Source organism: Ziziphus jujuba, chromosome 8 (genome assembly GCF_031755915.1).
Source record: "Ziziphus jujuba cultivar Dongzao chromosome 8, ASM3175591v1".
NCBI classification, from domain to species: Eukaryota; Viridiplantae; Streptophyta; class Magnoliopsida; order Rosales; family Rhamnaceae; genus Ziziphus; species Ziziphus jujuba.
In genome coordinates, this window is record NC_083386.1 from 16,454,547 (window position 1) to 16,515,494 (window position 60,948).

At 30.4% G+C, this 60,948-nt stretch overlaps 4 protein-coding genes and 1 long non-coding RNA gene across 29 annotated transcripts; 3 read left to right on the forward strand and 2 right to left on the reverse strand.

Annotated features, from left to right (window-relative positions):
- The first annotated feature begins 18,561 nt into the window (after window positions 1–18,561).
- LOC125421302 (protein WHAT'S THIS FACTOR 9, mitochondrial) lies at window positions 18,562–31,988 on the forward strand. Of its 17 annotated transcripts, none has more exons than XR_009640332.1 (9): window positions 18,562–18,784; window positions 18,987–19,185; window positions 19,963–20,034; window positions 20,157–20,238; window positions 21,201–21,324; window positions 21,618–21,656; window positions 27,911–30,027; window positions 31,370–31,515; window positions 31,858–31,988. XR_009640332.1 is itself a non-coding variant. In XM_060819498.1 (9 exons), the coding sequence occupies exon 7, from the start codon at window positions 24,196–24,198 to the stop codon at window positions 25,480–25,482; it is 1,287 nt and encodes a 428-aa protein (XP_060675481.1). In that variant the 5' UTR covers window positions 18,590–18,784; window positions 18,987–19,185; window positions 19,963–20,034; window positions 20,157–20,238; window positions 21,201–21,324; window positions 21,618–21,656; window positions 23,991–24,195; the 3' UTR covers window positions 25,483–25,622; window positions 25,939–26,072; window positions 27,911–28,298. The 17 variants fall into 17 exon arrangements, 16 of the variants coding, with proteins under 16 accessions (XP_060675481.1, XP_060675485.1, XP_060675478.1 ...); XM_060819498.1 differs by lacking the exons at window positions 31,370–31,515; window positions 31,858–31,988 and adding exons at window positions 23,991–25,622; window positions 25,939–26,072 and having other exon boundaries at window positions 18,590–18,784; window positions 27,911–28,298; XM_060819502.1 differs by lacking the exons at window positions 31,370–31,515; window positions 31,858–31,988 and adding an exon at window positions 23,991–25,622 and having other exon boundaries at window positions 18,590–18,784; window positions 18,987–19,009; window positions 19,106–19,185; window positions 27,911–28,298.
- A 211-nt stretch (window positions 31,989–32,199) lies between these two features.
- On the reverse strand, window positions 32,200–32,952 carry LOC125421303 (uncharacterized). Its single transcript, XM_048469894.2, has one exon. It carries the CDS (start codon window positions 32,950–32,952, stop codon window positions 32,200–32,202), a length of 753 nt encoding a protein of 250 aa, XP_048325851.2.
- Window positions 32,953–36,381: 3,429 nt separating this feature from the next.
- On the forward strand, window positions 36,382–47,191 carry LOC107413719 (protein WHAT'S THIS FACTOR 9, mitochondrial). 9 transcript variants are annotated; one of them, XM_048469877.2, is made up of 8 exons: window positions 36,382–36,607; window positions 36,815–37,013; window positions 37,791–37,862; window positions 37,950–38,066; window positions 39,017–39,140; window positions 39,451–39,489; window positions 42,884–44,515; window positions 46,804–47,191. In XM_048469877.2, the coding sequence occupies exon 7, from the start codon at window positions 43,089–43,091 to the stop codon at window positions 44,373–44,375; it is 1,287 nt and encodes a 428-aa protein (XP_048325834.2). In that variant the 5' UTR covers window positions 36,382–36,607; window positions 36,815–37,013; window positions 37,791–37,862; window positions 37,950–38,066; window positions 39,017–39,140; window positions 39,451–39,489; window positions 42,884–43,088; the 3' UTR covers window positions 44,376–44,515; window positions 46,804–47,191. The 9 variants fall into 9 exon arrangements, with proteins under 9 accessions (XP_048325834.2, XP_060675466.1, XP_048325837.2 ...); XM_060819483.1 differs by having other exon boundaries at window positions 37,985–38,066; XM_048469880.2 differs by having other exon boundaries at window positions 37,985–38,066; window positions 39,072–39,140.
- Window positions 47,192–49,259: 2,068 nt separating this feature from the next.
- Window positions 49,260–50,879, forward strand: LOC132804968 (uncharacterized). The gene is made up of 3 exons (XR_009640326.1): window positions 49,260–50,054; window positions 50,261–50,406; window positions 50,749–50,879. It is a non-coding gene; the product is annotated as an uncharacterized LOC132804968 (long non-coding RNA).
- Window positions 50,880–51,090: 211 nt separating this feature from the next.
- On the reverse strand, window positions 51,091–51,843 carry LOC132805077 (uncharacterized). Its single transcript, XM_060819838.1, has one exon. The coding sequence runs from the start codon at window positions 51,841–51,843 to the stop codon at window positions 51,091–51,093; it is 753 nt and encodes a 250-aa protein (XP_060675821.1).
- Window positions 51,844–60,948: the final 9,105 nt, after the last annotated feature.

Here is a 60,948-nt window from a genome sequence, read left to right on the forward strand (position 1 = left end):
CAAAACAACTTTGATGAGAAAACAAGATGTTATTGCATAGCCTTGGCCAAAAGTTGATTTTCTTTTAATAAAAAGACACACTGAAAAGGTAAAATTATTGGTACTTCCTTAGTCAATGAGAAGTTCATGAAATGGGAAAAATTGAAATTTTTACAGCTCCACACTGAGCAAAAATTTTTCTAGAACATCTTGAGACATGCGCCATTAACAAGGCATGGAAAGTAGCCTAAAAATTAGCATTCAAATATGATAAAGTTGGGAGAGTTAAAGAGCAGCAAAACAGGAAAATAGTAGATGACTAAATATGATCAAGTTTGTTCGTTACTTTTCTAGAGCATTTGCACCAAGTGGAATCAACTTTCTAAAGCTTGAACTTGCCTAAGGTTTAATATTGTTATTATGATATACACTTGTGCTTTAAATATTTCTTAGCAATTTGTATTCACTTGTTATTGCTTTTAACAATTTCTATTTACTAGTTATTGCAGTCTGAAATTCAATTAATTGAAATTGTTTATAATTTATGTCTTAGTCTTTCATTTATAAAAAAATATAAAAAATTTTATTTAAAAATTACTTTTATGAGAAATTGATTTTTTTATTATGTTGTTCTTTTGTGTTATTTGTTATTGTGAATCTAAAATTTGGGAGAATTATTATATATCTAATTAGTTTTAATGCCTTACACATATGATTCTAAGCTCTTAAGTCTGAATCCTTTAATTCATATTGGTTTCCTCACTGATGATAAAAGTATTTTTTAGATAATCTTGCAACTTAAATAGATTAATCTTTTTTGTATTTTGAAAAACTTATTATACTTTTGTTACAAGTTTCACTTTACACTTTATGTTGTCAGGAAAAAGGACATAAAATAGTACATATGCTTATCACATTAGACTTTACGTTATCAAGAAAGAGAAGATACAATTATTCTGTCAAATTAACTTTGATTAACTATAGTTTTAAGAGCTTTAATTCTCTACGGACATCAAGCAAGCCAAGAATTAGGATAGAGAGGCTTTAGATACTACAAAGTATTAGCCTTTCATGTTCCTGGCTTACAAACTTCTTTCAAAATATGCAACTGCTATTTCTTACAAAAAGTTGGTGGTATTTTCTCAATAATGAACACCAACATTGTTTTAATAGCATTCATAAAATAGCTTATGGAAATACAAATCATTTTCAATTTCATAAAATAGCTTATGGAAATACAAATCATTTTCAATTTCGACAATTTTTAACATTACAAATTGATACTTTAATTAATTTTCAAATTGGTTGGTATCTTCTACGATTATCATTATGCTGTTATTGAACTAATAGAAACATTGTCCAATTGTTATATGGATTTCATTTGCCTATAGTGTAGCAATAAATTGCAAATAGTATCCTTATAGAGGCTACTTTCCATAAGGACCAAGTGTAAACCATTGACTCATATCTGAAGAAGGAAGTTCTGGATAAGAGCAGCTCAATACAAAAAAGTAATAAAAATACTCTTGCATGTATCTTCTAATTAAAATAATAACTTAATATTATTTACATGGACTAAAATAATTTTTATTTACAATAATATCATGAATAAAAAGGCATGGTATATAAAATAATATAATATATATATAATATTGATTTAATCCAACAAAAAAAAAATAAACGTGTAAGGAGTTTTTGAAAAAAAAAAAATAAAGAAAGCTACAAGTTTACAATATCCTATTAAAAAATATGTTATGTTTTCATGTGTATATGTATATAAATTGAATTTCAAAATAAATTTAAAAAATCAAGTATTTTTACTAAATGTTTTATTAAATATACCAATATATATGTATATGATATTGATTTAATCCAATAAAAAAATAAATATAAAAGGAAGAAATTATTTATATTTTCAAGTGTATATAAATATGAGCATACAATATATATATATATAGATCGAATTCAAAGTAAGTTAAAAAAAAAAAAAAACATTTCTGCTGAATATTTTATCATATGTGTTGGAATAAATTTTTTCACTTTAGATACTAAATAAATTTGCATTGAATGGGTTGGGCTTTTATTTTAATAAGTAATTAACTGGACTTAATCCAATTGTTGCTTTGCATTAACCTATTATCAATTAGGTTAATAAAGGTTCTTTAAATGTTCCATCAGATATTTGATTTTTAATAGTTGTCATACTTGGGGGATCCACATTTTATGTTTTTTTTTTTTTTTTTTAGTTCATCGTACAAGTGTAAGGGTTTGCAATATGGCTTACAGGTTATGATGACTTGGAATATGGTAAAAATGGAGTTTGTGTACTTTATACAAAATTTTGGGCTTCCATATTGTACTTTAAAAGGCATATTGATTTATCATATACGTATAGATATTGATTTATAATATTTTAAAGCTAAAAATTTTACTTCCTTAGTTTTTAGTATTTAATTGTCGTTGGCACTGTTTATTTATTTATTTATTGTTGTTTTTAGTTTTTCTCACTCTGTACTCTCTTTATTAGTGACTATATTAAAGAACTTGAAGATTTTGCTATTCACTCCATAATTGGTGACTTTAAATTCTTTCATTTCTTTGTCTAATTTGATAACTTTTAACTTAATTTTTTCTTACGATTCAATTTTTTTTAGTTCCTAAATTTCATGTGCATGGATCTTTTCATTTTTCTTTGCTTTTATGTGCATATACATATGATTTATATTTCAGTCCTTCACCCAACACCATAGATTGCGTATATGAAAAATCTTTTTATGTTTACGTTAAAGTACATGTAAAACAATTATATATTTATCAACCATTTTTTATCTTTAAGTTTCGTTGAATATTAGAGCTTTAGTTAGAGATTTTAATATTAGAGTTTTAACTATAATCACTATAATAACTTGCATAGTTAGTGTTTGAAATATTAAAGTTTTGGTTAGCTATAGATAGTGCTCTAATCAGCAGTCATGATTCACAAGATTGCTTATTATATGTTTATGATTTTGTCATTTATAATTCGATTTATTAGATTGATAGTAACTTCATCTTATGTTTTTCTGAAATATAACATAGCAAAATGGCTAGAGAAGTAAAGCTAATCAGGGATATTCAAGCTCAACAAAGAGGTTAGACAGTGAAAGTGATAGTTATTGAGAAAGGAATGCCACATGTCTCTAAACAAAGTCCGAACAAATATCAATGGTTAATCTTAGCTGATGAGGAGGTAAATTTATTTTGATAATATATTTATTTTGTATAATTTGTCTCATACATAACTCAATTTTAAGGTCTTTTGTTTTTCTTATATAACTCAATTTTAAGGTCTTTTGTTTTTCTTATATAGGGTAATAAAATTTAGGCCACAACATATGGTGAGACATTCACATCTTCCGAGACACACTCATAATTGGAAAAAATTACTATATTTTAAATGCTTAGGTTAAAGAAATCGATGCTCAATATCGTATTGTTCAAAATAATTTGCAATTGACTATAAATGGTCGGACCATTATAGAAGAAGTGACTAGAGATTCAGAAATAGTTGTGCCTGCTATTTATAACTTTATACCCTTCTCAGGACTACACATGTATGTTGGTTCTCTATCCCAAGTTGGTATGTTTGTCTATATAGTAAATTTGTTTAGCTATATTTTAAGAACTTTTCATTTATGTTTATTTCATCATATGGACAAATTTCTAATGATCTATAACATTTTAATTAAGCTTTGAATTTGTTTATCATCAAATGTGATTGGAATAGTGATTGATGTCAAGCCACAAAAAGAAATAATCACCAATGATGGTTTAGAGACTATTTAAGAGATGATCTTGATGAATGAAAGTAAGTACTTCAAAAAAATAATAATTATTATCAATTATTAAATAAGTTAATAAATATTTTTCCGAATTTTGTTTTTAATTTTATTGACAGCATGGACACTGATGTTCACCATGTGGAACCAATTTGTCAATGATGAATGTACTTAGATTTTGCATATTATGAATAGAAATCCAACCATTATTGGATGTCGACTTAAAGTTAGCTCATATAATGATATGTTTTCTTAATAACTATATTACAATTGATGTTGTTTTTAAACACTTTTTATATAATTAAAATAGTCACCAATTTTCCATATTAGTTTATATTAATTCAATTTTTTAGACACATACTTATATTATTTTATTATATAGGTATCTTATTTTCAACCAAATCCTCCAATTCATTTGTTATTGAACTAAAGATATCACAAGTAGCTGCTTTATTAATCTAGTAAGCTAATATTGAAGTTTAAATTTAAAGCAGTTTTTCTTTTATCAAAAATAAAAATAGCAATAATTAATTTGAATACTTACAGGTATAATGCTATTGCTGAACAAGCCATAGAGATAATATGTGAAAGGGTCGATCTTTAGACAAATCCACTTTCTACACTTCCTTCCGCATAAGACATCATTACCATTAAGATTATAGATAATCAACTGAATATGGTAAATTTCTTAGCTATTATTTTGTTTATAATTATTAACAACTACAATATTAAGATATGTTCGTACCTTTCACTATGTGAGCAGATGAGAAGTTTTCGCATCAATGGTTATATCAAAGTAACAAATTTGATTCAACCCTTTTGATATTTAAGCTGTAGAAAATATACAAAAGCAGCTAGATATGAATTTGAATAGAGGTTTAACTACTTATATTGTAGACAGAATCAAGTTAAAGTTGTGCCAAGGTAATATACACAAATATTTGTTGTTATTATTATTATTATTATTATTTTATGCTTATCCAATTATACAACCATATAATAAGGAAGAAAAACAAATTAAAGTAACTAAATGTTTTTATAATTTTATAATTGCTAAGTAAATAAATAATGAATTAATAAATCATTATATGTAGTCAGAAAACATAATTTTTTTTTAATCAACGAGCCCAAGTTTTCAAAATTTATAGTTATATACAAGACAAACAAGATTATATTAATCTAACAATTTTTCTAAGTTTGAATCTTACAATATATAGTATTTTAGCTGCTACATATATAATATCCAAAAGATAATTATTATGTGCATGACAAATAACAATGCATAAGCTTTTGATTTTTTAAACTATGTGGTTTTGTTGTGTGATTATTATGCATTCTTTTAAATTTATATTAATACGATTAATCTTATAATCTAATAAAAACAACTTGGTGTGAAGCCTAAAATTTCTTTATCATATTCAATTTTGTCTAATGTAAAATACTTTATTCATTTATAGCATAAGGGAATGTTGAATGCTAAATCCATTTCATATTATTTAGTTTATGACTAATTGTCACCACCTCTAATTGGTAATTCTTCTTTTATTCAAGTGTTGAGTCATTGTTGATTTGATAGATGATTCTTCATCTTTGAACATTACATTGTTCAAAAATCAAGCTGAGAAATTTCTAGATTGCACTGCGTATGAGCGAATGAATAGCACTGATGAGGTAACACAATTCTTATCTGTTTGAGGAAATGAGTTGTCTGTTTTAACTTGTTCTTTGAAAAAACATATATAAATCATGCAAATGCTTATATGATTACTAATTGCGAATTTTTTTTTTTTAGGATACCATTAAAGATATTGGAAAAATTGTCACATCGTCCAGCAATCATAGGTTTCTGATTCAAGTTAAAGCATCTAAACATGAATATCATAATACTGCATGATGAAAATACACCGTTCTTTCTGTTTGTGACACTATTTCAAAAAGAAATCAACACATTGACACAAATATGTGCTTCAAATAATACAGAAGTTAGTGAGGTTTTAGAAATTGTTGAAGAGCAAAGTGGAAAATCATTGGACATAACTGAATTGAGAGGTATTTATATGTTTGATATATTATGTCTTACGTAAAATTACAAGGACTTTTATTTAATGTTCTAATGCATGTACATAACAATTTCCAAAATCAGATATGTTTGGAAATAATGACAGTGCTAAGATAGAACAAGTGGACAATGAAGATGAAATCCTAGCTAATTTGGTTTCAAAAGTTTATGCATAAAACAATGCAACAAAGAAAATAAAGCTGATGGCTTCCAAAAGTGCAAGTGAGGCTGATCCCGAAGTGTTGAATGTTGAAAGTTCTCATTTAAAGTTTGATGAAGGAGGTAGGAAGTAGTCTACCAAGCCTAAAGACAATGCTTAGCTTGTCATTGTGGAAACCATCTTTTTGTTAATATGGACATGATATATTACTATTGGTTCATCAATAGATTACTATTAATTTTTTTGTGAATTCATAGCACATTACCACTAACATTATTATTTTGTATATTGCAAGATGTAATAGAAAATTGATTTAGGTATAACCTAATACATTTCTATTAAATCTTGCAATTTATTTTGTGTTTTCACAACAACTTTTTGTTTAATGAAAGTATATTATATTCTTTATGAACAAATAACTCTTAATAGTGAGTTTTGAAGATTGTACTTATATTTCCTATGATCATTTTCTATTTTTTGTGTTTCTTTTAGTTAATATATAAATCCATGAATGACTTAATCTCATGATTATGGGCTGAAATCAAAATAAAATATTTATATTTTGATTAGTTTTAAAATTAATATATTCAAAATAAATAACTAAAGATAATTCAATGCTGATGGATTTATGAAAAAAAAAATGATAGGATAAAGCTAGGATCTAATTAGGAATAGTAATGATTGTTGCTTTTCTAGATCTTTAGCTAATCTGGAAGTTGGAACTATTCTGACTTCCGAATTATATTATGAGATTTGTATATTAAATAAATCTTGTTTGTGATAAAATGATTAATTTCTTTATGTTTGTTAATAGTTTATAGTACTTTACCTTAAGATTCGATTGTTCTAAAAAAAATTTAAAATAAAGTTCTCGGATAACTTGTAAGCACCTTTTTTGGTTTTAAAAGCCATTGATCCTACCTCCTACCTAAAGTGTTTATATATATATTTATATATATATTACCCAAAGTATATACATGCGTGTAATTTAAGAACTTTTTAATTACAACTTTTCCAAATTAATTAAAACTATTAAACACTCAAATTAGTTTTTTAATACATAATATTATCTAGATTCATTTAATGTAGGGAATAATATTATTTCTTGAATTTTGATTTAAAATAAAATATTTTGTTCCGATATCATACTAATTATTGGTTCAATTCCATCAAATTTTTTTTTATATATATTTCGCCTTACTTTTCTTTTCCTTTTAAATTTTTAAAATTTCTTAATCTTTTAGGGCGTGTTTGTTACACTGGACTGGCCAAATCAAGATAAGGCACAGTCCTAGTCCAGTGTTTAGGAAGCAAAGATGGAGAATGGGACAACTTATCTTGTTTGATCATTTTATCCCCCTTGAAAGGGCTGATCGGACCCATCTAAACTCTTGGGTCACTTTTGTCCGACTCTCTTCGAAGCAGCTCTCATCCTTCCACTTGAAGGTTTCTCTTACCAAACCATTCTCTACCTATCTTTGATTTCTCGCCGGACCGTTCACGTCTCTCAGATTTAAAACCCTCGATGAGTATTGTTCTTCTTCTTCAATCTGTTCGTTTTCCTTTTTGTAACACCCCGTACAAAAAATACACATATTTTAACAAGTTTGACCAAGTTGACTAAGTTTGACCAAGTTTGACCAAGTGAACAATATGTGGGTCCAAGTTGACTTTTTCGATAGCCAATATTTTTTGGTTTAACTGAGATACCATTGTTTAGATCTCATCGGTATAAGTTCATAGACTGGTGGCACGTCAAATTCTAAGTTACGAATAAAAAGTTTTATATCAGTGTCCAAACCAATCCCCAGTCTTTTTCTGTTAGTGACCTTAAGCTCTATATAAGCTTTGGTAAGCATGCCAAATAGGAAACAAAGCACAAAATAACCATTTTCATCTCCAAAACCCGAGATATTCTCCCTTCAAACCCGTGGATTCAAACTGGATCGTTTTGACCCGTTTACTGTCGAACCGGATCACTCCGTTTTTTCCCATTCCGGTCACCAACCTTGTACATGCTCTAGTCAGGGAGGAAGCCCACATCAAGGTGAGCTTGGCTGTAAAATTTCATGGCGAACGGTGGTCGGACACGCCCAGATCGGGCTGGCAAAGTCTGCAGTGGCCATCAAGGTGGGTCACCGGAATTTTCACGATTTTTGGCCATTTCAGGCTAACCCATAGACCTTTTCCTCTATTTTTGACCCCTCTGAACTCATTCTCATGGTTCTTTTGTCCAGATTCCTCACTGTTTGAGAGATACGGTGACTTGAAGTTTGGCCGAAGCTTCAACTAAGTTTTTCAATCACCGGAGGAATCTTTGGACCAAGGTGAGCATATTGGTAGGTTCCTTGTCTCTTGAGCTTTACATCAATATAAAGTTTGTGAATTTTGGAGGTCATTTGATAATTTTTCCATTTTTGGGTCAATTAGTTAATTTTCGGTTAAATTGGAATTGTGTTTGAATAAAATTGGTCAAATTAGTTAAAATTGGAGTTGAATTAGTGAAATTGGATATTATTAGGACTCATTAAGTGGTTCAATTTTGAAATATTAGGCTTTGGGTGAAAATCCCCAATTTTGGGTACCGGATCCTAAGGGCATGTTTGTTTCACCGGACTGGGCCGGTCAGGACAGGATTGTGTCTCAGTCCGGTGTTTGGTAGCAACATATAGAGATTGGGACAAGTTGACCTCTACAGTGAATTAGTCCCCCGATCGAAGGATTAAACTGACCCTCTCTCCCCCTGGGTCAGTTTTGTCCCAAACTCACCGAGGGTCTCGCTGTCTCTTGTTGTTTCTCGCTGGTCTCGCCTTCAATTCCCACTTCGTTTCACCACCGCAAAACACCTTGCTGTTGTGAAGTATTTGGACAATACAATTGTTATGCCTTGGTTCTGTTTCTTTTCAGGCATTGGAGGCTATTGAAAAATTGCAGAAAATGTTGACCCTCTTATAGTGATTCCCAATGACCGTCTGCTTGATACTGCCGATGAGCAAACACCACTTCAGGATGCTTTTCTTCTTGCTGATGATGTTCTACGTCAAGGAGTGCAAGGAATTTTTTCTTTCTTTCTTTTTTTTTTTAATAAATAACTATAATATTTTAATTAAATATAATATTTACAATTTTAATTAAATATAATATTTTTTTTATGAAAATATAAATATAATTTTTAAAATTATAAAATAGTCCAATCTAGTCTGATTCTGCATCAAACATGGGATTCTATTATTCAGTCCGAAATTATGTCAAACACAGTACTATATTATTCTATCCTATCCGATCCCATCCGATCCGAACCTGTCTTGTCCGATCCAGACCTATCCTGCATACCAAACGCCACCTAAGGGTATGCAGTATAATTGGACTGTTCAATGTCCAATTTATGTAATTTTATAGTACCATAAATTTTTTTAAGACATTTGTGTCATACAAGTGTCTTTGGTTTAGTTATTTGGAGCCTGAGAAATATTTTATTATATTACAGATACTCGTGTTGAGTCTCAAGGCGGTCCTACATGGGAGCAGAAGTGAGCATCCGCAGTACTATGAGTGGTTATAATTTTAAAAAATGTTTTGGGTGTATAGTATAATATATATATATATATATATATATGTGGTTTGAGTATTTTACTTATACCTATCATTTGATTTGAATGTTCATTTTATGGATATATGAGGATCTGCTTTTACATATATGTGTTATCATTTTATATAATTTTTGCAAATATGTTAAATGTTTAGCAATTCTAATGAGTTCATGAATGAACTTGTGGTATTTAAATATTTTGGTATTTGAATTAAAGTTTTAAATTATTCAGAAATTAATTGATTTGAGAAAGCAGATTGAAAATTATATGATTTTAAGCATGTTCAAGTATTTTAAAATTTTATATGCTTAAAATTGATTTATGGTGAATATGTTTCACTGTGGTATTTCTGATTTTATATGAAATAATGATTTGCAGTTAAATTTAGAAATTAAATAAGAACTCATGATACAGTATTGTTCGGAAAAGTATTTGAGATAGTACAAGATTGTTTTAAGGATACTGTATCGGTTATTTTTAAATTGATGTACTCTGTAATGCCAATATCTTGGATTAGTATTATATTATATTATATTACAGCGCGCTGGGTTTTGCCATAGTACCGTGAGGTTGGGTTAAGCCCACAGGATATTATTGCCATGGACCGTGAGGTTGGGATGTTCCCACAGGTTATTATTGCCATGGTATCGTGAGCCTACAGGATATTATTGCCACGAACCGTGAGGTCAGGTTTATCCGGTGGTTTATTATCATTGCCACGGTACTGTGAGATTAGGCTCGGCCCACAGGATATTTTTGCCATGGACCGTGAGATTGGATACATCCGGATGATTATTTATTATTTCCACGACGCCATTCGTATATTGAGGGTCGTGAGGTGGGTGTATCCCACGGTTTACAGATTGGTACATTGTATGGTACATTGTATACGTTTGAATATATTGTTGATTTACAAATATTATGCTGATTTCTGCATTTTCATATTTATTTGATGGAACTGTGTTTATTATATTTTGTGCTTAAATATTTATATCTTGATTTGAGACATTTCATAATATTACAATGATCGTTCATTCACACTTTTGAGCATCGGTTTTTATGATATTAAATTGGGGTACAAGTTTGGATTTGTGAAATGATTTTTAAACGGGGAACTTTTCAAACGAATGGAATGAGAGGTCTTGAGAGAAAGATTTTTCAGAAATGAATTATTATTTTTCTATTATACTATGCCACTCACTGAAATTTCTTTATCTCACGTTTTATTGTTTTAAATTTGTTCCCCTAGGCCTAGGCAGCTAGTAGCAATCTACCTCGCGCACAGCTTATCGCTTTGCTCCTTCCACGACAGCAGCTATATTTATCTTTCCTTTATCTTTTGTTATCTTCTGGACTTATTTATTACTTATTTGTACTCCTAGACTTCATTGACACTTTTAGAATACTCTAATTTTAAATATGAGACTCAACAGAGACCATGGTACTTATGTGTGTAGTTATGGCTTGTAGTACAGTAGGCCGGTTGTGGACTTTATGCTGTTGTGGATTTATTTATATATATATATATATATATATATATATATATATTGAGGTATTAATGTTAATGCTGGTGTTCGGTTGTCCACGTTTTAAGGTGAGGTTCCATTGGATATTCTGTACGGATTGTCTAGTGGGACTTCACTAGGCAGGACCATCTGGGAGATCTTGGGAGAGTTCCTAGGGCAGGTCCTGTTATTCTTCTTCTTCTTCTCCTTCTTCGATCTAATGTCTTCTTCATCTTCTACTTTCTTCTTCTTCATCTGCATTCTTCTTCTTCTTCTTCGTTTTTCATTTGATTTCTTTAAGGCTTCGATTTGCAAGGAAAAAGGCTTCATTTTGTGGTCTACATGAACAACTCTTGAATATAGAGAGCCATCTAAAACTACTGCAAATTTGAAAGGTAAGATAATTAATTTTTACCGTTATAGTTTGTTTTCTACGATTGGATAGAATGACCAATTCCTTTGGATTTTTCTTTTCATACTCTAGGCCAGTTTTTTTTTTTTTTTTTTCCTAGTTTGGTCACACTTTAATTATGGCATCTTGATGTTTTGTGGATCTTGTTTTAGGCTTTTCTAGTATTGTTGTTTTTTTTTAGTTTATCTTGTTATAGGATTTTGGAGAGAAATTTGTCTGATAATTCTGCTAATATATGTGTCTTTGTTTATAGTGGAAAGATTATACGTAAAAAGCTTTTTTGTACTGTGATGTCATATCTCAACTACAGGACTGTTTGATATTAGTTAATGGTTTCATTTTCAATTTGTGGCATTCAAGGGTAGTGATTTTAATTTTGTTTTCACATGCCTGGTCTGACATTAAGACTACAAATGGTTTTGCTATTTTTAAAAATTCGGTTGTTGCATTCCCTAAAAAATAGTTATTTGCACAAATGTAAGTTTAGTCTGGTGGATGATGATAGTTAGTTTCTTTATAGATATTGCTCACTATATATGATTTTGTAGTTAACTGTAGATATGGAAATTGTTGTCAAAATAAAATATGTGCTTGGTAGGTAGATGTGAGATGGCTGAATAAGCTATTTTTGTTTTTGGAAATGAAGTATATCTGACAAATAGAATTATACTTAGCATTCATACTGCATTAAGCTATAGAGATAGCTCTTGTTATATGATTGGCAACTACTTGCTTTAAGTTTTTAAATAACCAAGTTGAGTTTTTGGTATCTTTTTTTTTTCTCTCTCTAGTTTACCCTAATATTTCCTCTTTTGCACTAGAGTATAGCATTGCCTATATATTACTCTATTATAATGTGTTGCTTAGCTTTATGTTATGCTTTCTGTTTCCGAATGTAAATATTTATTGACGATTCCATATGGATCGAGTTCTTGATGGACAATGGTTGTTATCCATCTAATAAATATTTGGAACAAACATTAAGAAGTTTTATAAGAGATAACTTCATGGTGTAGATAATTGTAAAGATAAGTTATAATTAAAAGTCACCTTGCAATCATGGTAATCACATAATGGATTAAAGCAACTGAAATGTCAAGTTTCTCTGGTTTAGTATTTTATTTTGTAACATTTCTCTGATTATGAATTATTTAGTTTTTACAAATATATAAATGATCTAATTCAAACACTTACTTTACCAAACTACTAAATCATTTAGAGTATTATTATCGAATCCACAAAGATGCAACAAGGAAGTAATTTACACCTAAAAAAGATAGTATTTATCTTTTTATTTTGGTTACAGAACAAAAATTTTATGATTAAAATGTCATGTTATCTGACGATTAAATATGTATAACTAATTAGATATCATATTTGGTTACAACTTGAAACAGATTTAGGATCTAATTAACGAAGAAATGCATGCCCTAGCTTATTAAGCATACCATTGTCTTAGATACTTACTGCATTTTGTGCCTGTGTTAATTGTTTTTACACTTGACTGGTCATTTTGTCACCATGTAAACATAATTTTTTTGTTACATATTAAGTGCTTGAAAATACTATATTTTTTCTGTTTCCATTGCTTCATGGGAGCTCCTTGTATGAACAACAGCTTTTTTTTACACCTGATTAGTATATAATGTTCCTAAGAGCAGAAGTGTTACAGTTTTTGGCCCCATTAGCAAATTGACCTTTTGTATAATTGTATTGCTATGTGCTACATAGTTTCATCACATAATTTCTCAGATTTTTTCTTTTCCTTTGCAGAGTCTTTTAGAAAAGTGCATATATGGTTTTGGAAATGATGGTGAGAGATTTAATTTTTGTTTGCCATGCTGCTCTTGAATCTCTGCTACAATGTGTTTTTCATCTTATACATTGTTTTGTCATTGAGACTGGCTTGGTTGTGAAGCCATATATACTTTTATTAAATGATTTAAGACATCCGGGTGGGAGTAGAGTGAGGTGAATAGTTGTATATGATCAAAAAAATAAAAAAGCCTTTAAGTTGTGCTGAACATATTCTACAATCAAATTGGGAATTCTCTTTGTTACTAAATTCACTATGCATCCTGTTAACGGATTTTGAAGATTAAAACTTACACATGTTGTATGGTTATTTAAGGACCCTTATAATGGCATAAATCAGATATGATATCCTACCATATTCAATAGGGTCCCATGAATGTTAAAAGTTTCTTTTGCAGAGAATGGACTGTACATGATGGCTTTTTTGTACATTTTTTGTTATATATTAAATCTCATATCCAAAAAAGATGAATGAATGTGAAATAAAATTAACAAATGAAGAGATATTTTTGTAATTAAACAAATATATAAAAACTTGGAATTATTGTTTGTATTTTTTTGTTGGTCCTTTTTTTGGGATTTTTTTGGTAAAGATAATATAGAAATTCCATGAAGAATGAATCAAAGATAATATATCATAATCAATTATTTTGACAAGCTATGACCATCTTCAAACCTACAAAAATAAGTAACTCTATTAGTCTCCATAGGTGCATAAAAACATTACAAAGAACCATAGTCACTTCATACATATATTTATCTATTCACCTTCTCTAGAAAGAATAAATGGTTTGAAATCAAATATAATGACATATACATGTGTAGTTCCACTTTCTTAGGCAATGAAGTTCGAGATATTGGGCGATATCATGTTGGCAAAGATGAGTTAGGTCAATAATTCATATATATGATAGTAATGTTATGTAACTGTTGCATTATATTACTAAATATATTATGGACGTCTAATATATAATGGGCTCCATCACCTTGTAAAACATTTTATATTTATTTATATATTTATTTGTTTCCATTATTACTATTATTATTATTATTAATATTATTATTAATTTTACCAAATAAACAGAAGTCTGCTTTTATCTTATACATGGTTCATTTTTATTTATATTACAAGAGCTTAGAGCATCCTTGCTCATTCTTTATTCATCCAATTTTATTTTTTTTTTTTGTCTTAAAAAAAATATCTTTACTTTGAAGAGTTTAAAAAAAAACTTAATCCATGTTTATTTTAAGCTTCCAAATATTATGTGTTTAAAGAATATGAATATACAAATATAAGTATGAAGTGCACAGAAACCAATTATTCTTTCTAGAAAAGGCGAAGACCACGTAAAATATAATCACTTCATGAGAGAATAAATTGTCATTTAATTACTTTTTCATTCTTCTTTAGGCTTTTCTTGTACTATTTTGAAAAAGCTTATACATGCTAAATGTTCTATTTTTGTTAAATTTTTTGTCTATGTCTTTTGTAAATGTTCTATACTAAGGCCTCATAAAATATAGCAACTCAATTTAATGTGCTTTTTTGCTTTTTATTTCTTTTTTTTTTTTTTTTTGGAATTGATATAGATCGAAAAAAATTAGCTACATTCTTGTTGCTTCTAAATGATTTAGAATTAGAATCCTTTTGTACATGATTTATGATTGTCTTGCTTATATACATGTATGTATCATGGCAAATGAGAAATGATAGAGGTGTTAGGAATCGAATAACTAGGAGTACAGAATTGCGTTCGTCTTTTCTAAATAGTTTGTTGGACAATGATGTGAATTGTATTAATCAACTTAAGATGGATAGGAGAACATTGGGTATTTTATATCAGTTGTTACGTAATGATGAATATGTTAAAAGAGATAGGACTGTTACATTGGAAAACAAATGTGCATATTTTTGCAATAATTGCTCATCGTGTAAAAAACCATACAATTATCAGTAGACTCTACAGATCGGGAGAAATAGTTATAGATATTTCAATTCAATGTTGAATGAAGTATTACGCTTACATGAGATTTTGTTAAGGCATCTTGAACTTATGTTAGAAAATTGTTCGGATAATAGATGGAAAATGTTTAAGGTACATTTGTCAAATAGTTTGGTTACTAATTTTATAGTTAGATTATTTTTAGCATTGTATGGCATGAGTAACTTTGTTTGTGACGTAAAATTGTTTGGGAGCATTAGATGGAATTTATATCTAGGTGAATGTAACCGAAATTGATAAGCCAAGATATCGAATAAGGAAGGGTGAGATAGCCATAAATATCTTAGGTGTATGTAACCTGAATATGAAATTCATATTTGTATTACCTGGTTGGAAAGGTTCCACTTCAAACTCAAGAGTACTTCGAGATGCATTAAGCAAGCCAAATGAATTAAAAGTACCAATAGGTAAGATCAATCCTAAAATTTTATATTGTAGTAGACTAACATTGAATAAACTAATAGGAGTTATTTTTTTGTATTAAGTTGTTATTGCTTATTGAATGCTGGTTACACTAATGTAGAAGGATTCTTGTATCATATAGCGGAACAATATCTCACCTTTCCGAATGGAGAGATGGTTATGCACCTATAAATCATAAAGAGTATTTCAACATGAAGCATGCATCTGCTAAAAATGTCATAGAAACATGCTTTGGGGGTTCTCAAAATGCGATGGACAATTTTAATAAGTCCATCTTTCTATCCAATTTCAATACAAATCAAGATCATTACTGTATGTTGTCTTGTACATAATCTTATTAGAAGAGAAATAGCACTTGATCTTGGAGAAGCTGAGTTTGATAGGATGGACGATGTTGACATTAGTAGAAAAGAGGATATTATAGGATCAATTGATTCCTCGGATCAATGGACTAACTGGAGAGATGAGTTAGCTAAGTAAATGTTTGATGAGTGGAGAGGTCCTCGTGGTCAATAGTTGACTGTTCTATAGAATATAATGTTGTAACTACTGTACTTTATGTTGTTTGTTAAATATTTTGGATAATTTGTATGAAGACCAACTTATATTAAATGCAACATTTGAGGTTCCTATTATATTTGTTTGCTTCTTGTTATGGTATTGTTAGAATAATGAAATTTTTACCTGAATAACAATGGAAGCTGAAGGTAGCAGTAACGATAACAAGGGGGATGAATTTAGGCATACATGGAGTAAAAGTGAGGAAGAGGCTTTGCTAATTATTTTAATGAAACTGTAGCTAGTGGGCAACGTTATGACACAGGATCATTTAAACCTGGCACACTTAATATGATTGAGAGGCGACTATCTGTGATGTGTCCTAACTTGGGATTGCAAGCAAATCTATATATATTGAGTCAAAGATGAAAAAGTGGAAGAAGCAATATAGTATAATATACAACATGCTGAACAAAAGTAGATTTGAATGAAATGACTCTCTTAAATATGTGGAGGTTGACAGTGACGAAGCTTGGAAAGCGTATGTGCAGGTTTTGAATTTTTTTGGAAATATATGTTAATTGAATTTTTTTGTTTGTTGTCTTAAATTTTTTTTTTCCATCATGTCCGAACTATTTTTTTTTCTTAACTAAACATTGTCTTTCTTTACTTTAGAATAATCCAAATGCAAAAAATTGAAGAGGTAAACCTTTTTTTCTAGTGTATGAAAGGCTTGCTAATATTTTTGGGAAGGATCGGGCAACAGGACATGAGCATAAACTCCAATTGATTTGGTTAATGATATAAATATGGAGGCTGAAAAAAAATAATTTAATGATGTGTGTTCTTCAATGTTTGTAAATGAAATACATAGTGAACCGTCCATACAATCCCAATCAAGAGGTAAGAGAAAATCTAGATCGAAGGATGCTGACATTATAAATGGGTTTGGCAATGTAGCGGAGAAATTGTTTGATGAATTGGCTGCAAAATTAGAAAAATCTGAGACCAATTATATACAATACTTAGTTGTGGAGCTTGACAGATTAGGATTCTCTATTACTAACAATCTCAAAATCTCTAAGGTAATGAGATCGGATGTACCGAATGTAGAGGTTTTTAAGATTATTAGAACAAATGCAGAGAATATTGAATTTGCTAGTGGATTTTAGATAGCAAAATTAGTATTGTTGTGGATTATATATTTATGTCTATATATAAGAGGATGACAATTATGAACAATTGGATTTGAAACTTATGGACATATGTTGTATGGTAGTAGATGTTGGTTTCTAATTATGCGTGTAAGGATAAATTTATAATTATGTGTTTGTTTTAGAACATTAACATGCACTTGATTGATTTAGTTAATTGTTATTTTGTTTAATTATATTAATATATTATATTATCATTTATTATTATATGCAGGACTATTGAACGGCAAAGAGGAGAGTTTATGTTGTATTTAAAAATAGACAACCAGGAATATATAATTCTTAGCATAAATGTCATCAACAAGTGTAAGGATTTAAATATAATTTATATAAAGTCTATAATACAACTGAAAAAGCTGAAATTGCATATGTTGAGTATGTAGAACAAATAATAAGAAATCGCAATAAGGCAAATCCAATACAAAATACCACCGCACATACACATACTCAATTGAACAACCAGTGGCGTAATGATTTTATATTAAATTATTTATTTGGATTACTATCAATAGGTGTGTTTACTTATTTGTTATATAGATAGATTATCCTTGTAAAATCCAATATCTATATACATGCAGTATTTATTAAAAGTAAAACAACATGTAACATATATATATATGAAGTGGAGATCTTATATTATTAACAAGTTCTTAATTAATATAATATTAATTTTTTTTATTTATAGTGAATTATTATTTATGATTTACCATATTATAATTTTATTTTAATTGATTTTGAAAATAATATATTAACATAATTTATAAATATAAAAAATTCAAATATTTTATAAATATTATTAAATTAGTTTTATTTTTAATTAATTATTATTTATGAAATACTACGTTATAAGTTAATTTTAATTTATTTTTAAAATTATATGTTAATATAGTTAGTAGAGATAAAAAAATTAAATTTTATATGTTAATATAAATATATAAATTTACAATTTTAATTGAATATAATATATTTTTTAAAATATAAATATAAATTTTAAAATTTATATTTTTAAAAAAATAAAAAATATAATCATAAAATAATTCTATCAAACAGTGACAACTAATTTACTGTTCAGTTCAGACCTGTACAGATACAGAACTATACAGTCCGATAAATTTCTTATTATTTGGGTGACATAAAAATCTAAACAACATCGTGAAGAAACGGAGCTCGAGACGCTCTTAAATTCCTTCTCTTCAGTTTAAGCTCTTTTCCCTCTAGGGCACTTTCAAGCTCTTGTCTCTCGGTCTGATCAATGGCGAAGTGGATAGCGCTTGGTTCGATCTCGTGCGTGTTGATTCGTGGTGATTGGTGAGTATTGTTAGGGCTTGTTTCGATTTCTTCTATTTCTATTTTTCCATTTCTTCCGTATTTATTTTTCGTTTTTCTCTCTGCTCTGTTTTCGTGTATATATATATATATGTATATATATATTTTTTTTCTGAATTGTTGGAGCGGCTAGGGTTAGAAATTTGCGTATTGCTGCGTAATTAGTCAATTATCTCCTGTGCAGCGTAGGGCTGTGCTGATTGACCGGTATGCTACACTGGTTCATACGTTCTCTTTATGCTAATTTGGGCAAACGGCTTGGAATTTTATCTACTAATTGCAGTTTCCATTGCGAATTGTAAGAGTGAAATGGTCTCTTCATGTCAGATAAGAGACCATTGCAAGTTGTATTTGAGCTTCTCCAACATTGATAGGAAATGCAGGTAAAGGAAAATAAATTTGCATGTGTTTGAATTATTTTTATAAGGAGGAAATTGTGGGGTGAAATTCCTGAGAAATTAGTTTTATAAATTATATTTAGAGACAGTTTATCCTAAAATTGTAGAACAAAAATTAATCAATTACTAGTAAGTCCTAAATATTCTAATATTAACCAAATACTCTAAAAAGTAATTTATAGGAAGCTGATTCTCAGGAAACTAATTTCCGCTAAATCAATTATAGGGAATTAGTTTCCCTTTAAATTTCAACACTTTCCAAATGGGGCCTTAAAGCCTAACAGGTAAATATTGAATTCATATCATAGCAAAAATATGAACATATGAATAGTAGGGTGGTCATATGAATTATTCAGCTGCAAATATTCCTCTTTAAGACTTTCTTTGTGTCTTAATGATGGGCTGAAGTTTTTTTTTTTTTTTTTTTTTTTTTACATGTAGTTGTGGTCTTTATCATGCACCAACTTCTTTAGAATATGGAAATCCATGGAAAAGGAAGTTGTAAACAAATAAAGGCATTCTAGGCTTAATAATCATTGAAGGAAAAGAAATTTGAGGCCAATATAGTGATAGTATATGTAAATCTTTGACGAGTTGAGTTTCAATACATGGGAATGTGTATTATGATGTCAATACGAGGAAACATAAATTGATAGCTATTGGATGAGATGTTTGTTGTTGACGGAAGTTGTCAGAAATGAGCATATTTGAGAACATGTTGCAAAATATGTTTAATAAAAAGCGTTTGTCTGATTTCTGCAGATAAATAAGTATGCCTCCTCTGGTGGACAAGATTTGATTGAGAAACACAGGCAGTTAGGAGCAAACTTTGAGGTATTATCTTTTGTTTGGCACCATACTGTTGGGGAACATTTATGTTCTTTTGGTATTAATGCTGTTATAAGTACTTAAATCCTTAAGACACAGGAAAAATTATAACTGATTGAAATATATAGAGATATTATCCAGGTTGACATACCTGTCAAGTACCCCAGTTTTTTCCTAGACGATGATGTGGAACTGGAACATATAAAGAAGGTATTTTGCAGCTTCTATAGCACTTTATGATTTGAAGTGAACCGATATTTGTTCATTTGCATGGAAATTCTGTCAATGGGGTGGGTTTTCTTTGCTGAGCCTATTAATCTGGTGCTTTTCTAAATAAGCGGCATTATATCTTAATTGCATATTTTTGTTATGGATAATGGATAATGAACTTGAATAGCTTTGGATATGGACAAAATTTAGTCATGAGATTGTGCCATTGAAATTGGAGGAAGAGGGATTAAAATGAGTCAAACTCGACAATGAACCATATTCTGGCTATACCTTGGATTGTTGAAGGTCATTGTGCGCAAGATTGAGGCTTGGAGATGTTTTAGGAGGAAAAGACTACTGTTTGACTGGATTGGACCTCTAAGCCAACTGCAACTCAAGTCCAGCCCAATCACATTTCTGCTCTATTTTTCGCATTTGACACCATCCCATTTGCAGCACTTTGTTCCCTCCTTACATGAGTTTGTCTTTGCATAATTAGTGACTCGCTCATCAGCACAAGATATCGAAGCCAAACTATCAATTGAAAATGTAGTAGCTTACCCTTTATTTTTTTAATTTTTTTTTAATTTTTAATTTTTTGTTTAGAGAAGAAAAAAGAACTGTAATTCAATAAAATGATTGTTGATAGTGATGATGGACAATATGATCTGTGGGAAGTGTTTCATAGGGAAGTTGGAAGAAAAGTCTATGAGAAATCTGATGATGACAATTGACAAGGTCACTGGATATATTATCTTTGATTTTACATTCATTGTGGAATTGCATGATTATATCAATTTCACGTTTTGGTACATCTGTAAATCAGGTACCGTGTTTGTCATGATAATCATTCTAGAATGGGCACATTTCTGTAGTAAACTTGCAGTCAACATAAACTTCCTATGTTTCTTGCTTGTGTGAAGTACAAAATTATCTAAATGCTTGTTTCCGTGGTTGTCCAGGTGACTGTTTTTGTGGAGGTGGATTAATTCATTAAAATTCTTAAGTCTCTTCAAGATTTTGCGGGATAACTAAAGTCAAAGGCACTTAATAGTACTAAATTTTGAAAGATAATTTATGTCAAAGGTACTTTATTTTTCTTTGGTTTTGATTTCTTCCTTCTTTTTTTTTTTTTTTTTTTTTCTTTTTTCCTACAAGCTTATCAAGAAGAGTTGTCAAGATTCGAAGGCAGAGGCTTATGGATCACATCTTATGTGCTAATAGATAATAGCTTCTGAGTTATTAACAAATTAATGGACTCTGAGAGATATGATTTAGAAAGTGTAGCTTTTTTCTTTGATAACTCTTTCTCTAAATCAATTTTTCGGTATCAATTATTTGTAACTCATTCTTTTCTCTATGTTTATTGTCTAATACAGGATTGGAGAAAAAGATTGAAGCGAGGAGAAACATCACAGGTATATTGCCGACCTCTTTATGGATATTTAATTTCTTTGAAGTGAAGTTCTTGTCAAATATCTTTGCTTTAAATGAAGTATAGTGCCTTTAGTTGAGCAAACTCTTTTATGTTATTATAAGCTTTTTTTCTTTGATTAATGCTTATTTCCAGAGAAATTATGCTGTCATCGTAAGATTTAATAGAAGATGATCTGCTAATGATAGTGTGTTCTACCAATCTTGAAATTGATATAAAAAGTAGCTTTTAGTATATGGTTTTTGTTGTTGGATCTGAAACTTTGGTCTCTAAATTCATATGGGTTTTGCCAACTATTTTTAACATTTTATTTGGTTTATAGATTATTTGCTTTGTTTGGTTTATAACTTTTAATCCTTTATTTTTCTTTCCATTTTTTAGCGGATTGCGACTAATTTATTAGAAGAGTAAAAATTGTACTTTTGAAGACCATTTTGATAGGCAATTCAAGGTTGAACCTTGGATAAATCTACCAAAATTGTTATTATTTTGCCACTTTAGATATAGATAATTAATAAATATTGGTATGATTTTAGTACTGTTTCATATATTAAATGCATGAGTTTTTCATTTATTAATATTTTGATTTTTTGTTTCTGTGCCCCATTTATTATAAATGCTCTCCAATTTTCCTGTAAAAAATAAATTTAAAAATAGAATAACATTTAAAACTAAAAGAGGCAAAAAAAATAATAATAAAATAAGTAGCAATGAAGGAAAAGAAAGAAGGGAAGAAGGGAAAAGAGAAGAAACGGAAAGAGGGGAAAAAGGGTAAAGAGAGGGATACTGAGAGGACATTAGAAGCAGATATTGGTATATTGCCACTACATGATTGTTCCAAAAGTGATGACACTAGATTACTGTCACAAGATAGCTATATTGTGGATTTGACAATTACATTAACAGTGGCAGAATTGAAAATTTAACGGCAATGAATTTTGCCTCTAATTTTTCTTATTGGTGGCAATTCTGACTTTGCCCTTGATAATTAAAAGGATTGGGTGGTTAAATTATATATTATTGCCACTATGGGCTCTAGTGGCAAGCCAACCTAGTGACAATTTTTTTGCCATTAAGACATTTTAGTGGTAAAAATCTATTTATTAGAGGCAAAATAGGTTGCCATTGAATATGATTTATCTGTTTGAGTGAGCAATTTTGAAAAAAAAATATTTTTTTAAAAGTGATATTAAATTATTAATAAAATACTATTTTATCAATATATATGATATGTCTGCATTTTCTTGGGTATTGTGTGATAAAGGAGTGTTAATTTGGTCTTTTAATATTATAATTGTCTTTGATGTTTTTTTGTTCTATTGTTCGTGGTTGTTGCTCAACTGCTAATATTCTTTTTTCGTTGCTCTTTCTTAAACTGTGACTTCATTTTCTTGCTTCCATCTCAAAATTTCTCTTTGTATGTCTATTTCTTCACACCCTTTGTGTAGAGTAGTGGTACTGGTGGAGAGCGAATTGCTAATTGTACACTATCCTTGGAAATTTCTAGCATGTTTAACTGCACTTGGACCCTTGTATTGCATAGAGTTTCTATCGTATTCCTCGCTTGTTTGTAGCTTTCCTCGTGTCTTCTCTGCTGGTAGCTTTTCTTTATATCCTCTTCAAGGTTGTGATGTTATAAATTTATTCAACTATGCACCTATATGCACATGACCATCCATAAAAATGCATGGAAAATGATGTGGCTCCATTTATTCAGTGCATAAATAAATATTTTAAGGTTTATAGATGAACTTAACAACCTTAATACATGCGGGTTCTTCGAAATTCATCTCATGGTTAAAATATGCACGAGTTGCTTGCTAAATTCCTCTGGGTCATATTCGTGGTATTTGATTTGGGTAGTTGCATAATATGATTTTGCATTTGTAGTGTGATAATCCTTTGGGCACCTTACTTTACATAAAATGTCCATTATTATATTTATATATTTTTGGGTAATAAATGTCCAATATAATATTGTTGTTTCATTCATGCTTGTAAAGTCAGTGTTGGGCTGAGGAGTGCCAAGTATGTAGTATTTAAAGATGTGTCATTGCTAACTCAATTTTTGAAATCGTCTACACATTTTTTTAATATATGACTACTATAAATGTACATATATTCCTTTTTTTTCTTTTTCTTTTTCTTTTTTTTTTTCGAGGTAAATGTATTTATATTCATAAAAGCAATAAAATGACAAAGTATAAAATTATAATCCTCAAACCACAAGTTATTAATATTAATACTACACTATGAAAATACCAAACACGGGCCTTGCACCTACCTTATTTAAAAGCAAAAATGTGATTGTAAACAGGAGAAGTGCACTCGAAGCCTTTAAGAAGGTATCAAAGACTCCGATTCCTGGAAGCCCTTAAGAAGGTATCAAAGATTCCGATTCCTGCTCTGCAACTTTGTTTTGACTCAACAGAGTCCGCAACATAGCAAAACCTACTTCAATGATATCCTCATCATCCATTTAGTAAAATCTCGAGAAAAACACACTTCCTAAACCCCAAATAATGTTCATCATCAGCTGCTCCTCAAAAACCCTGAAAAAGTTTCTATCCTCCTCTGAAAGATCAATCTTTTCTGTTCAGTACCCCCTACATAACCCTCCATATGCATACACCCAAACATCCAACTATGTAAATGTGTATATGGAATGGAAGAAGGACCCTTCCTATGATTCCATTGAGCAGATCCACAAGTCCATAGAGCTCAAGCCTGTTGTTGCCCTCAAGAATATCATTGCCCAAGAGCCCAGTGGTTGCATCCCGATCTCTGCAGTGTCAAAAAGGGGAATAGAATTGGGTGTGCCAATGAAGGTTGCAAGATTTTTGAGGCTATACCCATCAATCTTTGAAGAGTTTAGTGGTCCGAAGTACAATCTTCCTTGGTTTAGGCTGACCCGTGAAGCTGTTGAGATTGATAGAGAGGAAAGGAGGATTTATGAGGATTGTAGGAAGGATTTGAGGGAAAGACTTAAAAGATTTATATTGATGAGTAAAGGGAAGGTTTTGCCTTTGAAGATAATTAAGGGAATGCAATGGTATTTGGGGCTTCCTGATGACTTTTTATTGTATCCAGAAAGGAACCTTGATGGGTCTTTTAGGTTTGTGGAGATGGAAGATGGATTGAATGGTTTGGCTGTTGAGAACGAGGAAAAGGTTTGGTCTGCAATGCAAAAGAGTGCAATGCAGAGAGGGGTGTATTCTGGTGGGTCAATGGAAGCCATTGAATTCCAGCTTTTTCCATCAAAGGGTTTGAGGTTGAGGAGGAAGATTACTTATTGGTTAGAAGAATTTCAGAAGCTTCCTTATATTTCACCATATGAGGAATTTTCCCATTTGGATCCAGATAGTGATATGGCAGAGAAACGAGTCGTGGGGTTTCTCCATGAGCTGCTAAGTCTTTTTGTTGAGCATTCGGCAGAGAGGAAGAAGCTTTTGTGTCTTAAGAAGTGTATGGGATTGCCACAGAAAGTTCACAAAGCATTTGAGCGGCATCCCCATATTTTTTATTTGTCTTTGATGAACAAGACTTGTACAGTAATTCTTAAAGAGGCTTACTGTAACCAGTCCACCATTGAGAAGCATCCACTGTTGAGTGTGAGGAAAAAATACATTAACCTCATGAAAGAGTCAGTTGTGATCTTGAAAAATAGAAGGTTGAGTAATCGGTTTGTGAATCAAGAAAATTTGAGCTTGGCTTTGGATTTGGATTATGTTGATGAAGACAGTCGAGAGAGGGCAAAATCTTCTTTTCATAATTCACAGTCCTATGTAAGAGAAGCATGTGATAACTAATTCTTTAAGCAGAAGGAGGCTAAATGTAGATGAATTGCTAGCCATTCAGAAGTGAATCTCCCTTATGAGATTATAATTGTACTTCAAGGTGGCAAAGAAATTAATGATTCTTAGCATGCATTTCCTGTTTGGTCTTCAAGGTATTTGCTTACATGCTATCCCTAACTTGAATAATACTGTACTGAAAAATGTTCACTGTAAATTTCAACTTGGCCGATCTAATATGCTCTTTAATAAATTTGGTATAAATCCTTCATATATTCTGGCTGTCTCCATGGTTCAAGTATCTACAACTGTGTTATTGTCTATTCTTCTTTTTGTTCTTTTTTCTCTCTATATATGTAGCTGTTGTACTTTAAGGTTGTGTTGAATAAGGTAATTTGAACTGCTATGTATAACATGTTAACTTTTGGAGTCAAAACTTATAACTATTTGAGTAGAGAAGAATTTTTGTAGGAGCAGGCTGGATCTAAATGAATTGCTAGCCATTCAGTAGTGAAACTCCATATGAGATTATAATTGTGCTTCAAGGTGGCAAAGGCATTAATGCTTTTGGTCATGCCTTTCCTCCTTTCCTATTGGTCTCTGAGGTATTTCCTTTCATATTTCCATATATACATATATATATATATATATATGCATATAGTTAATTGATAAGAAAAGAGTGCTACTCCGAGATTGAATAATGCTGTATTAAAAAATGTTTAGTACTTTAAATTTGAACTCGGTGAATTTAATAATGCACTAAAACAAGCATGGTACAAATCCTTGACATATTCTGGCTGTCTTCATGGTTTGAGTATCCACAAATGTGTTATGAGTGGAGAAGAATTATTCTTAACTATAAATTATTTGGTCAGCCCCAATGTGGCTAATTCTTTGAAAATAGGGTATTCTAAGCTTCTTTTTTAGTACGGTAATATTTTCAGGAGTGAAATGAGAAATGATGGATAGAAAATATAAGAATTATATGGCAATCCATGGTGGTAGGTTTGATGTTACAAGTCTGTCTAGTGAGAAAGTCAACTGTTAAGGGTAAGCAAAATGTACGTTTTGTTGATGGAGTAATGTGTTTGGAGAATACAAGGTTGAACAATTGAATTGATGATTGTGAAGGATAATATATGTATATATATATATATGTGGAGTAAAGGAGTATATTTGTAAATGATTTTTCTGTTAATATATTGCACTTAGTTATCTTGTTAGTAGAATTTTTATGAGTAGAATTGAGTTATTATATGTTTTTTAGTTGGATGGTTGTCTGATATGATGAACTGCTTTGAAAGACGGCATGGTTGTCTTCATAGATGTTCTTGATTCTAAAGACAATGCCATGTTTTGCATGAAGTAATTGATGCTACAGCCAACCAGCCTATCCTTAGCTATGTTAGTCAAACTCATCACTTTATCACTATACCTATGTCCAGCAGTAGGATGCTAGAAATGATATCACTATTGGACACTCAAAATAAATGGGAAAACCTTGGAAAACATACGCTTCCAGCACTTGTAAATGAATTTTTGGTTAATATATTGTTCTTTCTCATCTTGTTATTAGAACTTTTATATGTAGAATTTGGCTGTTATCTGTTTGTTTGTTGGTTGGTTGTCTGATATGATGAGCTGCTTTAAAAGATGGCGTAGATGTTTTCATAGATGTTTTTTATTCAATAGGCAATGCCATGTTTTTCCATGAAGTGTTTGATGCTACAGCCAAACCAACTTATCCTGAGCCATGTTAGTCAAACTCGTCACTTTATCTCACTATACCTATGTCCAACACTAGGATGCTAAAAGTGGTATCACTATTGGACAACCCTTTCCATCCCCATTCCGCTCTCATTACAGACTGCGCTACGTCTTCAAATCTCTTTCCTTGGAGCATTTCCCACTATAAAACCTGAAGTGAAGCCTTAAATGAACACAGCTAGTTCGTCTTCTGACTATAATCTGTGCTTGCAGTTCCTATCTGTGCCTTCTAGGATTCAATCTCCACTTGAAATTAACTAGTCTATTTTACTAGCGAAATATGAGAAAAGTGATGAAAGACCCTCTTTTTGGCTTGTTCATGTTGTGATCGAAGCTTCGCTCTAAATAAATGTGAAAACTTTAGAAAACAAACAGTCCCAACACTTGGACACGTATCCATACCACACCAGAGGCTCACACTGTATCTGATTAACATAGATCTTGAGGAATGGCATATTCCAAATTAGTTATCACCTCCTTAGAAATATGATACATTTTAACTTGGTCAAAAGATCTTGGAAATGTTATATGATATATGTTAACTTGGTCAAAAGATCTTGGAAATGTTATGATACATTTTAACTTGGTCAAAAGTTCTGGGAAATGTTCATAATATTGCCAATATTGCTATTGTCGCACTCATCCCTGATACTTTGCTGAATATTTGGGGTTGCAGAGACACCTCCACTGCCAAAAAAGAGGATCAGCCACTTAACCTGCTGTATCCACACCTCCAGAGGCGAGAAATTTTGTGTACAGGACTACTTGTTCTTGCCATGGCCAAGCTTGCGCCTCAACCATCAGAGCAGTGATTTTGAAGAACTCCAGCAATTTCAGAAACGAAGTGCCCCAGATTAGCATGTCATTGCTCAACGGCTGATAGAAATCCCAGGCGGGTTGTGCCAGGACAAGAAAAGTTTTCTCTTCTGGTCCTTTTTTCTGACCACGGCATTGTAATGCCCTGTTTTTGTGATATCAGTATGAATTTCTTTAACCACCATGTGCCATTTTACATATATTTACAGAATAAATAAAATAAAATAAAACAATAGGTTACCTGTGAATATGATTCTTCGTTGTTTATGATGCATTTTTTACTGACAGTGCTCAATAAACAGCACTGAAATTTTTTTACTACAGCCTTATCTGTGATGGATGTTTATCTACAATCTGATTTAGCACTGATTTTGCTTTGTGGCCTTTTGGTAGTACCGGACTCCAGCAAAGCTTTCGTTGTTAATTTTATGCAGTGTATTCTCTGTAATCACCACCATATATGAACTCTCCCAGTGTTTTTCTGTACAGATTTTTACAACCCCTCGACGGCAAGATTCAAATATAAAAAAAAAAGACACTTTATTCCTTGTGTTCCTTCATGTTTCTTTTGTTCCTAAAAGTATCTGGTTTCATGCGGAAAGAATTGCCAAGATAAAACCAGGTCCTTTGCTGCAAGATCTGCAAGAAGGCCTAAAATTTTTCATTAATTTGGATGTCAGACATGTTAAAAGGATGAGCACAACTAAAGCATCAGTCACCAGTCTCAGGATATTCATAATCTTGCTTTCCTTTTGTACAAATGAAACAGAAATAATCCATTTTAAATGCAAAACCTGAAGAAAAAAAAGTTGCAGAAATAGCAAGAGTTTTTAACAGAAGGATTATTCAAATTCAAACCTGCACCATTGCCCATGTGGACCTTATCATTTCCAAAACATGGGAGTGCTAATGTGAAGATTAGGAAGATCTGGTGTTCGATGATTGGTTTCACCCGATTTGCGAAACCAATTTTTATCCATAGCTGTCTTTGGAGTAGTTAACGGGGAGGTTAACATAACACCACTGCGTGGAGAAGATGTTGCACCATGAATTAGTTGCCGAAACGACTGATGAAACGTATAATAGCTCTGAACAACCACGGTTGTTCTGACTTCTACCACCATGACCACAATTATTATTAGAGAAGTCTCGAAATGTCTGTTGAGAAGCAGTTTGGGTGGTGGTAGTAGTACTAGTAGTAGTAGTAATATTGACTAAATCTGGAAGAGAATCTGATGCAATAAGTTGTTGCTTTTCCAGCATACTTTCACGAGAAAGCAGTAATGCTGGAACACATTGAAGTTTTACATGATTGATCTGCAGAAATGACCGTCATAACAAATGGATTATACTCTGTGCCTAATCCACCCAAAATGATGTTAAGTACATGATCTGTTTCTGAGACAAAGTTACCAGAAACAGCCAAAGTATCTCCCAAGCTTTTAATTTTTGATTAGATAGTCAGTGCTAGATAAGGATCCTTTTTGGATCGTCTTGCCATTTCTCATTTCTGATCAGTTTCTTGCTACATATATCAATAGCATCTTGTGTTAATTTTTTTTTTTTTAATTAATTTATTTATTTTTCCTTCCCAAAGCTTGGTAACTGGCTCTTTTTAGTACAATATTATTATCATTTCTTAATAAGAAAATTATGAGAGAAGGCTTCACAATGGTGACTTAGAAATGTACATTCTCAGCAATTTTTGCAAGGTTTTCACTAATCTAAGATGTGGATTAAATTCGTTATTATTGAAACTAAAACGTGAATTGATTGATAGATTTGGGAAGAGATTGTAGTGAATGCACTTGGGTCTTATCATCAAGGTCAAGCTCTAGGATCTCGAGTTCATTGAGATAAGCTATCAATATAATCACATGAACTCTCACAGGTGTTCCTTCAGCCATCTTAACATAAGAATCTATGTGCGGCTTCCAGATATTTTCTACACGTGATGTTGGTGCCAAAATTGTTGAGGTGAGTCTTACTTTTCATGTTTCTTCTACAAAAATTGATTATCGTCAACATGGATGTGAACTGCACTTCCTTCTTGCATAATAAATGGATTTATAAATTTTTCTACCTGTCCCTCATAATTCCAATTAGAATTTTATTTAAGCACATTATGTACCTTACATATTGATATGGAAAAATGTTCTGATTCAGCATGTTAGCATATAAAATTACATTCACGCTTCAATAACTTTCTAAATTCAACTCTAGTTTGAAAACTGTTTACTCAAAGGTATTACCACAGAAATGAAAATATAAAAAGCATTTAGAATGTTAAGGTGAAGTGAGAAAATAAAATTTTAAAGTCTCTAATTAATGCTTTGGCAAACAAAAAGTTTAAAGAATGAAAGACACACACAAGAGACTTAGCAGTCAAGAGTAAAGTTATTCTGCATGTCAATTTCTCATCATTGTTGTTCAAGTCCAGAGATAGCCTAGGAATAATATCCATCTTATTTAGTGACAGAGGTTTATCCTGTTTCAGCATTAGATGGTGTAAAGTATATTTCAGCCCTCAAGAAGCCTTGTCCTCACATCTTGATTTTCCTTTTTTCTTTTCAAAGCTCCAGCCTTTCATCTTATGACATTACATAGACGTCCTTGTATGTATCTTCTTACTTGCTGTCTCAATGTCCAAGCATTTCTTGCACGGTGTATCCCAACATTCTTACTTCTCAATTTTATTTAAAGTTCATGGGCTAGACCTACATGATATGAATGCGTTGTTTATAGTTTAGAATTTAAACAATATAATCCTACATTGACAGATTCAATGCAACATTTTCCCAAAAGCAAGATACCGATTCATTGATGTTTGACACTAACGCACATATTATTTTCATTTGTTACAGATTCAGTTGGTGAATATATAGCTCAGGGAGCATCATCCCCTTTTTTTTTTTTTTTTTTTTTTTTCTATCAGATCCCATATTTAGTCAAAAGAATTTCAATGAAATATATCACTTGCATATATTGCAGCTTTGGAGGGGAATGAAGCTGTGTAACGGTTAGCTTCATTGCAGTTTGGGGACATCTCATAACTTATTGTGTTCTTCTATTCTTCGCATTTTACATGTCCTGTTTTAATATCCCTCTATTCAGTACTCTCTCTTCTCTCATTTATTTCTCATATTCTCTTTATTTATGTTCTTCTCGCCAGTTCATATAGACTAAACTAGATTCACATATTCCTTTTGAACTTTTGCTTTGTTAAGCCTACAGTAGAGTATAATAACTGCAACAACCTAGAGAAAGACTTGTGTCCACATTGTCTTATTGGTTATTGGCCTGTTTGATTGTTATGCAGCACGAGGAAGGGCATGTCAAATTACACCAGGGGTTAGTCAGTAGTTTTCATCCGGATCATCATACCAGGGGAAGATCACGCATAAGTTGGGGATAGTGCTATTGGGTTTCCTCAAAGACATGTACTAGCAGATTAATTAAATCAGGGTATGAAGCTAATCCTTTATCAATTGATCACAACATTACCATCTAAATCTGATCTTTGCTTGCAGTTGAGTTTGACTTACAATTTTGTTGATACTGGTTTTGTTAACTCTTTTACTATGTTTAAGTGATAAATTTGAGTTCTCAATATATTGGGGTTTACAAAGCATAGGCAGATTTCACTTCTTTTACTATGTTAAGTAATAAATTTGAGTTCTCTATATATTGGGGTTGGTTTAGTTGCAATTTCAGTTATCAATAATTATACTGTTCATGAATTTTTGCATCTATCTCCTGTTATTCAAATATCCAAAATTTCTAAGCTATTTGTTCTTCTCTTTGCAGGGTCATTAGGGGGAAAAAACAAAAAAATAAAATAAAATGACATATCAGTAGTGTACAAAACTCAGAATCTGAAAATTTCCTCCCAGATGCAGATTGACCGTAGTTGTTTGATTTTTCAGTTTCCTATCAGTGTTTGAACTATGTAAATATAGATTATAAATGCATATAAATTTTCTTTCTTGCGAATAGAAATTTGACAAAATCATATTCTTGCATTCGATTCAAAGAAAGTAATGAATCTTATAACCCACATACAATTATTATGTAATAATCTGTCAACATCTTGAGCATATACAGTAAAAAACTTAAACCAAATTACAAAAACAGAGTTAAACATATCCTTTACAATGGACGCCTGCACAGAGGACAGGAATTTTGATTCTCCAGCCACTTAACAATGCAGTTTTGGTGGTAAAGATGTTTACAACCAAAACGGATTAACTCAGTTCCAGCAGTGAACTTCTCCAAGCAGATACAGCAACCACCCAGCTCTCCATTGTCACCATTCTCTGCAACCACTCTTTCATGGGTAGTCATCCTCAATCTATCAACAGTCTGAGTCTGAGTTCTTGAACCTGTTGAATCCGATGACGATGGCAATCTGCTGGGCGCCTGATCAATTATCAACTGATCATCAATGAACTGAAAGTTGCGATGATCATCACCATGTGGCATATTACCGTTGGAAACCAAATCAGGATCAACGACCAGTTCTGATGATCTAACAACTAGATCCACTTGAGCATCCAAGGAAAACAGCCCTGTCTGCAGCAAAGCCGCGGCTAAGACATTAGAAGCGAGACGATCAGTGGAGGAGTGTGGGAGGCGAAACCCAGAAACTTGAGAGAGAAAGTTATTGATGTGGTTGCGGAAGATGGGACGTTGTCGAAGGAGATGGTTGGGCAAGAAGAGAGACGTGTGGAGTTGGGGAGCAAGAGGGTAGGAAGAAACTTGAACAACAAGGCCTCCGGGGGTGGTTCGAAGCTCTCGTCTCAAAGTCTGGTTCAGAGAGACGTTGAGGAATATTCCACTCGAAGGCAGCTCAGTCGACCAAGGCAGAGAGCGGCTTTGGGACACTTCCACACTAATCGCCATTCATATAATTTTGATTAAATCCAATGCAGAAAACCAACTTTTTGCAAAATCCAACAGAAAAAACTGAAGAAGAACTGGAGGAGATGAAGAAGAAAGAACAAATTGAAGAAGAACTGGAGGAAATGAAGAAGAAAGGAAAGAATAAGTATTGCAGAAGAAGAAAAGGCGGAAAATATTTGAAGCATGATGATATGTATAAGGAACCATGAAAAATAACGCGGCTGTAAAAAAGGAAACCATTGTTTTGACAAAATTACCCTTCAAGAAAAAAGGAAACCATTGTTTTGACAAAATTACCCTTAAGAAAAAAGGAAACCATTCTTAAAATCACAACCAACAAAATTTTATTTAATAAGCCTCATACTTTTAACCTCATAACATAACGAGGTTATGATTTTCCGGGGGGGATAAAAAAGTACAATGTGTAAACTGTTATTATTATTTTTTTTTCTAATAAATTTGTCTTTATAAGATTGGTTTTGGATCTTCTTTAAATTATAGTAAAATTTTGTTATTTCTGCCAAAAAATACAGTATAGAGTAAAACTTTATTATAATATTTGACTGATTGAGTGAGGTGGACGGTGACCAGAAACTGATTGTCAACCAATATTAAATTGTCACAGCAATTCTCAAATTAAAAATTTAAGTACTTGATTTCTTCTTTTTTTTAATCAAATTAAAAAGTATTTTATTTCTTTTAGGCTTTTTTTAAAAAAAACTTTTTTGGTGAATTGAGCGTGTTGTTTAAAAAGTTAACTATAATGTATTAAAGTTAAGGGAACCAAAAAATTGAACACAAATTCAAATTGTCTTGATTTTGTTTTTATTTTATTTTTCATTTGTTTAAGATGTCTAACAAACTTAAACTACTATTAATAAAAGTTTTGCACAAGAAAATTATATATAATTAGGTATAAAAAAATAAAATAAAAATTAAACATGTTACCAAATGGAATTAAAGACACGTTTGTTTATGGAATAAATGATGGAATATAATAAGCATTTTTAAAATCTTGATATCTTTTTATTTGATGGGATTTTTGAAATTTGCCACATCTATTTCTATAAAATCCGAATTTTTTAAAATAAAAAATTGTCTAATTCTTTAAAATAAAAAAAAATTATTCCTTCTAGAAAATTATATTCCCTAAAATAAAGAAATACAAAATACGCTATTTTAGATATATTTTTTTCATACTTTAATCCTTTTTTTTGCCTTTTTTTTGTGCTATTTTTTTTTCATTTTGCTCCAAAATTTTATTCCCTATAATATTATACCTAGAACACAATTTGCTTCAAAACTATCACTTTAATATTTCTTTCTCAAAGGTGAAGAAGTTTTTCTTAGCAAATCTTCAAAAATAATATTTTCTTCTAATCTCTTTTATTTATTTTTTTCTTCTTTTATTTTTTCTTTTTTCTATTGCGAGTGTTAATAACATGTGAATACTTGTGACCTGCATAGTTTATCGTCCCTTCACAACCTCTTTGTTATCAATGAATCAAAAATTAAGGTATCTAACGTATAGGAAAATTAAAAAGAAGAAGAAGAAGAAGAAGAAGAAAATGAGAAGATCAATTATCTACTATAAGAAACTTTCAGCAATATGGTGTGTTCTGGTGGGTTTTTAGACATGTCACCACTACATAAATCTTATCTATCCTAAGGCATGTATATCTAGTTCTTTGATTTGGAATCGCAAAGTTTTCATTTATGAAATTTTCTTATTGGTAATATTGAGTAAATATTCCTTTTTTTTTTAATTTTATTTTAAGAAGGGTGTAGGAGATATATTAGATATCTAGGATACCAAAAATTGCTTGAACATTATAAAATTATTACCATAAATTTAATTTGATATTTAATATTCTTGCAATTAATTAAATGCCCAATTGAGTTTGACTGTGAGAAAATTGATAAGGAAAAAAAATTTTCGGTTTGAATATTGATGGCGTGGTTGGAAATATTGCATATAGTCTCTATTTTTTATCAATTGTTATGTTTTATGGTTAAACATTGTATTGAAAAAAATCTTTGTGAATAACATATGTTAATGATTTTTATTCAAGAAGAAGAGATATTAATAGATTAATATATTAAAGTGATATAACTTGCACTAATCAACTTAGGATGAATAGATGTGCATTTATGAAATTGTGTGGTATGCTTTAAACAATAGGAGGCTTAAAAGACACAAAACCCATGTTAGTAGATGAACAAGCTGCAATGCTTTTACATATTTTATCACATCATGTAAAGAATCGAGTCATAAAACACCAATTTAGACGTTCAGGAGAAACAATTAGCAAACATTTCAATGTTGTTTTGAATGTTGTAATACGACTACAAACAGAGTTACTTAAGATTCTAGAGCCAGTTCTTGAAAATTCAGTAGATGAAAGGTGGAAATTGTTTAAGGTAATTTTTCATATTTTATTACATATAATATATATATATATATATATATATAGAGGAAGTTATAACTAGAGAGACTATATATAAATTTTATTTTATTCAATTTTAGGATTGCTTAAGGGCATTAGACGGAACATATATTCGATTGAGGATGCTTTTAAAAGATCAACCGAGATACCGTATGTTAGAAAAGGAGAGATAGCTACAAATATGTTAGGAGTTTGCTCACAGAACATGAAATTCATATATGTATTGTCTGGTTGGGAAGGTTCTGCAATAGATGGTAGAGTTCTTTGAGATGCAATAGGTAGAAGAAATGGATTAAAAGTTCCACATGGTAAGGATAGTAAATTCTCTAATAAAGTTTTAATTTACTACTTTAAACGATTGAAAGGATAGACACCAAACGACTTCCCTAGAAAAGTATTTCAACATGAAACATTTATTTGCTGGGAATCCAATATCTATATGCATGCAGTATTTATTAAAAGTAAAACAACATGTAACATATAGATATATATATATATATATATATATATATATATGTATATGAAGTGCAGATCTTATATTATTAACAAGTTCTTAATTAATATAATGTTAATTTTTTATTTATAGTTAATTATTATTTATGATTTACCATATTATAATTTTATTTTAATTGATTTTGAAAATAATACATTAACATAATTTATAAATATAAAAAATTCAAATATTTTATAAATATTATTAAATTATTTTTATTTTTAATTAATTATTACTTATGAAATACTACGTTATAAGTTAATTTTAATTTATTTTTAAAATTATATGTTAATATAATTTGTAAAGATAAAAAAATTAAATTTTATATGTTAATATAAATATATAAATTTACAATTTTAGTTGAATATAATATATTTTTTAAAATATAAATATAATTTTTAAAAGATAATCATAAAATAGTCCTATCAAACAGTAACAACTAATTTACTGTTCAGTTCAGACCTGTACAGATACAAAACTATACTATTCTATAGTATCCGATGGATCAAGTCCGATAAATTTCTTAATTTCTGGGTGACATAAAAATCTAAACAACATCGTGAAGAAACGGAGCTCGAGACGCTCTTAAATTCCTTCTCTTCGGTTTAAGCTCTTTTCCCTCTAGGGCACTTTCAAGCTCTTGTCTCTCGGTCTCATCAATGGCGAAGTGGATAGCGCTTGGTTCGATCTTGTGCGTGTTGATTCGTGGTGATTGGTGAGTATTGTTAGGGCTTGTTTTGATTTCTTCTATTTCTATTTTTCCATTTCTTCCGTATTTATTTTTCGTTTTTTTCTCTGCTCTGTTTTCGTGTATATATATATATATATATATATATATTTTTTTTTTTTTCTGAATTGTTGGAGCGGCTAGGATTAGAAATTTGCGTATTGCTGCGTGATTAGTCAATTATCTCCTGTGCAGAGTAGGGCTGTGCTGATTGACCGGTATGCTACACTGGTTCATACGTTCTCTTTATGCTAATTTGGGCAAACGGCTTGGAATTTTATCTACTAGTTGCAGTTTCCATTGCGAATTGTAAGAGTGAAATGGTCTCTTCATGTCAGATAAGAGACCATTGCAAATTGTATTTGAGCTTCTCCAACATTGATAGGAAATGCAGGTAAAGGAAAATAAATTTTCATGTGTTTGAATTATTTTTATAAGGAGGAAATTGTGGGGTGAAATTCCTGAGAAATTAATTTTATAAATTATATTTAGAGACAGTTTATCCTAAAATTTTAGAACAAAAATTAATCAATTACTAGTAAGTCCTAAATATTCTAATATTAACCAAATACTCTAAAAAGTAATTTATAGGAAGCTGATTCTCAGGAAACTAATTTCCGCTAAATCAATTCTAGGGAATTAGTTTCCCTTTAAATTTCAACACTTTCCAAATGGGGCCTTAAAGCCTAACAGGTAAATATTGAATTCATATCATAGCAAAAATATGAACATATGAATAGTAGGGTGGTCATATGAATTATTCAGCTGCAAATATTCCTCTCTAAGACTTTCTTTGTGTCTTAATGATGGGCTGAAGTTTTTTTTTTTTTTTTTTTTGGTTAACATGTAGTTGTGGTCTTTATCATGCACCAACTTCTTTAGAATATGGAAATCCATGGAAAAGGAAGTTGTAAACAAATAAAGGCATTCTAGGCTTAATAATCATTGAAGGAAAAGAAATTTGAGGCCAATATAGTGATAGTATATGTAAATCTTTGACGAGTTGAGTTTCAATACATGGGAATGTGTATTATGATGTCAATACGAGGAAACATAAATTGATAGCTATTGGATGAGATGTTTGTTGTTGACGGAAGTTGTCAGAAATGAGCATATTTGAGAACATGTTGCAAAATATGTTTAATAAAAAGCGTTTGTCTGATTTCTGCAGATAAATAAGTATGCCTCCTCTGGTGGACAAGATTCGATTGAGAAACACAGGCAGTTAGGAGCAAACTTTGAGGTATTGTCTTTTGTTTGGCACCATACTGTTGGGGAACATTTATGTTCTTTTGGTATTAATGCTGTTATAAGTACTTAAATCCTTCAGACACAGGAAAAATTATAACTGATTGAGATATATAGAGATATTATCCAGGTTGACATACCTGTCAAGTACCCCAGTTTTTTCCTAGACGATGATGTGGAACTGGAACATATAAAGAAGGTATTTGCAGCTTCTATAGCACTTTATGATTTGAAGTGAACCGATATTTGTTCATTTGCATGGAAATTCTGTCAATGGGGTGGGTTTTCTTTGCTGAGCCTCTTAATCTGGTGCTTTTCTAAATAAGCAGCATTATATCTTAATTGCATATTTTTGTTATGGATAATGGATAATGAACTTGAATAGCTTTGGATATGGACAAAATTTAGTCATGAGATTGTGCCATTGAAATTGGAGGAAGAGGGATTAAGATGAGTCAAACTCGACAATGAACCATATTCTGGCTATACCTTGGATTGTTGAAGGTCATTGTGCGCAAGATTGAGGCTTGGAGATGTTTTAGGAGGAAAAGACTACTGTTTGACTGGATTGGACCTCTAAGCCAACTGCAACTCAAGTCCAGCCCAATCACATTTCTGCTCTAGTTTTCGCATTTGACACCATCCCATTTGCAGCACTCTGTTCCCTCCTTACATGAGTTTGTCTTTGCATAATTAGTGACTCCCTCATCAGCACAAGATATCGAAGCCCAACTATCAATTGAAAATGTAGTAGCTTACCCTTTATTTTTTTAATTTTTAATTTTTTGTTTAGAGAAGAAAAAAGAACTGTAATTCAATAAAATGATTGTTGATAGTGATGATCGACAATATGATCTGTGGGAAGTGTTTCATAGGGAAGTTGGAAGAAAAGTCTATGAGAAATCTGATGATGACAATTGACAAGGTCACTGGATATATTATCTTTGATTTTACATTCATTGTGGAATTGCATGATTATATCAATTTCACGTTTTGGTACATCTGTAAATCAGGTACCGTGTTTGTCATGATAATCATTCTAGAATGGGCACATTTCTGTAGTAAACTTGCAGTCAACATAAACTTCCTATGTTTCTTGCTTGTGTGAAGTACAAAATTATCTAAATGCTTGTTTCCATGGTTGTCCAGGTGACTGTTTTTGTGGAGGTGGATTAATTCATTAAAATTCTTAAGTCTCTTCAAGATTTTGCAGGATAACTAAAGTCAAAGGCACTTAATAGTGCTAAATTTTGAAAGATAATTTATGTTAAAGGTACTTTATTTTTCTTTGGTTTTGATTTCTTCCTTCTTCTTTTTTTTTTTTTTTTTTTTTTTTTTTCTTTTTTTCTTTTTTCCTACAAGCTTTTCAAGAAGAGTTGTCAAGATTCGAAGGCAGAGGCTTTTGGATCACATCTTATGTGCTAATAGATAATAGCTTCTGAGTTATTAAGGAATTAATGGACTCTGAGAGATATGATTTAGAAAGTGTAGCTTTTTTCTTTGATAACTCTTTCTCTAAATTAATTTTTCGGTATCAATTATTTGTAACTCATTCTTTTCTCTATGTTTATTGTCTAATTCAGGATTGCAGAAAAAGATTGAAGCGAGGAGAAACATCACAGGTATATTGCCGACCTCTTTATGGATATGTAATTTCTTTGAAGTGAAGTTCTTGTCAAATATGTTAGCTTTAAATGAAGTATAGTGCCTTTAGTTGAGCAAACTTTTTTATGTTATTATAAGCTTTTTTTCTTTGATTAAACCAATCTTGAAATTGATATAAAAAGTAGCTTTTAGTATATGGTTTTTGTTGTTGGATCTGAAACTTTGGTCTCTAAATTCATATGGGTTTTGCCAACTATTTTTAACATTTTATTTGGTTTATAGATTATTTGCTTTGTTTGGTTTATAACTTTTAATCCTTTATGTTTCTTTCCATTTTTTGCGGATGGCAACTAATTTATTAGAAGAGTAAAAATTGTACTTTTGCAGACCATTTTGATAGGCAATTCAAGGTTGAACCTTGGATAAATCTACCAAAATTGTTATTATTTTGCCACTTTAGATATAGATAATTAATAAATATTGGTATGATTTTAGTACTGTTTCATATATTAAATGCATGAGTTTTTCGTTTTGAATATTTTCATTTATTAATATTTTGATTTTTTGTTTTTGTGCCCTATTTATTATAAATGCTCTCCAATTTTCCTGTAAAAAATAAATTTAAAAATAGAATAACATTTAAACTAAAAGAGGCAAAAAAAATAGTAATAAAATAAGTAGCAATGAAGGAAAGGAAAGAAGGGAAGAAGGGAAAAGAGAAGGAACGGAAAGAGGGGAAAAAGGGAAAAGAAAGGGATACTGAGAGGACATTAGAAGCAGATATTGGTATATTGCCACTACATGATTGTTCCAAAAGTGATGACACTAGATTACTGTCACAAGATAGCTATATTGTGGATTTGACAATTACATTAACAAACAGTGGCAGAATTGAAAATTTAACGGCAATGAATTTTGCCTCTAATTTTTCTTATTGGTGGCAATTCTGACTTTGCCCTTGATAATTAAAAGGATTAGGTGGTTAAATTATATATTATTGCCACTATGGGCTTTAGTGGCAAGCCAACCTAGTGACAATTTTTTTGCCATTAAGACATTTTAGTGGTAAAAATCTATTTATTAAAGGCAAAATAGGTTGCCATTGAATATGATTTATCTGTTTGAGTAAGCAATTTTTAAAAAAAAATATTTTTTTAAAAGAAAATTAAACGTGGTAAGTGATATTAAATTATTAATAAAATACTATTTTATCAATATATATGATATGTCTGCATTTTCTTGGTATTGTGTGATAAAAGGAGTGTTAATTTGGTCTTTTAATATTAAAATTCTCTTTGATGTTTTTGTGTTCTATTGTTTGTGGTTGTTGCTCAACTGCTAATATTCTTTTTTCGTTACATTTTCTTAAACTGTGACTTCATTTTCTTGCTTCCATCTCAAAATTTCTCTTTGTATTCTATTTCTTCACACCCTTGTGTAGAGTAGTGGTACTGGTGGAGAGCGAATTGCTAATTGTACACTATCCTTGGAAATTTCTAGCATGTTTAACTGCGCTTGGACCCTTGTATTGCATAGAGTTTCTATCGTATACCAAAATTGTTATTATTTTGCCACTTTAGATATAGATAATTAATAAATATTGGTATGATTTTAGTACTGTTTCATATATTAAATGCATGAGTTTTTCGTTTTGAATATTTTCATTTATTAATATTTTGATTTTTTGTTTCTGTGCCCCATTTATTATAAATGCTCTCCAATTTTCCTGTAAAAAATAAATTTAAAAATAGAATAACATTTAAAACTAAAAGAGGCAAAAAAAATAATAATAAAATAAGTAGCAATGAAGGAAAAGAAAGAAGGGAAGAAGGGAAAAGAGAAGAAACGGAAAGAGGGGAAAAAGGGTAAAGAGAGGGATACTGAGAGGACATTAGAAGCAGATATTGGTATATTGCCACTACATGATTGTTCCAAAAGTGATGACACTAGATTACTGTCACAAGATAGCTATATTGTGGATTTGACAATTACATTAACAGTGGCAGAATTGAAAATTTAACGGCAATGAATTTTGCCTCTAATTTTTCTTATTGGTGGCAATTCTGACTTTGCCCTTGATAATTAAAAGGATTGGGTGGTTAAATTATATATTATTGCCACTATGGGCTCTAGTGGCAAGCCAACCTAGTGACAATTTTTTTGCCATTAAGACATTTTAGTGGTAAAAATCTATTTATTAGAGGCAAAATAGGTTGCCATTGAATATGATTTATCTGTTTGAGTGAGCAATTTTGAAAAAAAAATATTTTTTTAAAAGTGATATTAAATTATTAATAAAATACTATTTTATCAATATATATGATATGTCTGCATTTTCTTGGGTATTGTGTGATAAAGGAGTGTTAATTTGGTCTTTTAATATTATAATTGTCTTTGATGTTTTTTTGTTCTATTGTTCGTGGTTGTTGCTCAACTGCTAATATTCTTTTTTCGTTGCTCTTTCTTAAACTGTGACTTCATTTTCTTGCTTCCATCTCAAAATTTCTCTTTGTATGTCTATTTCTTCACACCCTTTGTGTAGAGTAGTGGTACTGGTGGAGAGCGAATTGCTAATTGTACACTATCCTTGGAAATTTCTAGCATGTTTAACTGCACTTGGACCCTTGTATTGCATAGAGTTTCTATCGTATTCCTCGCTTGTTTGTAGCTTTCCTCGTGTCTTCTCTGCTGGTAGCTTTTCTTTATATCCTCTTCAAGGTTGTGATGTTATAAATTTATTCAACTATGCACCTATATGCACATGACCATCCATAAAAATGCATGGAAAATGATGTGGCTCCATTTATTCAGTGCATAAATAAATATTTTAAGGTTTATAGATGAACTTAACAACCTTAATACATGCGGGTTCTTCGAAATTCATCTCATGGTTAAAATATGCACGAGTTGCTTGCTAAATTCCTCTGGGTCATATTCGTGGTATTTGATTTGGGTAGTTGCATAATATGATTTTGCATTTGTAGTGTGATAATCCTTTGGGCACCTTACTTTACATAAAATGTCCATTATTATATTTATATATTTTTGGGTAATAAATGTCCAATATAATATTGTTGTTTCATTCATGCTTGTAAAGTCAGTGTTGGGCTGAGGAGTGCCAAGTATGTAGTATTTAAAGATGTGTCATTGCTAACTCAATTTTTGAAATCGTCTACACATTTTTTTAATATATGACTACTATAAATGTACATATATTCCTTTTTTTTCTTTTTCTTTTTCTTTTTTTTTTTCGAGGTAAATGTATTTATATTCATAAAAGCAATAAAATGACAAAGTATAAAATTATAATCCTCAAACCACAAGTTATTAATATTAATACTACACTATGAAAATACCAAACACGGGCCTTGCACCTACCTTATTTAAAAGCAAAAATGTGATTGTAAACAGGAGAAGTGCACTCGAAGCCTTTAAGAAGGTATCAAAGACTCCGATTCCTGGAAGCCCTTAAGAAGGTATCAAAGATTCCGATTCCTGCTCTGCAACTTTGTTTTGACTCAACAGAGTCCGCAACATAGCAAAACCTACTTCAATGATATCCTCATCATCCATTTAGTAAAATCTCGAGAAAAACACACTTCCTAAACCCCAAATAATGTTCATCATCAGCTGCTCCTCAAAAACCCTGAAAAAGTTTCTATCCTCCTCTGAAAGATCAATCTTTTCTGTTCAGTACCCCCTACATAACCCTCCATATGCATACACCCAAACATCCAACTATGTAAATGTGTATATGGAATGGAAGAAGGACCCTTCCTATGATTCCATTGAGCAGATCCACAAGTCCATAGAGCTCAAGCCTGTTGTTGCCCTCAAGAATATCATTGCCCAAGAGCCCAGTGGTTGCATCCCGATCTCTGCAGTGTCAAAAAGGGGAATAGAATTGGGTGTGCCAATGAAGGTTGCAAGATTTTTGAGGCTATACCCATCAATCTTTGAAGAGTTTAGTGGTCCGAAGTACAATCTTCCTTGGTTTAGGCTGACCCGTGAAGCTGTTGAGATTGATAGAGAGGAAAGGAGGATTTATGAGGATTGTAGGAAGGATTTGAGGGAAAGACTTAAAAGATTTATATTGATGAGTAAAGGGAAGGTTTTGCCTTTGAAGATAATTAAGGGAATGCAATGGTATTTGGGGCTTCCTGATGACTTTTTATTGTATCCAGAAAGGAACCTTGATGGGTCTTTTAGGTTTGTGGAGATGGAAGATGGATTGAATGGTTTGGCTGTTGAGAACGAGGAAAAGGTTTGGTCTGCAATGCAAAAGAGTGCAATGCAGAGAGGGGTGTATTCTGGTGGGTCAATGGAAGCCATTGAATTCCAGCTTTTTCCATCAAAGGGTTTGAGGTTGAGGAGGAAGATTACTTATTGGTTAGAAGAATTTCAGAAGCTTCCTTATATTTCACCATATGAGGAATTTTCCCATTTGGATCCAGATAGTGATATGGCAGAGAAACGAGTCGTGGGGTTTCTCCATGAGCTGCTAAGTCTTTTTGTTGAGCATTCGGCAGAGAGGAAGAAGCTTTTGTGTCTTAAGAAGTGTATGGGATTGCCACAGAAAGTTCACAAAGCATTTGAGCGGCATCCCCATATTTTTTATTTGTCTTTGATGAACAAGACTTGTACAGTAATTCTTAAAGAGGCTTACTGTAACCAGTCCACCATTGAGAAGCATCCACTGTTGAGTGTGAGGAAAAAATACATTAACCTCATGAAAGAGTCAGTTGTGATCTTGAAAAATAGAAGGTTGAGTAATCGGTTTGTGAATCAAGAAAATTTGAGCTTGGCTTTGGATTTGGATTATGTTGATGAAGACAGTCGAGAGAGGGCAAAATCTTCTTTTCATAATTCACAGTCCTATGTAAGAGAAGCATGTGATAACTAATTCTTTAAGCAGAAGGAGGCTAAATGTAGATGAATTGCTAGCCATTCAGAAGTGAATCTCCCTTATGAGATTATAATTGTACTTCAAGGTGGCAAAGAAATTAATGATTCTTAGCATGCATTTCCTGTTTGGTCTTCAAGGTATTTGCTTACATGCTATCCCTAACTTGAATAATACTGTACTGAAAAATGTTCACTGTAAATTTCAACTTGGCCGATCTAATATGCTCTTTAATAAATTTGGTATAAATCCTTCATATATTCTGGCTGTCTCCATGGTTCAAGTATCTACAACTGTGTTATTGTCTATTCTTCTTTTTGTTCTTTTTTCTCTCTATATATGTAGCTGTTGTACTTTAAGGTTGTGTTGAATAAGGTAATTTGAACTGCTATGTATAACATGTTAACTTTTGGAGTCAAAACTTATAACTATTTGAGTAGAGAAGAATTTTTGTAGGAGCAGGCTGGATCTAAATGAATTGCTAGCCATTCAGTAGTGAAACTCCATATGAGATTATAATTGTGCTTCAAGGTGGCAAAGGCATTAATGCTTTTGGTCATGCCTTTCCTCCTTTCCTATTGGTCTCTGAGGTATTTCCTTTCATATTTCCATATATACATATATATATATATATATATGCATATAGTTAATTGATAAGAAAAGAGTGCTACTCCGAGATTGAATAATGCTGTATTAAAAAATGTTTAGTACTTTAAATTTGAACTCGGTGAATTTAATAATGCACTAAAACAAGCATGGTACAAATCCTTGACATATTCTGGCTGTCTTCATGGTTTGAGTATCCACAAATGTGTTATGAGTGGAGAAGAATTATTCTTAACTATAAATTATTTGGTCAGCCCCAATGTGGCTAATTCTTTGAAAATAGGGTATTCTAAGCTTCTTTTTTAGTACGGTAATATTTTCAGGAGTGAAATGAGAAATGATGGATAGAAAATATAAGAATTATATGGCAATCCATGGTGGTAGGTTTGATGTTACAAGTCTGTCTAGTGAGAAAGTCAACTGTTAAGGGTAAGCAATATGTACGTTTTGTTGATGGAGTAATGTGTTTGGAGAATACAAGGTTGAACAATTGAATTGATGATTGTGAAGGATAATATATGTATATATATATATATGTGGAGTAAAGGAGTATATTTGTAAATGATTTTTCTGTTAATATATTGCACTTAGTTATCTTGTTAGTAGAATTTTTATGAGTAGAATTGAGTTATTATATGTTTTTTAGTTGGATGGTTGTCTGATATGATGAACTGCTTTGAAAGACGGCATGGTTGTCTTCATAGATGTTCTTGATTCTAAAGACAATGCCATGTTTTGCATGAAGTAATTGATGCTACAGCCAACCAGCCTATCCTTAGCTATGTTAGTCAAACTCATCACTTTATCACTATACCTATGTCCAGCAGTAGGATGCTAGAAATGATATCACTATTGGACACTCAAAATAAATGGGAAAACCTTGGAAAACATACGCTTCCAGCACTTGTAAATGAATTTTTGGTTAATATATTGTTCTTTCTCATCTTGTTATTAGAACTTTTATATGTAGAATTTGGCTGTTATCTGTTTGTTTGTTGGTTGGTTGTCTGATATGATGAGCTGCTTTAAAAGATGGCGTAGATGTTTTCATAGATGTTTTTTATTCAATAGGCAATGCCATGTTTTTCCATGAAGTGTTTGATGCTACAGCCAAACCAACTTATCCTGAGCCATGTTAGTCAAACTCGTCACTTTATCTCACTATACCTATGTCCAACACTAGGATGCTAAAAGTGGTATCACTATTGGACAACCCTTTCCATCCCCATTCCGCTCTCATTACAGACTGCGCTACGTCTTCAAATCTCTTTCCTTGGAGCATTTCCCACTATAAAACCTGAAGTGAAGCCTTAAATGAACACAGCTAGTTCGTCTTCTGACTATAATCTGTGCTTGCAGTTCCTATCTGTGCCTTCTAGGATTCAATCTCCACTTGAAATTAACTAGTCTATTTTACTAGCGAAATATGAGAAAAGTGATGAAAGACCCTCTTTTTGGCTTGTTCATGTTGTGATCGAAGCTTCGCTCTAAATAAATGTGAAAACTTTAGAAAACAAACAGTCCCAACACTTGGACACGTATCCATACCACACCAGAGGCTCACACTGTATCTGATTAACATAGATCTTGAGGAATGGCATATTCCAAATTAGTTATCACCTCCTTAGAAATATGATACATTTTAACTTGGTCAAAAGATCTTGGAAATGTTATATGATATATGTTAACTTGGTCAAAAGATCTTGGAAATGTTATGATACATTTTAACTTGGTCAAAAGTTCTGGGAAATGTTCATAATATTGCCAATATTGCTATTGTCGCACTCATCCCTGATACTTTGCTGAATATTTGGGGTTGCAGAGACACCTCCACTGCCAAAAAAGAGGATCAGCCACTTAACCTGCTGTATCCACACCTCCAGAGGCGAGAAATTTTGTGTACAGGACTACTTGTTCTTGCCATGGCCAAGCTTGCGCCTCAACCATCAGAGCAGTGATTTTGAAGAACTCCAGCAATTTCAGAAACGAAGTGCCCCAGATTAGCATGTCATTGCTCAACGGCTGATAGAAATCCCAGGCGGGTTGTGCCAGGACAAGAAAAGTTTTCTCTTCTGGTCCTTTTTTCTGACCACGGCATTGTAATGCCCTGTTTTTGTGATATCAGTATGAATTTCTTTAACCACCATGTGCCATTTTACATATATTTACAGAATAAATAAAATAAAATAAAACAATAGGTTACCTGTGAATATGATTCTTCGTTGTTTATGATGCATTTTTTACTGACAGTGCTCAATAAACAGCACTGAAATTTTTTTACTACAGCCTTATCTGTGATGGATGTTTATCTACAATCTGATTTAGCACTGATTTTGCTTTGTGGCCTTTTGGTAGTACCGGACTCCAGCAAAGCTTTCGTTGTTAATTTTATGCAGTGTATTCTCTGTAATCACCACCATATATGAACTCTCCCAGTGTTTTTCTGTACAGATTTTTACAACCCCTCGACGGCAAGATTCAAATATAAAAAAAAAAGACACTTTATTCCTTGTGTTCCTTCATGTTTCTTTTGTTCCTAAAAGTATCTGGTTTCATGCGGAAAGAATTGCCAAGATAAAACCAGGTCCTTTGCTGCAAGATCTGCAAGAAGGCCTAAAATTTTTCATTAATTTGGATGTCAGACATGTTAAAAGGATGAGCACAACTAAAGCATCAGTCACCAGTCTCAGGATATTCATAATCTTGCTTTCCTTTTGTACAAATGAAACAGAAATAATCCATTTTAAATGCAAAACCTGAAGAAAAAAAAGTTGCAGAAATAGCAAGAGTTTTTAACAGAAGGATTATTCAAATTCAAACCTGCACCATTGCCCATGTGGACCTTATCATTTCCAAAACATGGGAGTGCTAATGTGAAGATTAGGAAGATCTGGTGTTCGATGATTGGTTTCACCCGATTTGCGAAACCAATTTTTATCCATAGCTGTCTTTGGAGTAGTTAACGGGGAGGTTAACATAACACCACTGCGTGGAGAAGATGTTGCACCATGAATTAGTTGCCGAAACGACTGATGAAACGTATAATAGCTCTGAACAACCACGGTTGTTCTGACTTCTACCACCATGACCACAATTATTATTAGAGAAGTCTCGAAATGTCTGTTGAGAAGCAGTTTGGGTGGTGGTAGTAGTACTAGTAGTAGTAGTAATATTGACTAAATCTGGAAGAGAATCTGATGCAATAAGTTGTTGCTTTTCCAGCATACTTTCACGAGAAAGCAGTAATGCTGGAACACATTGAAGTTTTACATGATTGATCTGCAGAAATGACCGTCATAACAAATGGATTATACTCTGTGCCTAATCCACCCAAAATGATGTTAAGTACATGATCTGTTTCTGAGACAAAGTTACCAGAAACAGCCAAAGTATCTCCCAAGCTTTTAATTTTTGATTAGATAGTCAGTGCTAGATAAGGATCCTTTTTGGATCGTCTTGCCATTTCTCATTTCTGATCAGTTTCTTGCTACATATATCAATAGCATCTTGTGTTAATTTTTTTTTTTTTAATTAATTTATTTATTTTTCCTTCCCAAAGCTTGGTAACTGGCTCTTTTTAGTACAATATTATTATCATTTCTTAATAAGAAAATTATGAGAGAAGGCTTCACAATGGTGACTTAGAAATGTACATTCTCAGCAATTTTTGCAAGGTTTTCACTAATCTAAGATGTGGATTAAATTCGTTATTATTGAAACTAAAACGTGAATTGATTGATAGATTTGGGAAGAGATTGTAGTGAATGCACTTGGGTCTTATCATCAAGGTCAAGCTCTAGGATCTCGAGTTCATTGAGATAAGCTATCAATATAATCACATGAACTCTCACAGGTGTTCCTTCAGCCATCTTAACATAAGAATCTATGTGCGGCTTCCAGATATTTTCTACACGTGATGTTGGTGCCAAAATTGTTGAGGTGAGTCTTACTTTTCATGTTTCTTCTACAAAAATTGATTATCGTCAACATGGATGTGAACTGCACTTCCTTCTTGCATAATAAATGGATTTATAAATTTTTCTACCTGTCCCTCATAATTCCAATTAGAATTTTATTTAAGCACATTATGTACCTTACATATTGATATGGAAAAATGTTCTGATTCAGCATGTTAGCATATAAAATTACATTCACGCTTCAATAACTTTCTAAATTCAACTCTAGTTTGAAAACTGTTTACTCAAAGGTATTACCACAGAAATGAAAATATAAAAAGCATTTAGAATCTTAAGGTGAAGTGAGAAAATAAAATTTTAAAGTCTCTAATTAATGCTTTGGCAAACAAAAAGTTTAAAGAATGAAAGACACACACAAGAGACTTAGCAGTCAAGAGTAAAGTTATTCTGCATGTCAATTTCTCATCATTGTTGTTCAAGTCCAGAGATAGCCTAGGAATAATATCCATCTTATTTAGTGACAGAGGTTTATCCTGTTTCAGCATTAGATGGTGTAAAGTATATTTCAGCCCTCAAGAAGCCTTGTCCTCACATCTTGATTTTCCTTTTTTCTTTTCAAAGCTCCAGCCTTTCATCTTATGACATTACATAGACGTCCTTGTATGTATCTTCTTACTTGCTGTCTCAATGTCCAAGCATTTCTTGCACGGTGTATCCCAACATTCTTACTTCTCAATTTTATTTAAAGTTCATGGGCTAGACCTACATGATATGAATGCGTTGTTTATAGTTTAGAATTTAAACAATATAATCCTACATTGACAGATTCAATGCAACATTTTCCCAAAAGCAAGATACCGATTCATTGATGTTTGACACTAACGCACATATTATTTTCATTTGTTACAGATTCAGTTGGTGAATATATAGCTCAGGGAGCATCATCCCCTTTTTTTTTTTTTTTTTTTTTTCTATCAGATCCCATATTTAGTCAAAAGAATTTCAATGAAATATATCACTTGCATATATTGCAGCTTTGGAGGGGAATGAAGCTGTGTAACGGTTAGCTTCATTGCAGTTTGGGGACATCTCATAACTTATTGTGTTCTTCTATTCTTCGCATTTTACATGTCCTGTTTTAATATCCCTCTATTCAGTACTCTCTCTTCTCTCATTTATTTCTCATATTCTCTTTATTTATGTTCTTCTCGCCAGTTCATATAGACTAAACTAGATTCACATATTCCTTTTGAACTTTTGCTTTGTTAAGCCTACAGTAGAGTATAATAACTGCAACAACCTAGAGAAAGACTTGTGTCCACATTGTCTTATTGGTTATTGGCCTGTTTGATTGTTATGCAGCACGAGGAAGGGCATGTCAAATTACACCAGGGGTTAGTCAGTAGTTTTCATCCGGATCATCATACCAGGGGAAGATCACGCATAAGTTGGGGATAGTGCTATTGGGTTTCCTCAAAGACATGTACTAGCAGATTAATTAAATCAGGGTATGAAGCTAATCCTTTATCAATTGATCACAACATTACCATCTAAATCTGATCTTTGCTTGCAGTTGAGTTTGACTTACAATTTTGTTGATACTGGTTTTGTTAACTCTTTTACTATGTTTAAGTGATAAATTTGAGTTCTCAATATATTGGGGTTTACAAAGCATAGGCAGATTTCACTTCTTTTACTATGTTAAGTAATAAATTTGAGTTCTCTATATATTGGGGTTGGTTTAGTTGCAATTTCAGTTATCAATAATTATACTGTTCATGAATTTTTGCATCTATCTCCTGTTATTCAAATATCCAAAATTTCTAAGCTATTTGTTCTTCTCTTTGCAGGGTCATTAGGGGGAAAAAACAAAAAAATAAAATAAAATGACATATCAGTAGTGTACAAAACTCAGAATCTGAAAATTTCCTCCCAGATGCAGATTGACCGTAGTTGTTTGATTTTTCAGTTTCCTATCAGTGTTTGAACTATGTAAATATAGATTATAAATGCATATAAATTTTCTTTCTTGCGAATAGAAATTTGACAAAATCATATTCTTGCATTCGATTCAAAGAAAGTAATGAATCTTATAACCCACATACAATTATTATGTAATAATCTGTCAACATCTTGAGCATATACAGTAAAAAACTTAAACCAAATTACAAAAACAGAGTTAAACATATCCTTTACAATGGACGCCTGCACAGAGGACAGGAATTTTGATTCTCCAGCCACTTAACAATGCAGTTTTGGTGGTAAAGATGTTTACAACCAAAACGGATTAACTCAGTTCCAGCAGTGAACTTCTCCAAGCAGATACAGCAACCACCCAGCTCTCCATTGTCACCATTCTCTGCAACCACTCTTTCATGGGTAGTCATCCTCAATCTATCAACAGTCTGAGTCTGAGTTCTTGAACCTGTTGAATCCGATGACGATGGCAATCTGCTGGGCGCCTGATCAATTATCAACTGATCATCAATGAACTGAAAGTTGCGATGATCATCACCATGTGGCATATTACCGTTGGAAACCAAATCAGGATCAACGACCAGTTCTGATGATCTAACAACTAGATCCACTTGAGCATCCAAGGAAAACAGCCCTGTCTGCAGCAAAGCCGCGGCTAAGACATTAGAAGCGAGACGATCAGTGGAGGAGTGTGGGAGGCGAAACCCAGAAACTTGAGAGAGAAAGTTATTGATGTGGTTGCGGAAGATGGGACGTTGTCGAAGGAGATGGTTGGGCAAGAAGAGAGACGTGTGGAGTTGGGGAGCAAGAGGGTAGGAAGAAACTTGAACAACAAGGCCTCCGGGGGTGGTTCGAAGCTCTCGTCTCAAAGTCTGGTTCAGAGAGACGTTGAGGAATATTCCACTCGAAGGCAGCTCAGTCGACCAAGGCAGAGAGCGGCTTTGGGACACTTCCACACTAATCGCCATTCATATAATTTTGATTAAATCCAATGCAGAAAACCAACTTTTTGCAAAATCCAACAGAAAAAACTGAAGAAGAACTGGAGGAGATGAAGAAGAAAGAACAAATTGAAGAAGAACTGGAGGAAATGAAGAAGAAAGGAAAGAATAAGTATTGCAGAAGAAGAAAAGGCGGAAAATATTTGAAGCATGATGATATGTATAAGGAACCATGAAAAATAACGCGGCTGTAAAAAAGGAAACCATTGTTTTGACAAAATTACCCTTCAAGAAAAAAGGAAACCATTGTTTTGACAAAATTACCCTTCAAGAAAAAAGGAAACCATTGTTTTGACAAAATTACCCTTAAAAAAAAAGGAAACCATTCTTAAAATCACAACCAACAAAATTTTATTTAATAAGCCTCATACTTTTAACCTCATAACATAATGAGGTTATGATTTTCCCCCGGCGGGGGGGGGGGGGGGGGGGGAAACTGTTATTCTATTTTTTTTTTTTTTTAATAAATTTGTTTTCATAAGATTGGTTTTGGATCTTCATTAAATTATAGTAAATTTTTGTTATTTCTGCCAAAAAAAAAACAATATTGAGTAAAACTTTATTATTATATTAGAGTGATAGAGTGAGGTGGACAGTGACCAGAAACTGATTGTCAACCAATATTAAATTGTCACAGCAATTCTCAAATTAAATTTTTTTAATAAAGGAAAGAAATTCTATATATATATATATATATGTATGTATGGCTTCCAAAAATTAAAAAAAAAAACTACTTTATTTGTTAAGTTAATTAGCTTTTAGTTTTAATTAAATTATATATTATTTTTCTTTATCTCGTTATATGTAATTTGCTTATCTGAAATATTTGTTAGTGATCATTAGAATTTATTAGGTATGTAATTTAACCCAAAAAAAAAAAAAAAAATATATATATATATATATATATATATATTGAATACAAATTCAAATTATGTTATCTTTTATTTTTATTTTTATTTTTCCTTCAAGTTTATAGTTGTTTAAGATATTTAACAAACTAATAATTGACAAAATGAAAATTATATACAATCAGATATTGAAAAAACAAAAAACCAAATATGTTATTATCGTTTGGCTTTTATTTATTTTTTTTCTTTTGGATTTTTTGGTTTTTTTTTTTTTTTTTTTTTTTTTTTTTTGGTTTTGAATTCGGCCTTTTGCTTATCAATGAACTATGGAAGCTCCTGATAATACAAAGTTATTAATTAATCAAACTAGATTATAACTTTGTCACAATCAATTCTCCGCAAAAAATCAAAAACATAATAAATTTGTCTTCATAAGATTGGTTTTAACTTAATAAAATGTTTGTGTAAGGATCAAGTAAGATTTGTTCAAGATTTATGTCTGACATAATTACCCTTCAAAATAAAAAAGCAAAATGGACAATTTTTTTTTTCTTCAATTAAAAACTTCATATTTTTAACCTTACCAGTAACATATTCTTTAAAACTATAATATAAAAAATCAGGTTATGGCTTTCAAAAAAAAAAAAAAATGAATTGGATTATAAAAAAAAATAAAATAAAATATATAGAATCAGGTTATGATTTTTAATTTGATTGTTATTTCTGCAAAAAAAAAAAATATATATATATATATATATTAAACTTTCTTATAATATTAGTTTGATAAAGTAAGGTGGGCAATGACAAGAAATTGATTATCACCCAATATTAATTGTCATAACGCAATTCTCAAAATAAAAATTTGAAATAAAGAAATGAAATCATATTAATTGTTTTTATCAATTTCCTAAGACCAATCTTATTAGATTTATTAAACATTTGTGCCTTTAAAATATCTTTTTAGTTTAAGACAAAAATTTGTTAATTAAAAGAAACAAACTACTTTGTAAGTATGGCTTTCCCCCAAAAAAAAAAAAAAAAATTTAAGTACTTGATTTCTTCTTCTTTTTTAATCAAATTAAAAAGTATTTTATTTCTCTTAGGCTTTTTTTTAAAAAACTTTTTTGGTGAATTGAGCGTGTTGCTTAAAAAGTTAACTATAATGTATTAAAGTTAAGGGAACCAAAAAATTGAATACAAATTCAAATTGTCTTGATTTTGTTTTTATTTTATTTTATTGTATTTTTCATTTGTTTAAGATGTCTAACAAACTTAAACTACTATTAATAAAAGATTTGCACAAGAAAATTATATATAATTAGGTATAAAAAAATAAAATAAAAATTAAACATATTACCAAATGGAACTAAAGACACGTTTGGTTTATGAAATAAATGATAGAATATAATAAGCATTTCCAAAATCTTGATATCTTTTTATTTGATTGGATTTTTGAAATTTGCCACATCTATTTCTATAAAATCCGAATTCTTTAAAATAAAAAATTGTCTAATTCTTTAAAATAAAAATAAAAATTTATTCCTTCTAGAAAGCTATATTCCCTAAAATAAAGGAATACAAAATACACTATTTTATATATATATTTTTCATACTTTAATACTTTTTTTTGCCTTTTTTGTGCTTTTTTTTTTTTAATTTTGCTCCAAAATTTTATTCCCTATAAGATTATACCTAGAACACAATTTGCTTCAAAACTGTCACTTTAATAGTTCTTTCTAAAAGGTGAAGAAGTTTTTCTTAGCAAATCTTCAAAAGTAATATTTTTTTCTAATCTCTTTTATTTATTTTTTTCTTCTTTTATTTTTTCTTTTTTCTATTGTGAGTGTTAATAACATGTGAATACTTGTGACCTGCATAGTTTATCGTCCCTTCACAACCTCTTTGTTATCAATGAATCAAAAATTAAGGTATCTAACGTATAAGAAAATTAAAAAGAAGAAGAAGAAGAAGAAGAAGAAGAAGAAGAAGAAATGAGAAGATCAATTATCTACTATAAGAAACTTTCAGCAATATGGTGTGTTCTGGTGGGTTTTTAGTCCTGTCACCACTACATAAATCTTATCTATCCTAATGCATGTATATCTAGTTCTTTGATTTGGAATCGCAAAGTTTTTATTTATGAAATTTTCTTATTGCTAATATTGAGTAAATATTCCTTTTCTTTAATTTTATTTTAAGGAGGGCGTAGGAGATATATTAGATATCTAGGATACCGAAAATTGCTTGAACATTATAAAATTATTACCATAAATTTAATTTGATATTTAATATTCTTGCAATTAATTAAATGCCCAATTGAGTTTGACTGTGAGAAAATTGATAAGGAAAAAAAAAATTCGATTTCAATATTGATGGCGTGGTTGGAAATATTGCATGTAGTCTCTATTTTATTTTATATCAATTGTTATGTTTTATGGTTAAACATTGTATTGAAAAAAATCTTTGTGAATAACATATGTTAATGATTTTTATTCAAGAAGAAGAGATATTAATAGATTAATATATTAAAGTGATATAACTTGCACTAATCAACTTAGGATGAATAGACGTGCATTTATGAAATTGTGTAGTATGCTTTAAACAATAGGAGGCTTAAAAGCCACAAAACACATGTTAGTAGATGAACAAGCTGCAATGCTTTTACATATTTTATCACATCATGTAAAGAATCGAGTCATAAAACACCAATTTAGACGTTCAAGAGAAACAATTAGCAAAAATTTCAATGTTGTTTTGAATGCTGTAATATGGCTACAAGTGGAGTTATTTAAGATTCCAGAGCCAGTTCTTGAAAATTCAGTAGATGAAAGGTGGAAGTTGTTTAAGGTAATTTTTCATATTTTATTACATATAATATATATATATATATATAGGAAGTTATAACTAGAGAGACTATATATAAATTTTATTTTATTCAAGTTTAGGATTGCTTAAAGGCATTAGACAGAACATACAATTGATTAAGGATGCTTTTAAAAGATCAACCGAGATAACGTAACAGAAAAGGAGAGATAGCTACAAATATGTTAGGAGTTTCCTCACAGGACATGCAATTCATATATGTATTGTCTGGTTGGGAAGGTTCTGCAATAGATGGTAGAGTTCTTTGAGATGCAATAGGTAGAAGAAATGGATTAAAAGTTCCACGTAGTAAGGATAGTAAATTCTCTAATAAAGTTTTAATTTACTACTTTAAACGATTGAAAGGATAGACACTTATAGAAATATATTCTAGGTTATTTAAAATGAGATGGGCAATTCTTAGGAGCCTTCATTCTATCCGATTAAAATACAAATCTGGATTATTATGGCTTGCTGTCTTTTGCATAATTTTATTAGAAGAGAAATGCCTATAGATTCAATGGAGCAAGAATTTGATCGACAAGAAAACACTTCAACTAAAATCCATGGTGAACCAATAACAGAAATTGAAACTTCAGATGCTTGGAGTGCATGGAAAACAAACTTGGCTATTGAAATGTTTAGTTTGTAGAATTATTTGTTTATGTAATGTCTAATTATTTAGTGATTTAATTTTGTTGAACTATTTCTTTATGTTTTTCAATGAATGTAATGATTGGATTAGTGTCTGATTTTTCTTTTGTTTAATTTGCCATTGTATTATTTATTTTCATATTGATATTTTATTTTCATTAGTTAAATATAATGCATAATATATTAATTTTTTCTGTAATATTTATGGCATCCCTATAAAATGTAAAGGTACTATGTTATCCACTGACAATTTAGTTTCAAATGAATTATATATGAGCTTTAATTTTGTGACTATAATTTAAATATCTAGTGGCATTAAGTTAATTTCATCACATTTTGTTGCCTCTAATAATCTACTTCTAGCTCTAGGTACTTTTTATAATTTTAAACTCTTGGAATCATTTATTGGTAAAAATACATAATATTTATTGACTAGTATACATTTAAGCAATGTGATATAAGTAGTAGAATTTTATTGGCGGGTCTAGTGCTACAAAGGCCAACTCTTCCACATCTAACTGCTTCTCCTTTTAGTCTGAAAGGTAATTTTTGATTTGATATTAATTTCCAAAACCCAATTTAAAGGTGTGTGATTTTTCTTTAGTTTTATTTGACATTGTATAATTTATTTTTATATTGATATTTTATTTTTTATTCATCAAATTTAATGCATAACACATTAATTGTTATATTTTTTGTATTATATTTCTAATTTTTAGGCAACATGAAACCACAATTGTTCAAGATTCTTCCAAAAGAAAGTAGACACATGCTAAAGATGTCGAATTTGTTGAAGCATTAGTTAAATTGCATAATGAATAAAAAAGACTTCCATTTAGGCATGGATATGTGAAAGTGTTGTAGGGAAAACTTTCAGCTAAATTACCAAATGCTAGATTAAAGACCAAACCACATATTGAATCAAATTAAGAATATTAAAAAATGATTTTCAAACTGTTCATACAAGTGAGTTTAGATGGGATGTTATGAGGAAGTGTGTTACTACAGAAGATGAGTTTTAAGAGGCATATATACAGGTAAATATTTATATTAAACAAAACATACAAAATTAGTATTAACTAATTTTGTTTTTTTTTTTTTTTTTTTGGTTTTCATAGAGCAATAACAAGGCAGCTCCATTAGAAACAAATCTTTTTCACTTTATGAGATCTAAGTATTGTGTATGGAAAAGACCATGCCAATGGAAAAGATGCAGAATCGCCAATTGATGTTGCTGAAAATTTAAATACAAAATGAAAAGAAAAAGATGATCTGGAGAAAAATGCAAAAGATGGATATACTAATCTTGAAGAAGACCTGCAAACACTCTAAACAGGCAAAGGTGAGGGACTTTCAACTACAAAAAGGAAAAAAAATAGATAAAGACAAAGAAAATATGATGGAAGCAATGAAAGAAGTTTTGGGAATTCTTCGCTCTCAACTTAAGGATATATCAAATAGACTTAGCAAAGCAGTTACAAGAATAATATCATCTGAAAATTGATCAAAAGTTAATGAAGAGTTGCTGAAATTATCAGGTCTTAACATGAAAGATCGTCATAAAGCAACAAAATTGATCGCTTGGCAAAATGAGCTAGTTGATGTTTTCTTTAGCATTATTGATGATGAAAAAGATGAATGGGTTAAAGCATTCATTAATGGCAAACTTTAATTAAGCAACAAAATCCTTAGATATTTTGGTTTAAACTCTTTCAATCCTCTTTCTTTTGAATTGGTATTTATTTGAAATTTAGTTAAGATACTTGTGGAATTATTTATTAGGTTATTTTGATTTTTCCTTTTTATGTTGCCTAGGATATTGTTAAGATGATTAGCAAGATTAGCAATAATAAGAATTTTCTAATTAAGTATTTATTTCATGTTTTTATTTTTATTTTAATGTTGTTGAAATTGTTTTGGAGGGTTTTTGAACATATAAATTTTTAAATAAATATTATGTAAAAATACTTATTATTCAATTTTGCACCTATGAGAACATTTATCATTCCATTATTTATGATGTGGAACCAAACAATGGAATTCCTATTCAATGTTATAATGTATTATTTCTATTAAACTTAAAGAGTAGGAATAGATAATCTATTCCACATTTTTTATTTCTAATAATTATTAATCCTCAATTTTTAGAAATAGTCATTATTTTAACCGAGCATAACCTAAGTATTTGATTTCTTTTGGACTTGGTTTTCATTTTTTATTTTTTATTATTTATTTATTTATTATTATTATTATTTTGTGGACAAATTGAGCTTTTTGCTTATCAATGGACTATTGAAGCTCATAATAATACGAAGTTATTAATTGAATTGGAATGTAACTTTGATAGAATATTGATTTGATGAAGTTGGTAGCACATTTCTCAGCAAAAAATTAAAACACAAAAACAAAAAATAAAAAACAAAATACAAAATAAAGTTGGTAGCTAGCTAGTTTTTAAAAATTGATTATCACCAAATATTAATAGTGGTAGCAACGATCATGGGAAAATTTTGAATAAAGGCATGAAATTTGATAAAAAAAAATTGTTTTTCCTTAATAAAATGTTTATCTGAGGTTTAAATTTGCAGTATCGATAGAAATATCGAAGGTTCAAAATACGAAAATATCTACGGAAATATCGAAATTTATCAAATATCAATAAAAACTTATAAAAAAAAATACAAATTGATAGAAATTTTTATTAAAACTTTAGAATTGGCTTTTTGATTAATTAATTATCAAATTGACTATTAAAATTGCAAAAATATTAAATGGATATTATAATTATCTTAATCAATCAATTTATAATAAGCGTTAATCGTTAAAAATACACTATTAATAATAAAAAATGCAAAAAATATATATTTAATAAAATTATTTATTAATTAAGATATACAGAGCAATTATTATAATTATTACAATTACATTATATTTTATAAATGTTATTTCAACAACTACAAAGAACTCCTAAATGATTGATAATTGTTTGTATCTTCCTAATTCTTATTTTAGAACGTAAAATGTAAGAAGTAATTATTAAAAGATGTACCTTCTTGATAATTTTAAATGTAATTGTTAATATATCATCGATATGAATGTTTGAGAGTTGAGTTTGCATATATCAAACACCATTGAAACCGAATTTTGAACATTGGTTTGTAGAAAATATATTTCCTGTATATCTTTTAATTTTTGTCTACATTATAATTTTTATCTACTTTATAATATTTATACAAATATTAAATTTATTATTGGAAAAAAATAATAATAGGTAGGTAAACTTATATGTTGTGATATTAATTTTATTATGAATATGATAGATAGACTTATCTACTATAATATTGGATATTGTTTGTTAAATGTAGTTTTATTTTTTTTATTTATCTAATTATTGAAAATAATTAAAAGTTAAAAAGAAACTATCAATAATATTAATTTGATAAAAACATTTATTAAACAACAGTAGCATTTATAAAATTTTTTGATAAAAAAAGTAACAAAAAAAAATTATAGATATTTTCAAAATTTCTATGAAAATTTTCATAAAAATTATGGATTTTTAACTAAATTGTAAAGGATTTGAGGTGAATATTATGATAGAAATTTTTACAAAAATTATGGAAGAATATCGAAAATTTTAATGGATATTATGGAAATTATACATATTTTCACTTTGAAGCTAAATTTTCTTTCGATAAAATTAAAAAATAGAAATTTCATGAAAATTTCATGGAAAATTTTGATATTTTAAACTATGTCTAATATTAATTGTTAAAAAGCAATTGTCAAAATAAAAATTTTAAATAACCGAAAGAAATCTGATTATTTTTTTTCTTAATTTCTAAGACCAATCTTATAAGATTTATTAAATATTTGTGTGTTTAAAATATCTTTCTAGTTTAAGACAATAATGTGCTAATTAAAAAAGAATAACTATTTTGTAAGCATAGCTTCCAAAATATATATATATATATATATACTTTATAAAGTATTTAATTTTATTTTATTTTTTTGTTAATTGCTAATTGGTATCCTGAAATTTTAAGGATATACAATTGAATTCTTAAGTGTAGAATTACTTCAATTAAACCATGAAACTTAAAATTTATAGTAAATCAATCAATTCACTAACGGTGTTAATTTTACAATCAGCTGACGTCAACATGATATCATACTGATGTCATAAATTGTTTTTCAACCAAAAAATTTAAAATATTTTTTTTTTGAAAAAAATTCCCAATTTTTCCATTTTATATTTATGAATTTTTATTTAAAAATATTATATCCAATCCTATTTTATTTAAACTAGAAGTCCAAAGAAATTAAATATTTTTGGATCTAAAAGTAGATCAAAAATAAAAATTTAAAATAAAATGGGAATTTTGGTCTAACAAAAATATTTTTATTGCACAAAAAATTAAATAATAATTTTTATGCCTAAATCATAAAAATAAATAAATAAATTAATCCAAAATAAAAAAAAAATAAAAATGGGACCAAAAATAAAAATCAATTTTAATTTTTATGATTTTTTGTCTTGATTCTAAGAATAAAAGGACGATAAATCAACTTATACTTACTTGCAAATTACTTAATTCTATAAAAAATGAACAATCATAAGAAACATTAGAAATAGAATAAAAACATTTTTACTTAAAAAGATAAAAATCTAAAAATAATAAAAATAAAATCAATAATAATAAATTTA

Excerpts from the sequence above, each read along its gene's own strand:
- LOC125421302 (XM_060819500.1), top strand. The coding sequence starts at position 24,196 with ATGTTCATCATCAGCTGCTCCTCAAAAACCCTGAAAAAGTTTCTATCC.
- LOC132805077 (XM_060819838.1), bottom strand. The coding sequence starts at position 51,843 with ATGGCGATTAGTGTGGAAGTGTCCCAAAGCCGCTCTCTGCCTTGGTCG.
- LOC107413719 (XM_060819486.1), top strand. The coding sequence starts at position 43,089 with ATGTTCATCATCAGCTGCTCCTCAAAAACCCTGAAAAAGTTTCTATCC.
- LOC125421303 (XM_048469894.2), bottom strand. The coding sequence starts at position 32,952 with ATGGCGATTAGTGTGGAAGTGTCCCAAAGCCGCTCTCTGCCTTGGTCG.